General features: G+C 44.6%; 1 protein-coding gene, 1 non-coding gene and 1 pseudogene across 7 annotated transcripts; 2 read left to right on the top strand and 1 right to left on the bottom strand.

The window, feature by feature from the left end:
• Nucleotides 1-23,594: 23,594 nt before the first annotated feature.
• TSEN2 (tRNA splicing endonuclease subunit 2) lies at nt 23,595-71,246 on the top strand. 6 transcript variants are annotated; one of them, XM_030801787.1, is made up of 13 exons: nt 23,650-23,786; nt 28,955-29,160; nt 31,301-31,382; nt 35,649-35,685; nt 42,650-42,857; nt 43,035-43,172; nt 44,535-44,612; nt 56,483-56,533; nt 58,914-59,052; nt 66,499-66,535; nt 67,376-67,487; nt 69,495-69,584; nt 70,587-71,246. In XM_030801787.1, the coding sequence occupies exons 2-13, from the start codon at nt 28,972-28,974 to the stop codon at nt 70,644-70,646; spliced, it is 1,221 nt and encodes a 406-aa protein (XP_030657647.1). In that variant the 5' UTR covers nt 23,650-23,786; nt 28,955-28,971; the 3' UTR covers nt 70,647-71,246. The 6 variants fall into 6 exon arrangements, with proteins under 6 accessions (XP_030657646.1, XP_030657645.1, XP_030657647.1 ...); XM_030801786.1 differs by lacking the exon at nt 23,650-23,786 and adding an exon at nt 23,595-23,647 and having other exon boundaries at nt 42,650-43,172; XM_030801785.1 differs by having other exon boundaries at nt 23,639-24,038; nt 42,650-43,172.
• LOC115832187 lies at nt 50,501-50,619 on the bottom strand (annotated as a pseudogene).
• On the top strand, nt 54,170-54,271 carry LOC115832264. The gene has a single exon (XR_004027689.1). It is a non-coding gene; the product is annotated as a U6 spliceosomal RNA (small nuclear RNA).
• Nucleotides 71,247-71,628: the final 382 nt, after the last annotated feature.

Here is a 71,628-nt window from a genome sequence, read left to right as displayed (position 1 = left end):
AGTCCTTATTTAAGAGAAAATGAGAAGGCCAGGAGAGGTGGCTCACGCCGGTAATCCTAGCACTCTAGGAGGGTGAGGTGGGCGGATCATCTGAGGTCAGGAGTTTGAGACCAGCCTGGCCAACAGGGTGAAACCCCATCTCTACTAAAAATACAAAAATTAGCTGGGCATGGTGGCCCGCATCTGTAGTCCCAGCTACTTGGGAGGCTGGGATGGGAGAATCGCTTGAACCCAGGAGGCAGGGGTTACAGTGAGCTGAGATCGCACCATTGCATTCCAACCTGGGTGAATGGAGAAAGAATGAATACTCCCCAAGCACCTTCTGTGGCATGTGCTGTGTGTCTGTATTCTGATCAGATCATCACAGCTGGTCTATGAGGTGAGTATTTTGAGCCCATTTGGCAGTTGAAGCAACTGAGACTGCCCAAGAGACTTGCCCAGTGATAAATGGCAAAGTCAGAACCCAGGACCAGCTGGCTCCAAACACCCTGTCTTCCTGTTACCTCCGGCCTGGGTGTTTCAGCTTAGACAAGTCATGTAACCTCTGGATTTCTCCATCTGCAAGTCAAGGGGCTGAAAGGGGCCTCTCCTGACCTTCCTGAATAGAAGCTTCCAAGATGGCCCCAGGGGCCATGGGTGCATACAGCTGGTGTGGCATGGGGCCCACGATGAGTCCTTCCCAGCTGGAGAGGACTGATTTAAGTGGCTTCAACAGGAGGAGAGCCAGCAGCCCAGCACAGGCTGGAGGCAAGGCCTGAGCAGGGAGTCACCCCTCCTCTCCCTGCCACCACCAGGGCTGGGGACAACCTGTGTCTGGCCTCCTGAGGTCCCTGCTCCCGACCCCCAGGGGTGTCCTGCACACCAGGGCATAGCAAACTCCACAGATTAGGAGTACGTGCTCAGACACACACAGACTTTGCAAACAATGCAGGGAAATAAAGTTCTCACAGGAAACATTATCATATTGACTCACGACAGACCCATCCATAAAACAAACCCCCGGTACCTGGGGCCGGCTCAGAGAGCAGCCGCCAGGGAGATAGCAGTACCAGCACGGCCCCTCTCTCCTGGGCCTGGGAGGAAGTGGGTGCCGCCAGGGGGAGGGGCAACTTCCCTTGGCTGCTCTGATGCTGGCCTAGGATCTGAATTATTTGTCAAAAAGAGAAAAAAATGATTTTTTTAAAAGAAAAATCCCAGAGCATTGTGGTCTCTTTGCCTTGTCACAATAGTTCTGTTGCAAAAACCTCTCTTAATGCCATAGTGTTTTGCAAGTCATTTGCCATGTCAATGAGGAAAATATTGCCATCTCCAGAGGCCTGTGTCTTCATCAGTTCTTACTTAGCAAAGCAAGCTCAACTGCTGCCAGTGGACAAAGATATTTTGATCCAAGTCTGTTTTCGGATTTGGGAGGCAAACTGGTGCATCTGCAAGGCGTCAGATAGGCCTTTTACGGCATGTAATCTTACTTGGAGCCTCAGTTTCCTCACTTGCAAAATGGGAGTAGTCATAAGAACTGATACAAGAAAATGTATGTATAGCATGTGTCACAGTGTTCATTTTTCTGACCCTTTGTGAGAAGCAACCTAGAATGATGATTTGAGAATCCACAAATCCACTGTTTCTTTTTTTTTTTTTTTTTTTTTTGAGACAGAGTCTCGCTCTGTCGCCCAGGCTGGAGTGCAGTGGCGTGATCTCGGCTCACTGCAAGCTCTGCCTCCCGGGTTCACGCCATTCTCCTGCCTCAGCCTCCCAGGTTGCTGGGACTACAGGCGCCCTCCACTACGCCCAGCTATTTTTTTGTATCTGCCTGCCTCGGCCTCCCAAAGTGCTGGGATTACAGGCATGAGCCACCATGCCCGGCCAGATCCACCGTTTCTTAATCCTGAGAGCTTGGGCAAGCCTGGGCACCTCTCTGTACCTCGATTTCCTCCTCTGAAAAAGCAAGGGGTCTAACCAGCTCTAGGCTGCCCGCCTCCCAAAGCATTTTGTGGCTATAAGGGGAACTGGGTTGTCAACCAGGCTTAGGACACTGAGTTGTGAGAGATTTGTGAACCAAGGAGGTGGGGCCTGGATTACTGGGGCCACTGCAATCTCAGCTGGGCACTGGCCATTTTCCCATCCTGGAATCAGTGATATGTGGTATCCTGGAATCTACCCTGAAAGGGGAGTAAGGTCAATGTCCACTTTCTGCTTGCTGGGGATTGAGCTGAGTGGCACTGGGAAGAGGTCATCAGTGGTGCAACAGGTGGATTCTAGCTTCCTTTGGAAGTGCTGCCAGCCAACTTCCAATCCCAGGTCCCTGGCACAGTGCTGGCACATCACAGGTCCATGGGCCATGCCTGGCACTGACTAAGGGCCTCACATAATTGTACCCAGCTTTTCTGTCTCTATCCATTCTGCTTGTGGTGGCCAAGATATTTTCTCAAGAACGTACTCTGATCAGGTTACTCCCCTGCTCCAAACGCTTCAATGGGTTGGGCCCAAACTCCTTAGCTTGGCCCTTAAGGTTCCTTGGGGTTTGGCCTCTACTGAGTTCACCAAGTTTCCTCCCGCTATTTCTCTCTTCCACACCATGCTCCAAATCTTTCAAGGACCCACATCTTCCTGTACCTGCCATGGTTTTACATTTTGGTGCCTCACACATGCTCTTCTGACTTGTAGATTGTTCCTTCTGTTATCTTCCAATGAACTTCTATTCATCCTTCAAGGCTCAACTCAAATGTCCCATTTTCTATAAAGACAACCCTAAACCATCCTCCAAAGAGTTGCTTTCTCCTATGGGCTTCATAGTGCCCTGTCTACCTCTCTGTCATAACAGCTAACTTTTTGTATTTGTAGTAGAGATAGAGTTTTATCATGTTGCCCAGGCTGGTCTCAAATTCCTGGGTTCAAGTGATCCACCTGCCTTGGCATCCCAAGGGATTACAGGCATGAGCCACTGGGCCCCGCCTGTTTACTTCTTTCTATATCTGTCTCCTGCTCTGGACCACAAGCTTGATAGGCTAGGAATTGTGCCTGCTTTCTCAGAAGTCCCCACTGCTCAGTCCGGGGCATCTCAGCTTCCTGACCTCTTCTGACTTGTCTTTACCTGCAAGATGGGCAATAACAAAGTCTCTTGCGTTTTTTCTTTAAAATCTTCATTAGTACCAAACATTCTTTGGCAGCCACAATCTCCTTCAAAACCCAGGCAAGGCATGCGGTGCTGGGGAAATTGCTGCAGGCAGGGAGTCCATGTCTTGGTGTCTCTCCTACATCTGTAGAGCTCCCTTGGCCACTGCCTGCTTATCTGTAAAGTGGGAAAGTAACTAACCTTCCAAGATTAAACCAGATCATGCCTGTCAAAGAGCCATAGAAACTGGAAGACACTGGCCACTGTGATTTCTCTGTCTCTGGTGTTTGCCTTCAGTCCATTTCTGAGTATTTTACTATAAGCATTTAAAACATCCTCACCACGTTCAAGAGATCGCTGTCCTCAGAATGATGCCTGTGTGAGTTTTTGCTGTTGAAGGAATCTCTGATGGTGCCCGCATTTAAAACGTCCTCACCACATTAGGAAATTACCCCCTCCAAAGTGGTGACTATGTGAGCTATTGAAGGAATTTCTGATGGTGCCCGCATTTACAACCAAGTGCCTTCAAGGGAGCCGACTTTGCCTTCAAGCTTCAATAACTTGTTTTTTTTCTTTTCTTTCTTTTTTTTTTTGAGACAAGGTTTTCTTCTGTCTCCCAGGCTGGACTGCAGTGGCACCATCACGGCTCACTGTAGCCTCAACCCCTCAAGGCTCAAGTGATCCTCCCACTTCATCCTCCCTAGTAGCTGGAACTACAGGCTCACGCCACCACGCCCGGCTAATTTTTGTGGTTTTTTTGTAGACAGAGTTTCGCCATAGTAACTTGTTTTTCTACCAAATAGACTCTAAAAGGGACTATAGTGACTGGTGCACTAACGCCAGCTGATGCATGCCTGCATTTTTTAAAGTTTTTAATGGGTAACTGTTTAATTCTTCCCAGGGAGATATTTTCTAGGTGATAGAGATATTTCGTAAATAATATACTTTCTTAGTGTTAGAGGGAAAGCAAGGAATGAAAAGTCAAAGCACCAAAAGTAAAACTATTTTGCCCTAAGTCAGGTCTAGGGATGGGAAACAGGGATTCATTTTAACTCTAAGGAGTGAACGTAGGGATCTCTGGGACATCTGTCTGTCAGGCAGAGTTGTCTGGAACACTTCCTAGAGATCTTGACCTGTCGCCATAAGTAGGGGAGGCTAATTAAAGGAAATAAAAGACTAGTAGCCAGGAGATTCCAACATGCTGAAAAAACAAAGGCAGCCAACCTCCAAATTGCTAAGTAAGCTCCCTGCTCTGGCCCTGCCCAGCTTCCCCTTGCAGCCACCCAAAACTCTTTGCTTTGCCTTAATTTCCACTACCTACACTTACTCTTCTCTGTTTACCCTGAGGAATTAGCAGAGACGGCCCTTGAAACTGAGGCTAATTCTGCAGCTGAGGCTCCCGGACCCCAATTATGGGTCCCTCCAGGGCTGGCATTATCTATTCCTCATCCTGTGTCCAATGCAGGGCCCACTAGCAGGGTGTAGTGGTTCAGAGTGTGGACAGGGAAATGCAGCAAGGAAATGCAAATGAAAACTGCTAGACACCACTGTACCTCCAACAGAAAGACTAAAATGAAAAAGACTGACCATTGGCTGGGCGTGGTGGCTCATGGCTGTAATCCCAGCACTTTGGGAAGCCGAAGCAGGCAGATCACCTGAGGTCAGGAGTTCGAGACCAGCCTGGCCAACATGGCAAAACTCTGTCTCTACTAAAAATACAAAAATTAGCCAGGCATGGTGGCCCATGCCTGTAATCCCAGCTATTCGGGAGGCTGAGGCAGGAGAATTGCTTGAACCTGGGAGGTGGAGGTTGCAGTGGCCAAGATAGCACCACTGCAGTCCAGCCTGGGCCAACAGAGCAAGACTCTGTGTCAAAAAAATATAAAAATAAAAATACTGACCATAGCAAGCATTGGTGAGGAAGTGGAACAACTAGAACTTTCATTCCCTGCTGATGGGAATGCACAATGGTACAGGCACTTGAGAAAACACTTCTATGGTTGATTATAAAGTTAAATATGCACTTTACCATATGCCCTAGCAATTCCACTCATAGGTATTTTCAAAAGTGAAATGAGAACATACAGCCACACAAAGACTTGCACATAAATGTTTATAGCAGCATTATTCCTGATAGCCCAAAAGTGAAAACAACCCAAATGTCCATCAACTGATGAATGGATAGACAAAATGTGGTCTATCCATACAGTGGAATAATATTCAGTCATAAAAAGGAATGAAGTATATTGATACATGCTATAACATGTATGAACCTTAAAAACATTACACTAAATGAAAGAAGCCAGACACAAAAGGCCACATGGTGTATTAGTCCATTTATATGAAACGTCAAGAAGGCATATCCATAGACAGAAACTAAATTAGGGTTGATTAAGGCTGGAGGGAGGAGTGGGGGGATTACCAAGGGATGCAGAATTTCTTTTTTTTTTTTTTTGAGACAGAGTCTCGCTCTGTCGCCCAGGCTGGAGTGCAGTGGTGCAATCTCCGCTCACTGCAAGCTCCGCCTCCCGGGTTCACGCCATTCTCCTGCCTCAGCCTCTCTGAGTAGCTGGGACTATAGGTGCCCGCCACTACACCCGGCTAATTTTTTTGTATTTTTTAGTAGAGACGGGGTTTCACCGTGGTCTCAATCTCCTGACCTCGTGATCCGCCTGCCTTGGCCTCCCAAAGTTCTGGGATTACAAGCGTGAGCCACTGCGCCCGGACAGAATTTCTTTTTGTGGTACTAAAAAATGTTCTAAAATTGATTGTGGTAATGGTTGCAAAACTCTGTGAATACCTGTATACTAAAAACCAACCATTGGTATCTCTCTGCTTGGCTTAAAATACAAAAACATTAAAACCACCCAATTATAAACTTTTTTTTTTTTTTTTTTTTTTTTGAGACAGAGTCTTGCTCTGTCACCCAGGCTGGAGTGCAGCAGTATGATCTTGGCTCACTGCAACCTTCACTTCCCAGATTCAACCCCTACCTCCCCACCAAGCGATTCTCCCGCCTCAGCCTCCCAAGTACCTGGAATTGCAGGTACACATGCCACCACGTCTGGCTAATTTTTTTATTTATTTTTATTTTTTTTGAGACGGAGTCTCGCTCTGTCACCCAGGCTGGAGTGCAGTGGCGCGATCTCGGCTCACTGCAAGCTCCGCCTCCCGGGTTCACGCCATTCTCCTGCCTCAGCCTCTCCGAGTAGCTGGGACTACAGGCGCCCGCCACCACGCCCGGCTAATTTTTTGTATTTTTAGTAGAGACGGGGTTTCACCGTGTTAGCCAGGATGGTCTCGATCTCCTGACCTTGTGATCCACCCGCCTCGGCCTCCCAAAGTGCTGGAATTACAAGCGTGAGCCACCGCGCCCAACCTGGCTAATTTTTATATTTTTAGTAGAGACAGGGTTTTGCCATGTTGGCCAGGCGGGTCTCGAACTCCTGACCTCAAGTGATCCGCCCACCTCAGCCTCCCAAAGTGCTGGGATTACAGGTGTGAGCCACCACACCTGGCCCCCAATTGTATACCTTAAAAAGATGAATTAGTATGTAAATTCTGTCTAAATAAAGCTGTTACTTAAATAAATGAATAAAGAAAGAAATTGTGGTGATGGATGGTAATCATTATTCAGCCCAACTCCAGCAGTCTTGCAGCTGGAGAGTCCCATAATTGGCAACCTGCAGATTGAATCAGGCTGCGGGAGCTTGTTTGGCTAGTGGCGTTTGAAAACAGTTTATGGTCTCCTTGCCTTCAGGCCAGGTGTGCTTCTCCAGTGCTCTGTCAGGGCACACAGGATACTCATTTACACAACCTGATTGGCTGGATGTGTTCAGCCTTGTGCCAAGGCAGGGGACCCCTGGGAGCCCACAGCAGAGGGGACAAGGCCCTGACCTGGCCTAAGCTTCTCTAGAAGCTCAGAAGCCACTGTACCCAGCACTGTCATGGGTGTTACATAATAAGATGACGCCACACTGGCCAATAGGGCTAACTTGTTTTTGAACTGGCAGAGTGGACTCTAGGATTGGGTTCATTGTCAGTATGAGACTAGTCTGATGTCCTATTACATACTTTTTTGCATAACAGCAAAAGCAGACAACATTTATGGAGTGCTCACTGTGCAAGCCCTTAGTATGTAGCATCTTATTTAACCCTGGCCCCAGCCCTAAAGGGGAGGTCCTAGTGTTACCCATTTGATGGTTGTGTACCTTGCTTCAGGCCACCTAGCTGTAGGGAGTGGAGCAGGGATTGGAACCCTAGTCCAGACCCACAGTTGGCTTCACTGGAGCCACAGAGGCAGAGACCAAGGCATCATTTGTTCCTACCACACTGTGAGAGGCAGAGGCAAGGAGGAAACAGGGCTTGTCCACAGGTCCGACAGCCATAACCAGACTATTTCATCCCGAGACTCTCCACTCAGTTCTGTTGGTGCCACTCTGGCTCTCACATCAGAAGCACAGAGGAGCAGTGCATTTGCCCCTTGAGCAACAGGCGAGGAGGGGTGGGGAAGCACCATGGCCTTTGTATCCTGAGATTGGGAAGAGCTAGATGTAGGAAATTACCAGACAGGAAGGAGTATCTGGCGAGCAATTTAACATTGATAGGGAGGGAGGGAGGGAACAAGGAAGAAGGGAAGGAAGGAAGGGAAGAGGGAGGGAAGGAAAGAGAGAGGGAAGGAAGAAAAGAAAGGAAAGGAGAGAGAGAGGGAGTAAATTCCTTGCAGCCCACTGAATATAAGATGAGTGGTGTTATTTCTTGGTTGTTTGGTTGACTAGTTGGTTTTGGGGATCATCAATAATGGACAAAGCATAGGTTCAGCTGCCTATTTGAATTAATTCCTGGATTTTCTTATTTAAGAAAACTCTGGCAGCCAGGCCCTGAGCTCCTGCCTGATTCTCCTTTGGCTCCCCAACTCTCTCTCCCATTTCTTTTCCTTTTCTCTTTCTTTTTTTTTTTTTTTTTTTTTTGAGACAGAGTCTTGCTCTCACCCAGGCTGGAGTGCAGTGGCACTATCTCAGCTCACTGCAATCTCCACCTCCCAGGATCAAGCTATTCTCCTCCCTCAGCCTCCCAAGTAGCTAGGATTACAGGCGCCCACCACCATGCCTGGCTAATTTTTGTGGATTTCGCCATGTTGGCCAGGCTGGTCTCGAACTCCTGACCTCAGGTGATCCACCCACCTCGGCCTCCCAAAGTGCTGGGATTACAGGCTTGAGCCACCTGCGTGGCGTCTCCCTTCCATTTCATAGAAACACTCAAAATCACAATCCCAAATCTGAAATCCTTATCCATTGAAGAAATCACGAATGGACTGGGCTCACATTTAGAAACAGATACAGGAGGCCAGGAGCGGTGGCTCACACCTGTAATCCCAGCACTTTGGGAGGCTGAGGTGGGTGGATCACGAGGTCAGGATTTTGAGACCAGCCTGGCCAACATGGTGAAACCCCGTCTCTACTAAAAATACAAAAAAATTAGCTGCGCATAGTGGCGGGTGCCTGTAATCCCAGCTACTTGGGAGGCTGAGGCAGGAGAATGGCGTGAACCCGGGAGGCGGAGGTTGCAGTGAGCCGAGATGGCGTCACTGCACTCCAGCCTGGACGACAGTGCGAAACTCCATCTCAAAAAAAAAAAAAAAGAAAAAAGAAAAGAAAACAGAAAAAAAAGAAATAGATACAGGTCATTTTATTATAGAAGCTCATGTTAAACTTCATGTAATTAGCCCAGAAAAGAAGCTCACATCACGCCGAGTGGTGATGGCAAGAGTAGCTGGCGTTATTGAGCACCCACTCCCAGCCAGGTACTACACACATCATCGTCAAACCTCTCAGTGTCCTTGCAGGGGTAGCCGTGCTTTCCCCGTTTTACAGATGAGCGACCCGTGGCTTAGGAAGATCACGTCACACAAAGCCCCACAAGTGCAAGCTCTCGATTTTTCTAATCCTTGAGAGTGGATGCTTTTTCTCTTTATCTATTTTGTCTTGGCTGATGGCTGGTGATAGGGCTTTCTACAATTGGACCAACTTTCCCTGCCCAGCTCTTTCACAAACATTCCAGGTGGATTTATCATCCTGTGGGCTATATGGGACATTCTCATTCATTAATCCGTAGCAGAGCCCAAAGACAAAAGCAAAGAGGAGACTCCATTCATTTAAAAAAAAAAAAAAAAAAAGGTGAATTAAATAGTACTCATCAAAAGAACTTGGTTAGGCCAGGCTCGGTGGCTCATGCCTGTAATCCCCACACTTTGGGAGGCCAAGGTGAGCGGATCACCTCAGGTCAGGAGTTCAAGACCAGCCTGGCCAATATGGCAAAACCCCATCTCTACTAAAAATACAAAATTCAGCCAGGCATGATGGTGTGCTCCTGTAATCCCAGCTACTAGGAAGGCTGAGGCAGGAGAAGCACATGAACCTGGGAGGTAGAGGTTGCCATGAGCCAAGATCATGCCACTGCACTTCAGCCTGGGTGACAGAGCGAGACTCCATCTCAAGGAAAAAAAAAAGAACTTGGTAGAGCTTTAAAAAATGCATTTACAAATTCCTTTCTCCTCTTTACTTCATTAGCTCAAATAACGTACTCTTTTCTGATAGCAAGGCCCAGAAAGCTACCACCCACTGCTGTTTCTGCCCCTTCTGGACATTCAACAAGTGTTCAATGATGACTCTCGGGAGAAAGTCAAGGCACAGAGATGAATAAGGCCCAGGCCCCGCCCTGCAGACCCCCAGGCCACTGGATGACGTCCCTCCTGAAAGAGTAATGAATGCCAGGCCTCGTCTGATAAGAGCTATCGAAAGGCTGTCATGAAAGTGCAGAGAAGAGAGAGGGCTTTCCTGCCTAAGGGAATCAGGCGAGGCTGAAGGATGGATAAGAATTGGACGGGAAGACACAGTGAGGAAGGGCGTCTTGGAGGGCCCAGTTTCTTCCTCTCCATCGTTGTGGCTGATAGGCATTGCGTATGCCAGGACTGTGCCATCCACTCTATCCACATCACTCCTGCTGAGGCTGCTACCACCCCCACCCCCACCCCCACCTTTCAGATGAGCAACCGAAGTTCCAAGAGGATAAGCCGCTGCCCAAGGTCCTAGGGGCGTTCCAGAAGCAGGCTTTGAATCCAGCTGTCTTAGCGCCCCTGCTGTTAGGTTGATTTACTGTTTTCAAAGAACCTTCAAACACGTTATCCCATTTCATCTTCCTGTGCCTGGGGTTTCTCTATGTCTCACCAGCCTGTTGGCACAGATGAGTCATCCTGCCCGTAATAACTCGAATTTTACCCGCCCGGCCTCCCACTCCGCTCGCTCACCCCAGTCCTCCAGCCACCTGCACAGCCTCGCCCACTTCTGGCGGGAGTCCCCCGGGTGTCTGCGATCTCCTTTTCCTCCTCAACCCCACTCATTCAAGTTCACTACCCAAGGAGGCAGTTGGAGGTCACTCCTCTTCCCTCCATTCCCTGTGTGTGTTCCTTTGAGAATTCTTTCCCAGCACCAGGGCTAGAGTAAGGTGGCTGGCGAGGAGAGGGGAGACCATGATTCTAGTACCCACTGAGTGTGGGACCTCAGCGGCCTCCATCATCATCCTTCTGGGAGCCTCGGGTTTCTTACCTGTGAAAGGAAAGGGGTCAGTTCAGTTTCATACGTGTCCCTCTGAGCGGCGGTCAAATGTGATACAGTAAACCAAGGGCCCTAAGGAAATGGGAGAATCAGCTCCCAGCACTCCATGGGACACACACATCAGCAGTCACACCTCCAGGACCCATGTGTTGGGGGTAAGCGCCATAAGGGAACGAAACTGGTGGGAAGGGCTGTTCCTGGCTCAGGGGGCCCATATAGAGGCCGTTCCTCCAGGCCTTAACACAAGCCAGATCCTGGTCTCAGAATTTACCAGCATTACCCACAAGTCCTCCCAGGGGCCAGCTGTGGCAGGAACCAGTTGAATTCCCATGTTAGAGACAAATAAACTGATGAGGCTCAGAGAGGCAAAGTCACTTGTCCAAGGTCACACAGCTAGTCAGTGGTGGAATCCGGTAGAACTGGGTCTGAAGGCCCCCCGCCCAACCCAGCCTCTTAACTGCTGTCTTCACAGAAGAGGGGCCAGTACATCCTGGCATTGAAAAATCAGCATAGTTCTGATGCCGTTCAGCACTACCCCTGCCTATAGGAATGATTCTCTCGATAGAATCATTCATCATTTCCTCATCTGCACGGTCAGCTAGAACAAGAATTCCTGGAGCTCAAGTAGGCTCCATGGGGATCTGCTCCCAACTCACAGAAAAGATTAAGCTGACAGCCATGACTGTTTCAACTGAGTTTTCCTTCTTTGTCGTTTTCTGAAACCTTCAGAGCCTAGAGCCCCTTGTTCCTGCTGGGACTTCGTGTGTGATAGTATCTGGCTGACCAGAATTGTCGTAATCATGATTATCATCCAGCATTGTGCTGAGCACTTCACACGCCTTGCCTCATTTAACCCTCACCACGACAACATGGGACAGACGTTTGATGTTTGTCTTGCAGAGAAAAAACCAAGGCTAGAATAGGAGAAGCGTTTGTGTCTTGCCAGAGGAGACCCAGGTAGTGAGTGACCAAGCTGGCACTTGAATCAGGTCCATGTAGCCCCAAAGCCTGTGCTCTTAACCACCACCTTGGACTGAGTTTCTTATTTTCCACTTTCTGAGTAGTTCTCTACCCAGACTGCACATTTGAAATACCCGAGATGCTTTTTAAACATACTGTGGCTAGGCCCATCTGAGAACAATGAGGTCAGTCTCTCTGGGACCCAGATTGGAGACCTTGGCTCTAGGAGGTTCCTGGGGTTCCAATAAGAGCACCTGAGCCTCAGCTTGATCAAGTCTGACAAGTTTCGGAAGTAGCAGGAGAAGGGTGTGGGGCTGCAGGGAAGAGATGGCCTGTAGCTGATTCTTCTCCCCTTCACGTTCCCTTCCACTTCTTCTCCTCTTCCAGCCCACCCATTAAGTGGCCTCCAGCCTCCCTCGTGGTCTGAGACCATCTGGCATTTGGGATAAGGATTTCTATGTGGCCCCTACCCAGATGGTGTCTTGTAAGCACGGCACGTCATGGGTGCTCAGCAAACATTTATCGAACAGATTCTTGAAAGACTCCTCCATCCATTGCTTCAGGCAGATGAGATTGCCTGGATTGATTTTGCAGGACTTGAAAGAACATCCACAATAGGCCCCAGTGTTACCCACCCCAGCAGGTCGCATGCCCCTCAGCAGAACCCCCTGGGTGCCCTTGTGCCACACCTTTCCCAGCAATCTGTATTAACTTAAAAAAAGAAATCCTTTCTAATTTAATAGGTTGGAAACAATCTCGGTTTTGGTTTGAATTTACATTTCTTTGAATACTGGTGAGGATGAACTTTTTTTTCATACGCTTATTAGTCATTTGAATTGCTTCTTCTGTGAATTGTCTGTTCCCAATTTACTAATTTACAACGAGAAATGTAACTGCCAAAGGGACCGGATACACGTGTCCTCCAGCCAACACATCAGCTCCCTGCAGGCACACTCCGCAGAAAGCCAAGTTCAAATCAGAATGGTGCTTGGTGAGCACAGAATGAGAAGGGAGGGGTCAGTTATGGGACTCCAGTGTTTAGCAGCATCGGGGCAAGCTAGACCTACCACGAGGCTCCCCCAAATCCTTGGCCTGGGTCCTCTTTTTCCTCCTCTTCCCTCTGCCTCCCTGGCTACCCAAGCTTTCTGCAGAAGGACATGTATATGCTTTCTTTAGAAACTCCACTGCATCCATTTAGGGCTCTCTCTGGCCTAAGGTCCCCTCTGGGTTGTATACTTGAACTCTCAGAGGGCAATCTTCATTCCTTTTTTAATATATATATATTTTTGAGACAGGGTCTTGCTCTGTCACCGAGGCTGGAGTTCAATGGTACCATCATCATGGCTCACTGCAGCCTCGACCTTGCAGGCTCAAGCAACCCTCCCACCTCAGCCTCCCAAGTAGCTGGGACTACAGGCCTGCACCACCACGCCCAGCTAATTTTTGTATTTTTTTTTAGAGAAGAGATTTTGCTGTGTTGCCCAGGCAGGTCTTGAACTCCTGGGCTCAAGCGATCCACCCACTTCAGCCTCCCAAAGTGCCGGGATTACAGGCATGAGCCAACGCGCCCAATGTCAATCTTCATTCCTAATCCCTTGCCTCCTTAGACTGCCTACCCATTCCTCAGGGGTTTGCAAGGGGTAACTCACACCTTTTGGGGTGTCTGCCTCCCTGGTTGTCTGGGAATTGTCCCCTTCCCTCTTCCAGAGCAACTCCAGGGGGTCTGCCAAACTCCACAATGCAGTCCATATTTGGAGCATTTATATACTTGAGTATTTTTCTGGAGTGAGAATCAAGCCTCTCCCTAGACCCTCATAGGAGTCTCTGACCTCCAAAAGGCTAAGATCTGTTGCTACCAAGGACTTTGAGAAGGCAAAGGAAGATGCTAAATGGTGTAACCCCAAGAAAAAAGAGAGGAATCAGACAGAGGGGCTCTGGGGGAGGGTAGATGCATGGTCAGGGAAGGCTCCTGGAGGAGGAGATTGAGCTTGAAGGACAGGCAAGCCTTCACTCAAGGAAGGGAGGAGTAGAAAGAAGACTGTAGGCGCACAAGGCCCAGCACCTCTCCCCTGGAGTAGGCAGCAGCTTCCTCCCTGCAGCTTCTCAGCCCCCAGGCCTCCAGAGCCATCTTCCAAAACCAAATCTGGCTGAGACTTTCCCTCCTTCCACCCTTCCCTGTGGCCCTACCGCCCTTGGGATAAGACCCAAGCCCCTAAGGACAGCATCTGAGGCCCTTTCACAGCCAGGCTCCCACTTTCCTTTCCAGGCTTGCTTCTCCCAGGCAGGCTGCCTGATGGTTCCTGGATATGCTGTGTGTGTCCGCACCTCTGGGCCTCTGCTTAGGTAGGTCCCTCTGCCTGGGGTGCCCTCTCTGACTTGGTCAGTTCCTCCCCATTCTCCAAGACCCAGCAAAAGTCCACTCCTCCAAGAAGTCTTTCCTCAGCCTCCTCCTCCTGGGCGTCCGTCAGTTAGCATTGGCCACACTACTTGAGAGTCCAACTTTCCAGAGCTTCCTCCCCTGCTAGACTGTGAGAGCTTTGCCATCAAATATCGCCTTGGGTTTGCTTGGGTGTCCCAACCCTCCAGGGTAGAGCTGGCATGTAGGAACTGAATGGATGAGCAGGTCCCTGAGCGGACACGCTGGGGGAAGCACCACGTGGAGGGAATCAAAAGACGTGGATTCTCATTCCAGTCTTCTGGCTCCTCAGGTAAATTCCTTCTTCTCTCTAGACCTCAGTTTCCTTGTCTGCAGATGGAGAACATTGGGACTTGACTATCCTGCAATGCTATTTATTAAGACTTAACCCATACGAGGCCCTATTCTAGAAATGTACATACTACGATGATAGTATAATGTATATACTAATAGTAATGTAGATAACTATAAGTATTTCTGGTAAAATGAAAATATAAAGACAAAGTCCTTGGAGTTACTTGTGGTCTAGTTCTGGAACCAAGGAAGGCAGGACCAAGACCTTTTAGGGGAGTGTATTCCATTACAGGAAACATCATGCTGCTCTTGGCCCCCACGAGGTCCCCTGGGGAAGGGAAATAAACATGGATGTGACAGTCAGGCAGAGCATAGCTCAGATCTCTGCTCTGTGCTCTGTAGATGTGTGACCCTTACAAGTGTCTTCACCTCTCTGAGCCTTGAAAATTGGAGATTGTGTAGCTATCTCAGAAAGTTGCTGTGAGGACTCCCTTGGATATAGGACTCTGAATACTAGGAATCCTTTCTTTTTAGTCCCAAGGAGTATAAGCTATAAGGAAAGGGAGATTGGACGAGGGACTCCATGCTGTAAGCCTCAGTTTCCTCATCTGCCACATGTCCCCATAACAGCCCCCTCTGAGGGCTGGTGTGAGGTAAACTGAGGTCGAGAGTAGAGCAACTGCGCTGGGTACTCAGTGAATGTGAGCTTCCCTCCAGCCCGGCAGTGGGGCATAAACTCTGCTCCATCTTCTTGGGCAGAAGGTTTAGAACAAGGGATTCGGAAATGCTCTGGAGACAGTCAAGAAGGAAGCACAGAAAAGGAAGAGTCAGAGGAAGGCTCTGGAACACGTGAGGATTTGCCTTCTCCCATCAGAAAATGCTCTTAAACAGCAAGCTTCCTCCATTAATAAGTCCTGTGGAATGCACATGAGATTTTTTTTCCTCCTCCTTTTTGCTGATTAAGTTCCCCCAAAACCCCCTTAAGAATTTTAATAAGAAATGCAAAAATCAACAAAAGTCCAGCAAACCCTTTCCTGTTATTAAATAAAGGGAAAGTAAATATTGCAAATTGGACATATTTCATAAGAGGATGTTTTGTTTGGGTGAAAAAAAAATGAGAAAGAAAAGAAAAAGTTATTTGCTGTCTGGCAGCAAATGTATGTCTTTGCTGAGTTTTGGTTTCAAATTTGATGACTGGGGCATTATTCCTAGTTTGCCTGGAATTCAGGCCTTTTGACATCTGAGGCAGATGTACCCAGGCAAGCAGGAAAGCCACGTGTGGGCCATGTTCAGCCTCTTCTTCCATCTCTTTTGTGAGGAGACCAGAGTTTTTCAGCCACCCAGGAAATTAAAATTCTGAGCTCAGAGGTGGGGATCTACAGGGGGGTCACATGCAAGACAAAAACCACTGGCAACAAAGAAGATTTTTATGTTATTTTGAGAGAGAAAGAAAGAGAGGAAACATAACACTAAAGGTTGTCTTTACCTTCTTTTTCGATAAGATATGAGATCATAAAATACATCATACATAAAATGCATCAACATAGGGAAAAAGGGCCTGTTGTGTTGGAGGACATGGGTTTAAATCCCCCTGTTGTCACTCTTAGCTGGGTTACCTTGGGTAAATTATTTAACTTCTCCGAGTCTCACTTTCCTCATCTTTAAAATGGGGAGAATAAAAATATTTACTAACAGAGGCGTGGTGAGGAATCGAAGAGTGGGAAAACAGGCCAATGAAAGTTAAACTCTAGGCTCAATGTGTACTCATATTATTATTTTGTGTACTATGACAAATGGAAAGGAAGGGAGGAAAGAGGAGAAGCAATGATCCTTTATCACTTGGTAGTGAGGAACAGTTTCCAAAGAACACTAAGGCTCGTGATTCACATGCTGGTCAGCACAGCTCTGGGAGGCTGGCAAAGTGAGGACTGCCTTTTTATTCCAGTTGGAGCACCTGGTGCCAGAAAGTGGGCGTGGTCTGTCAAGAACACACATTAAGAAATGGTCTATGTGACCATGAGCTTAGAGAAAATGACAAAAAAGAAGGGGAAAAGGGTGAGAAAATAGAAGGTGTGGCCACTGCCAGCTACCCTGGGTGCTCCCACAGGAGGAGCCACATTTTCCCCAGGGCCCCTGCACCTGCTCCTCGGTCCTCTGTTTCCTCCTTGAAGTGATCCTCACCTGGCGCTCACTTGTCTCTGGCAGGGACAGCAGTCGCAGGGTGGTGGGATCATTTGTGGGATGCCAGGACTGGGTTCTTACCCTGGAAATGCTGGCGAATGGGACCCTACCATGCCACATTGCCACAACAACAAATCCCAGGCCTGGGCTTTGCAGGGTCAGCACCTGTGGGCTCCTGACCTCCTTCCCCAGCCTCCTCGAGGCTCTCCCGGAGTACTGGCTACCTCCATCTTCAAACTGTGGATCTTAAATAGCAAAATTACTTTGGTTTTGTTATTTCCTAGCTTTGTACTTATTTGTTTGCTTGAAGCATCTTTTTGCACAAATATTAAAATACACAAATGAATACAACAATCATTTAACAATCACCTATAATCCCACCACCCATATTTGCTTCTAATTGTTTTTTATTCTTTTTAGGAAATAACACAATACAGACAAAGCCAAAGTCCCTTTATCTACTACCCAAGTCCCACAGATAACTAATGAATTTGGTGTATGTCCTTCTCATTATTTTCCAATATTTTAACATACCTATCCATACATTTAGCGTTTGATATTGATTTATGTCTTAATTTACGTAAATGGTATCATATGATTCACACTGGTGTACATCTTGCCTTTATCAACAAATGTTATGTTTTTGAAATCTACCTATGTTAATATATACTGTCTATAAAAGAGCTCCAGCCTGGGCAACATAGTGAGATCCTGTCTTTACAAAAATTTTTTAAATTAGCTAGGTGTGGTGGCACAGGCATGTAGTTCCAGCTACCCAGGAGGCTGAGACAGGAGGATGGCTGGAGGCCAAGAGTTTAAGGCTGCAGCGAGCTGTGGTCACTCCATTGCATTCTAGCCTGGGTGACAGAGCCAGACCCTGTCCCCCCAAAAAAACAAAGAATTTGCTCACTCCTTTCAGATGCTGCATTGCTACATAGCATTCCACTGTGTGAACATTTTGTACCACATTTTACATATCCACTTCTCTAGGGATGAACATTTACGTTGTCTTTTTTTTTTTTTCTTTTTTCGAGACAAGGTCTTGTTCTGTCACCCCAGCTGGAGTGCAGTGGAGTGATCATGGCTCACTGCAGTCTTGAACTCCTGGCCTCAAACCATCCTCCTGCCTCAGCCTCCTGAGTATCTGGGACCACAGGCGTGCACCACCATGCCTGGCTAAAGGTTGTCTCCTTTAAAAAAAAAATCATAATGCTTTAATAAAAATCTTTGTATTTGTTTCTTTGGGCACAGGTGCCCAAGTTTCTCTAGGAAATTTACGCAGAAGTGGAGTTTGTTTGATTGTTCATGAGAAGAAACAGGGCAGGAGTAAGAGTATGAAATCTAGTCCACCCTCTGATGTTTTCGTTTTATTTTTTTGTTTTCTTGGGGTTTTGTTTTTTTTTTTTTTTTTTTTGAGCTGGAGTCTCACTCTGTCGCCCAGGTTGGAGTGCAGTGGCAAGATCTCAGCTCATTGCAACCTCTGCCTCCCAGGTTCAAGTGATTCTCCTGCCTCAGCCTCCCAAGTAGCTGGGATTACAGGCACACACCACCACACCTGGCTAATTTTTGTATTTTTAGTAGAGATGGGTTTTCGCCATTTTGGCCAAGCTGGTCTTGAATTCCTGACCTCAGGTGATCCACCCACCTCAGCCTCCCAAAGTTCTGGGATTACAGGCCTGAGCCACCGAGCCTGCCACCTGCTCTGATGTTTACTCCCCATGTGACCTTGGGCCACTCATCTCACCTCTCTGAATCTGTTTTCCTACCTATAAAAAGGGTATGATGATCATTAACTCACCAGGTTGCTGGAGAGAATTAAGTGGGTCTGTCTTTAAAAAACACCTGGATTAGTGCAGATGGTAGGAATCCAGGTAGCTCTCATCATCAGTGCTACAGATCTTTCTGGATCTCAGGTAATCCTTAACCCTTTGCACAAGGGACTCTTGGCCCTTAGAGCCCACACAGCAAGGTAATGCCTTGGGGACTTGACCAGCCCGTCCCTTCACACACAGTGTCAACTCTATCCCACAGCCTGGTGTTAGTCTGGTAAATAATGGCATAAATGTACGCTGCAGAATCTCAGCTTCCTCATCTGTAAATGGGATAATACCAGTGACCTCAAAGAGCTGCTGAGGCTCAATCTCTCTTTCAACATGGTGAAATTAGCGGAGGCTTTCTCTCACCAGCAGGGTGAAGCTGGACTATGTCTCTGATTTGATTTTTGTTTCACAGCCCTTGCATTTTCTGTTGAGGATGCTGAGTAAAAAGTTAGAGCTGGCCGGGCGCGGTGGCTCACGCTTGTAATCCCAGCACTTTGGGAGGCCCAGGCGGGCGGATCACGAGGTCAGGAGATCGAGACCACTGTGAAACCCCGTCTCTACTAAAAATACAAAAAAAAATTAGCCGGGCGTGGTGGCGGGCGCGGTGGCGGGCGCCTGTAGTCCCAGCTACTCGGAGAGGCTGAGGCAGGAGAATGGCGTGAACCCGGGAGGCGGAGCTTGCAGTGAGCAGAGATTGCGCCACTGCACTCCAGCCTGGGCGACAGAGCCAGACTCCGACTCAAAAAAAAAAAAAAGTTACAGCTTAGTAGGGTCCCTGTAAAGCAGTGTTCGTCAGACACTAGGTGGTTTAAATTTGCTGAAATGTCTCCATCTGGTGGACTCTCTGAAATACTACAGGGTTCAATGCTGTTTCAGAAAAACAATGGGGCGAGAGCTGGGGCTGCCCTGCCCTGCTCAGAAACGCTGGTGGCTCCCCATTGTCTGCAGGGTAAAGTCCAAAAGCCAAGCCTGGAATTTAAGCGCCTCCACAATCGGTCCCCGCCCTACCTATCGGACCTTATCACAGCTCCAACCTCCTGCCCCAGCCAGGCCCAGCTCCTCCCTGGCTCCGGAACCATTCAGCCTTGCACGTGGGCCTGCCCTGTGCCTTAGACAGCCACCTGCCCTCCTCCTCTCCTCCTCCTAAGGCTAACCTCCCTTCCAGGGGCAGCTCATATGCCACCTCTTCCTGGAAGCCTCCCAGGCTCTTAAACCTATCCTGGTCTTCCCTGACCTCCCACCGACACTTACTGTTAGTTATTTTTTATATTTCAGTATTGAATGTTGTGTGGTTTTTGTTTGTTTTGTTTCTTTGGTTTTTTTTTTTTTTTTTTTTTTTGAGACAGTGTCACTCTGTCGCCCAGTCTGGAGTGTAGTGGTGCGATCTCTGCTCACTGTAACCTCTGTCTCCTGGGTTCAAGTGATTCTCCTGTCTTAGCTTCCCGAATAGCTGGGATTACAGGCGCGTCACCACGCCCAACTAATTTTTATATTTTTTTTTTAGTAGAGACGGGGTTTTGCCATGTTGGCCAGGCTGGTCTTGAACTCCCGACCTCAGGTGATCCACCCACCTTGGCCTCCCAGAGTTCTGGGATTACAGGCATAAGCCACATTGCTCGGCCTGTCGTGTTTTGTTAATGCACTGCCCTCCTGTATCCAGCATGACAGATTAAAAGAACATAAGCCCTGTAGATCCATATCCTCATCTGGCCTTCACTACTTCCTAGCAATGACACTATGGGCATGTGCGGTAACCTTGGCTGCAGAACAGAGGTAAGAACACCAATCTCACAACCCTGTTAACGAGAATTAAATAAGATCATGGATGCAAAAGTGGCTGGCACATAGTAAATGCCCAATAGATTGTCACTAGGGTGGCCAGATAAAATGTAAGTCACCCAGATTAACTTGAATTTCAGATAAACTTTTTTCTTAAGTATATCCCAAATATTACTTGGGGGTTCTGTGGCACATTTCACCGATAACTGTTCATTGTATTAGATGTGCTAGTGATACTGGGGATATGTTGATATAGTCCATTCTCCCTACTCTTGGATTCTGTATTTACAAACTCACCTAGTTGCTAAAACTTATTTGTAACATCACAATCAATACTTCACTGTCACAGTCATTTGCAGATATGTGCATGCACAGAACACCAAAAAATTTGAGTCACTCAGTGTGCACATTCCCATCTGAAGTTGAACAAGGAGACTCTGCCTTCTTGTTTCAGCTCTCATACCATAAATAAGTATGCTTTTTTGAGCTCTAGTTTGTGCCATGTTTTTCACATTTTTGTGCTTTTTGCTGGTGATTTAACTGTTTAAAATGGCCCCAAGTGGAGTGCCGAAGTGCTGTCTCGTGTTCCCCACCCAAGAAATGTGCCTTATTGGAGAAAACAGGTGTGTTAGATAAGCCTCCTTTAGGCAGGAGTTATAGTGCTGTTGGCTGCGAGTTCAATGTTGATGAATCAAATTATATAAGGTGTCTTTAAACAGAAACACATGAAGTGAGGTTATGTATTGACCAGTTGATGAAAATGTTGTGACCAGAGACTCACAGGCACCTAACCTTGTATTTCTCCTGGAAACATGGTTCAGTATTTACTAATTCAGTGTTTGTGGCAACTTTATAGAACAGAATTACCTCAAATAATGAGAATGAACAACACAGTTGATACGTGTGTGTGTGTGTGTGTATATATATATATATATGCAGATGTATTGTAATAAAATTAAGTCCTTATCTATTAGAGATACCTACTGAAATATCATGGATGAAGTTATATCATGTCTGGGATTGTTTTAAAATACTCCAGCAAGGAGATAAAAGTGTGTATATCGAGAATGCAAAAGAAATGAGATACCAAAGGTTGAAGGTTGTGGAAGCGATTTTTTATTTTTGAGACGGAGTTTCACTCTTGTTGCCTAGGTTGGAGGACAATGGCGCAATCCCGACTCACCACAACCTCCACCTCCCGGGTTCAAGCGATTCTCTTGCCTCAGCCTCCAGAGTAGCTGGGATTATAGGCACGCACCACCACGTCCAGCTAATTTTGTATTTTTAGTAGAGACGGGGTTTCTCCATGTTGGTCAGGCTGGTCTCGAACTCCCAAACTCAGGTGATCCACCCGCCTCAGCCTCCCAAAGTGCTGGGATTATAGGCATGAGCCACCGTGCCCGGCCAGAAGTGATGATTTATTGGACTGTTTTCTCTACTTTTGTGTTGTATGTTTGAAAATAACCATATCAAAGGGTTTAAAATGCACTTGAGAAAGTCTTGGGGAAAATTTCTTTCTTTTTTAAAATTTCCAGATTTTTTTTTCTTTTTCTAATTTCTTTTTTTATGTTTTTGGGAGGGGAATTTGAGATCCCATTATCAGCAAACCCCAAATCCTTCCACGAGCTGGGATGGGATTTAAGAGACCTGGCTCTAGTCTCAGCCCCACCTCAGACCTGCTGGGTTATCTCTGACAACTCACAGTGCCACTGGAACTGTTTTCTTATCAGTTAAATAAGGCAGTTTAACTGGACAACCTCTGAATCCCTTTCATTGTTAAAGCCCTCTAATTCTAAAACCAGTATTTCTTAAATTGGCATGTTCTGGTCGGATATTACAGCCTCTCTTCAGCTGTCTCTCCCCTGTCCAATCCATCCTGTTACCATGTCCTGTGATTCTTGCCAATTTTCTCCCTTTCTTTTGCAACATTCTTACCACAAAGCTCTTTGATTTTGGTTTATCTAAAGCCTGAACTCCCTAGCCTAGCAGTTAAGGTCCTTGCAGCAGAGGACCCACTGAATGCTGCGACATGATCTCACTCTACCAAGAGCAAGCCTACAGTGCAGTTCAAAAAGGGCCAGACAGGATGCAGTGGCTCACGCCTGTAATCCCAGCACTTTGGGAGGCCGAGGCTGGAGGATCGCTTGAGGTCAGGAGTTTGAGACCAACCTGGCCAATGTGGTGAAACCCCGCCTCTACTAAAAATATAACAATCAACCGGGCATGGTGGCAGGCGCCCGTAATCTCAGCTACTCGGGAGGCTGAGGCAGGAGAATCACTTGAACCTGGGAGGCAGAGGTTGCAGTGAGGTAAGTGAGCTGAGATGGTGCCACTGCGCTCCAGCCTGGACGACAGAGCCAGGCTCCATCTCAAAAAATAAAAAGGGCCAGAAAAACAGGGACACCACATGCCATGCCAGACTACTGCAGAACACAGAGGCAAGTCACCCAAGCAGGTCTGGGGAGGCAAGAAGTCTCCTGGAAGAGGTGATATTTGAGCTGAGACCTAAAGGCTGACCAGGAATTACTGCAGCTAACAGAGGGGAGGGAACATAGAGACAACAGCATGCATGAAGGAATGGAGGCAAGAACATTGGCAAAGGTCCAAAATTCAACATCCATCATCACATCTAGCACCATGAATCTCTGCAGCAGTATTTGCCACTCTTCCTTGCCACCCTCCTTTGCCTCCTGCCTAGTCTGTGCGGTGGAACTCCTGTGATTCATATTTGGGAAGGTATATATTGGACTCCCCACAGGCCTGCTTTAAAATAACCAGGTCAGGAGAAACTTGCACTTCTATTGCACTCTAGTTTTGCTCATCTCCCATAATTCTGATAGCCCATTTTTCAGTAAACTCAAGCTCAGAAAGGTTGAGTCATTCAAGCTCACACAGCCAGTGGGGGGGAGGGGGAATGGGGAGGCAGAGCAGGTGGACCTGCCGCCTATTGTCCCTTAACTGCACAGGCAGTCTGGGCACACAGAGGCTTCTAGCCAGGCGTCTGCCAGAGGAAACGTCCTTGCAAGTTCCCCGCATGCTGCAGCGTATACAGGTGCGCTGCTGTGATCCTCTTTCTACATTGAGAAAGATGAGATCAGTTTCCTCAGGGCCATTTAATAAAGTCCTGCCGGTCGCCTCAAACATCCCATCCTCCGAGGGCCAAAGACTCTAGGTCTCTCCCACCTCCCACGTGACTATGTGACATTTGACGGGTAACTGCATCTCATCCGTAAAATGCGTCTTGCAGGATCGTTCTGGGTTCCGTACAATCCTGCAGAGAGCAGCAAAGAGCACACGCAGCCTCCCCCTCATACGCCGCAGTGGCATAACTGGCGCAGAGAACACCCGCCAGCCGGTCGTGCGCAGGCGCACTCCGCCAAGTCCCGACGGGAGCTCTGCGGCTGCGCACTCGGCTGGCTTTGCGGCCGCACTGCTAGACGGCAGCGGTGTCCGCCCTACGGCCGGCGTTGCCGGGGTAACGGCGAGCGCGTGGGGCCAAGAAAAGTAAGGGCCCTGGGCGAGGAACGCGCGGCCCCTGCCAAGTTTGGTGTTTTGCCGCGAAAGGAAATCTCGCTCTTCCGAAAGCCCTCCGGGCGAGAGAGGAAAGGGCCCAGGTACTGTGCTGGGGTCGCACAGCCGGCCGAGACAGTGCCGGGACGGGGAGCCAGGCTTCCTAGTGCGCCCGGTCACTGACTCCTCCGCGCCTTTCTCGTGCGCCTGCAGCCCTTGGTTCTTGGAAACGCCGACACCTTGTTCAGGGCTAGTGGGGCTGGGGCGCAAGGTGCAGCTGACAATGCCCGAGAGGAGCCACAGCCTCTGGTGGAGTTCGGTCGAGTGTGGGGGTAGTCAGGGAAAGAAGCAAAGGGGTAAGATAGGGAGTGAGGAATTCCTGGGGCCCGTAACGCTATTTGGGTGCGCATTTGTTTATTTGTATTTGTATTTGCAGCTGTCGTCTGGTGAGCGCTTTCCACGTGGTAGGCCCCGAACGAAACGCCTTCTGCAAAATTATGCGTTTAATTCTCACAACAACTTTCAAAGGCTTGTCATCTGTTTCTGTGGCTTATTCTCAGGTTCTAACTTGAAAGCTCCCCAGAGGCAGGATTGTTTACCTTGTCCCTTTCATCCTTGCCTCCCTAAGCCCAGGAGGTGCGCAGATGGAGCTTGAAGCGTGTTTTGGTTGGGAGAAGGTGAGATTTGCTGGATAGGAGATTTTTTAACCAGGTTTGTTTGGCACCTAGTCCAGGAAGGTTGGAAAATTAAATGGAGCCACCTCCCCCTTTTTTGTTTGTTTTTCTAATAGACATTTACCAGCACCTAAGAGGTGTTAGCTTGTGTGCTCGAGGGAAGAATAAGAAACAGACCCTGCTTTTAATAGAAAGTAAGAATATGCAGCTCTGGAGTCAGGTGTGCGCAGGTTGGGGAAAGAAGAAGTAAAGATTTCTCAGGGGTGCGCCCGGCCCCTCCGAGTCACTTTCCCCATCTGTACAATGGAAATAAAAATAGTCTTTACCTCCGGAGGCTATTGGGATTAAGTGAATTTGAATAGACCGTGCTGTTACCAGTGGTTAGCTATATGTTAAAATCACCTGGGTCCACCCAGGAAATTCTGATGTAATTGATTGCAGGTGAGGCCTGGGCATGAGGCGTGAAGGGTAGCTAAGCTTGAGGGCCACTGTGTGATGTACCACTCCCAGGTTTAATTTTCTTAATCTGCATTTTTCAATCATCATTCTCAACTTAAGAACCTGCAGTGACTCCAATTCCAAACCAGCTTTTGCATGCCAAACCTCTTGACAACTGACCCAGTCTTTCCTATATGTTTTTGTGCACCTCAGGCACGGCTCTTCTTTCTTATCTGTGGAATGAGGATAGTACAGTCAGCTCTCCCTATCAGATTCCGAATCTGTGGATTCAACCAATATTGCATCAAAAATATTTGGAAAAAGAAATTAAATGTATATATAAAACAATTATTTAGCATTTACATTGTATTAGGTATTATAAGTAATCTAAGTAATCTACAGATGACTTAAAGTAGATGGGAGGATGGGCATAAGTTACATGCAAATACTACGTTTTATTTAAGGGACTTGAGCTGCGGATTTTGGTAGGGGGTGAGTCCTGGAACCAGTCCTCTGTGAATACCAAGGGATGACTATAGTACCCACATGTGCAGCACATGGCAGTTAGTGCCTCTGGCATCTGGTACCTACCTATGACAGTTTCCTCTTCTTATTTTACTCACATCCCACCTCTTACAGCATGCTGTTCTCCTGCCGCGGCACTAAAGAACCTTCTTGAATGTCCGTTGCAGTTATGGGGAATGGTAAATGCAGTCTTTTCTCCTCTGCTTTGCCTTTTGAGTTCAGCACAAGAGGACTCTTCCATGAAACTAGAGATCATCTGATTTGTCCTCTTGAATTTTTCCAAACCCTTGGGAAGTGAGCTCTGCCTTCCCAGGGAGTTTGTTTCGATCTTTTCTAGAAGCTTCACGCTGGTATCTGTGAAGCCATTCTTGCAGAGCATGGCCTGGGGAATGTCTTTACTTCTGAATTTTTAAAAATAGCTTTATTGAGATACCATATAATTCTGTAAAATTCACCCTTCTGAAATGTACAAGTCAGTGGTCTTAGTATTCGCGGAGTTATGTAACCTTACCATCACTACAATCTAATTTTAAAACATTTTCGTCACCCTCCAAAATAAACCTCCTATTAGCAGTCACCCCCCCATTTCCCACTTTTCCCTGTCTCTGGCAACTGGTAATCTGTCTCTATGGATTTGTCTATTCCGGACACTTTATATTGTCTCATGGTATTTTGTGTCTGGCTTCTTTTAGCATAATGCTTTCAGGTGTTGAAGAATGTATCAGCACTTCATTCCTTTTCTGTGGCTAAATATTTGATTATATGGATAGACCACATTTTGTTGATCTGGTCAACTATTGATGGACATTTGGATGGTTTCCACTTTGATGCTATTATGAATAATACTGTTGTGAACATTCACATACAAATTTTTCCATGAACATATGTTTTCATTTCTCTTAGGTCTATACCTAGGGGTGGAGTTGCTGGATCATGTCGTAACTATGTGTTTGACATTTTGAGGAACCGCCAGACTTCTCCAGTCCTGTTCAATTTGAAGATGAAACTGAGCTTAGAGAAAGTGGGTTGTGCAAGGTCACACAATAATGATGGCAGCTTTGCATGTCTGGAAGGCCTACTGCGAGCCAAATTCCTGAGGGTTGTGCAGCCACATGAGCAAGAGTAATACAAGAACTTGGATTATGAGGGGTGTTTTGTTGCAGGGACCCTTCCAACCCACACACCTGGGTTGGAGTACAGAGTTCTTTCGATCAAGTGTCACAGCTAAATCTTGCCTTTTTTAGATGTGACAGCAGTCTGAGAGGGAAAAACGCTGAACAAATGAGGCAAACTAAAATACAACTCTGTTAAGAGAATTTATTAGAACTTCTTGAAGGTGGCCATTAAATCTTTTTTCATTTTTTAAAATTCCAGATGTATATAAGTCAGCTGCTGAGCAGAGGTTATTATAAAAGTGAAAAATCCCATAAAAGTCCAAACCATTCCTGGAAGTCTTTCAAAAAGTGCCTTACTGGAGACCAACATCCTGCCCCCAAAAAGCCTTTGTTTATTTTCAGTTTTAGAGTAAATGATTGTCTCTCCAATTGAGTACTAAATATGATAATTGGCTTGGGCTGAGGGATAAGTCAGCAAGCAAGGTAAAGCCTAGTCAAAATATGCTCTTAAAATCTCTTAGGTTTCCTGTGAACATGCAGTAGACATGGTTTTGTTATAAACACTATACAGCAAGATGCATGCGTAAATATAAAATGTACAAAGTAATGCTCAGTATGTAATTCCTTCAAGGAACCTTATTTAGAAATTAGCATGTTGCTACTTAGAACAATGGCAATTCTAGGAAGGTTCCAACTTCCCGATTCTTCTTGTTTTTCATGGTTATCTTTGTAATTGATGTATCATTTCCTCTAACTCTTCTTTAGTCTTGTGTTTTTCTATGTCCTCATATAATTCCTCAGCTTCTTCCTTGAGAAATTGGATAAAGATATCATCACACATTGGATAAGCCTTTTCATTTCTTAATGGTCATGGCACTCTTAAAGCCACTCACCTTCCCCTCCCTCAGCTTTGGCCACCTTCTTGACTATTTCAGGCTTGATGGCATCCCTTGCCAATGGGATGCAAGTACTGAGTGCGGGAGCCACCTAAGTAATTAGTCTTATTTTTTCCCTTGTGAGGATTTGGAGTCATGTAGGTTAAACGTGTGTATGATTTGGCTGCACTGTATCTTCAAGCACCAGCTAAGCTGTCAGTTGAAATCAAGTCTAGACCTAGTACTGAGGGAGCAGCAGATTCAAGTTTCCCATCTCATTCCAGGACAGCTGCTCCTTGAGTGGAATGTCTTACGCCATTTACATTGTTTTCCCATTTATATGGTTACGTTTTCCTAGGTTAAGTGCATCTACTGTATCTCTGTGTCTGCGTCACACAATACGTTCACATTTACTTCCCTCCTTCAGACATTAGTGGATCACAGCCTGTTCTGTTAGCTCCAACCTGCTTTCTATGCTTCCAGGTATGTTATATACTTGTTTTGTCTCCCTGGATCCAATGTTTGGCCCCAGAGGGACACAGACTGGCTTTGGCTTCCTCTTCTCCCTCGTGGTGCTGGGTGCACAGTGGGTAATTCCATTATTGCTCAGTAACCCTTCACCATCTGATTTTGAGAAATAGTTATCAGACAAAAGTAGACAGACCCTGCCTGTGCTTTCAGGGGAATCCAGAGAGAGGGCATGGGCTTGGGAGTTCAACAGACCTGGGTCATCTGATGTCACCACACTCGGGGTCCTCTACAAATCTCTCTAACCTGGAATCTGTCTCCTATTTGTAAAATGGTGTTGCTACTGCTCACCCTGTAATACTAATTATAGCTGATACATGCATGGTACTCACTGTGTGCCAGGTACTGTTCTAAGCACTTTATGGATCTTAACTATAAGATAGAGTCTGTTCTTATCTTGATTTTGCAGGTGAGGAAACTAAATCACAGAGAGAGTCAGTGACTTTTGCCCAAAATCACACTGCTAGGAAGTGGTAAAGTTAATTCCAGTGCTGATAGTCTGGCTTTAGAGTCCCTGCTTGAAGCCAGTAGCATTTGGTAGTATATAATCGACCCTTAAATGATAACTGCTGCTGTCATTATTTATTAATGTACTTTAAAAATTGGGGGCTGATTGACCCAGTGTTTAGTGTGTATTTTAAGATCCTCTTGGAAAATGAAGTGCTTGCAAGATTTAATTTGTTGAGGACAGGGTCTCAGTTTTGTCTTTGTCTCCCCAGCGCTTATGATTATTAGGAATTCCTGGTAATAAATGTCTGTTGGGTGAGTGAAATGGAAGCACTCCTGGTAGACAGAAATCCTGTTGTGCTTGCTCTCAGGAGACCTAACATTGCAGCTTTTGGCATGTCACTAGGTCTCAGCATTGTCAGCTGGAGTAGAAAGATTACCACTCATTTCCTGGGGGTTATTGTGGGGATTAATTGCAGTATTCTAGGTCAATGTGATTTACATTGCTCACACAAACTGTTCTTATTACTTTTAGTTTATTGCTTTATAAATACTCGATCTTCCCATAGACCACTAAGTTTTTCGAGCCTAGGTACAGATGTACTCACATTTTGGATCAAGGTAGTTATTGATTGTCTGTTGCTTTCTCTTTGTTGTCTACTCTTTAAAGAATACCTCCTCTGAAAAATGGCAGAAGCAGTTTTCCATGCCCCAAAGAGGAAAAGAAGAGTGTATGAGACTTACGAGTCTCCATTGCCAATCCCTTTTGGTCAGGACCATGGTCCTCAGAAAGAATTCAAGATATTCTGTGCTGAAATGATTAACAACAATGTGATTGTGAGGAATGCAGAGGACATTGAGCAGCTCTATGGGAAAGTAAGTGCGGGCAGCTTCGGTAGGATTACATTCAGACAACCCTGAGCAAGCAGTCCTTTCCTTCTCCCCATCCCAGCCATCCCCCCACACCAACCGTGAGCAATGTATATTTCCTTGTGGTTTGGTCCAGTTGTAGGAAAAGGACAATTTGAATTAGTGCCCAAAAGCCATACATTAGGGTAACAGAATGACAGATGGAGCACCCCTGCCCACAAACCTTTATTTCAGTGATGAAGTAGGTTCAATGGATTGACTTTTTTTTTTGTCTTTAGTTGTAAAAGCAATGCATGTTTGTTAAAGGAACAAAAAAAGTAATTTACAGAAATATAATCGGTAAAAAAGTGAAAATTCCCCACTCACTTCCATTCCGTTCCCAGAGGTAGCCACAGCGTGGCATAATGTCCCTGCTCAGGCACGGATCAGATGGGGCGTTGGCTTGGGGCTCCTTATCTGCTTCCTCCTGGTTGGGGACCTCTTCTCAGATGAGGACAAGTTCTAGTTTTTACTGTTTTCCAGCATTGATCAAGTTGAATGAAGACTGGTAGTTCTTTAAAAAAAAATTTCCATAGTCTGTTTATTGCTGGGCATTTTTAAAAAACAGCTTTATTGAGTTATAATTTACAACTATAAAGTTCTCCCATTGTAAGTATACAATTCAGTGATTGTCATAAATTTATAGAGTTGCACAACTCTCACCACAATCCAGTTTTAGAACATGCCCATCACCACAAAGTTCCCTTGTGCCTGTCACACTTAATCCCTGCTCCCACTCCCAGCCCAAGGCAGCCACGGATCGGCATCTTGTCTCCATAAATGTGCCTTCTCTAGACATTTTATAGAAGAGTGGGTGGCAGTGGCCATCGTGAGGCGGGAGTCTCAGTAGGCCAAGGGCAGCTCACCAGGGAGGCCTTCATTTACAGTATGTAACATTAAGCAAGAGGCTTTATAAAGTGCTGTATGCATTATTTCTTCTTGGTTTTTGTTGTTGCTGGGTGTTTTTTTTGTTTGTTTTTTGTGACAGTCTTACCCTGTCACCCAGGCTAGGGTGCAGTGGCTCGGCACACTACAACCTCTGCCTCCCAGGTTCAAGTGATTCTTCCACCTCAACCTCCTGAGTAGCTGGGGCTACAGGCGCATGCCACCATGCCTGGCTAATTTTTGTTTTTTTGGTAGAGACAGGGTTTCACCATGTTCGCCAGGCTGGTCTTAAACCCCTGACCTCAAGTGATCTGCCCACCTCGGCCTCCCAAAGTGCCGGGATTACAGGTGTGAGCCACCATGCCTGGCCTCCTTATTCTGATTGTTAATCTAGATGGAGAAAGGAGTGTTTGTTTTATTCTTTCAATTTTTTTGTGTGTTTAAATATTTTATAATAAAAAGGGGAAAAATACATGTTGTTTTTGGAATCAGCAGGAACAAGGGGAATACTTCAATTCTGGAGTACAAAAGAATCCAAGAGGATTTTTTTGGACCTAGTGGGCAGCATGGCTCCTGCCTTCAGGCACACTGTGTTCCCGAACCATACGTAGAGAAGAAACTCTGCCTCTGCCTGCCTTCGGCTTATCAGACCTAGACTGAAAGCATTAGTTATGGGATAAATGAGGTGTGCTAAAAACTTACTAGTACTCTTGAAGCGATTAGAAAGGTATTATGGTAAGAACATCCTTAGTCGTCATTAGATAATCAGAGGGAAAATGTAAAGACATGAAAAGTGGGGCGAACCTCTTGTTAACTGAGATGGGTACAGTCGGCCCTCCATATCATGGGTTCCACTTCCGTGGATTCACCCAACCTTGGATTGAAAATATTTGGGGAGAAAAATTGCATCTGTACTAAACGGGGACTTTATTTTCTTATATTAAACAATATAGTATAACAACTATTTACATAGCATTTGCATTGCATTAGGTATTATAAGTAGCCTAGAGATGACTCGAAGTATATGAGAGGACCTACATAGACTATATATAAATACTGCACCACTTTATATCAGAGACTCGACCATCTGCAGATTTTGATATCCACCAGAGGTCCTGGAACCAGCCCCCTGTGGATACTGAGGGATTACTGTATATTCTACCTCAGCTAAAAAAACTGGTAACTAAGCATGAACTAACTTCATTTTCTCTCTTCCTGGAAGGGTTATTTTGGAAAAGGTATTCTTTCAAGAAGCCGTCCAAACTTCACAATTTCAGATCCTAAACTGGTTGCTAAATGGAAAGGTAAAGTTGTTGTATCATTTAGTTCTTTTGACAAGTTATCATTTTCCTTTATTTTTGATCTTATACCTCAGGTTATATAGTAAAATTCTAGAGAAGTAACGTGTACACTGGCAGTTTTACTGCCAAAGTTAGCTAGAATAATTCTAATCAAAGCAAAAGGGTTATGATTGGGTGACAGTGTGTTTAATTTCTAGAATTATCAAGTGTAATTGGGCTTTTCTGTTGTTGTTTGCTTAGCAGAGTACTATGCCTGTGGCAGGTACTGGTAGTTAAGTACCTGCTCACCTGTGGCACTATACAAAATTTTTAAAATTTTGTTTCCAGAATTAGAATTTGTAATAGCCATGACGTGTGTGTGTAGTTCTCCCTTGCTGATTCTCTTTAATTTATAAATTTTTTAGAATATTTATCTAAGGAATTCTCATGGTAATTACTTAAGAACCAATACCAGCATGTTAAAACATAATTAGAAAGGATCTTTTAAATGTTTTATTGTAAGAAAATATACAGATTAAAACTGCACTGAGATACCATTTCAACAATCAGGCAGAAATCCAAAAGTCTGACAATATACTGCATTGGTGAGGACTTCAGAAACAGACCTTCTCTTGCATTGCTGGTGGGGTGCTTGTCATACAGCCCTCATGGAGGTGAATTTGGCAATGTCTAGCAAAATTATATATGCATTTACTTTGTTTTCTTTTCCCCCATTCCTCTCTCTCCTCAGTCCCTGGTAACCTTTATATGTTTTATGTCTATGAATTTACCTATTATAGATATTTCATATGTAAATACAATCATACAATATTTGCCCTTTTGTGTCTGTTGCTTTCACTTAGCATATTTTTGAGGTTTGTCCCTGCCATAGCATCTATCAGAACTTCATTCCGTTTTATAGTGGAATAATATTCCATTGTTTGGACATAGTGCCTTTAGCTCATCTGCTGATGGACACTTAAGATTGTTTCTGTATTTTGGCTTTTCTGAATAATGCTGTTGTGAACATTTGCATACACGTATCTGAGTCTATTTTTAGTTGTTTTGGTTATAACCCAGGAGTGGAATTAATGGGTCATATGATAATTGTCTGTTTAACATTTTAAGAACTAGCCAAACTATCTTCCACATTGACTGCATCATTGTACATTCCCACCAGCAATGCACCGAAGGTTCCAATTTCTCCACATCCTTGCCAACACTTGTTTAAACAAATAATAGTCGGCCAGGCGCAGTAGCTCACACCTGTAATCCCAGCACTCTGGGAGGCTGAGACGGGCGGATCATGAGGTCAGGAGTTCGAGACTAGCCTGACCAACATGGTGAAACCCCGTCTCTACTAAAAATACAAAAATTAACCGGGCGTGGTGGTGTGCGCCTGTAATCCCAGCTACTCAGGAGGCTGAGGCAGGAGAATCACTTGAACCCGAGAGGCGGAGGTTGCAGTGAGCCAAGATTGCACCACTGCACTCCAGCCTGGGCGACAGAGCAAGACTCCGTTTCTAAATAAATAAATAAATAAATAAATAAAGCAAGACTCCGTTTCTAAATAAATAAAATAGACATCCTAATGAGTATTAAATGGTAAAAGTTTTTCATTTTAATGAAGTCCAGTTTATCTATTTTTTCTACTATTGCCTGTGCTTTTGGTATCTATTTAAGAAACCATTGCCAAGTCCAAATCATGCAGATTTCCCCAGTGTTTTCTTTTAAGAGGTTTATAGTTTGAACTCTCAAGTTTAGGTCTTCGGTCCATTTTGTGTTAATTTTTGTATACTGTATAAAGTAAGGGTCCAGCTTCATTGTTTTGCCTGTGGACATCCAGTTGTCCCAGTATATGCATTTACTTTTGATCCAGCAATCTCACTTCTAGGAATTTATCTTAACAATACACTGACAAAAATATGAAAAGAAATAGCACAAGGCTATTCATACAACACTATAATATCCAAAGACTGGGAACAACTTACACGTTCATCAGGAGAGGACCAGTGGAATAAACCATATTTATATAATTAATCCATATAATGAAGGACTGTGGAGCTGAGACAGGGATGGGAGATCGCTAGGATATGCTGGTAAGCGAAGACAGCACAGTGTAAAGGAAAGTACATGCTGTGCTGTGGTTTATCTAAAAAGCTGGAAATATAAAATAGATATTTTATTATATTTTTTGAGACAGAGTCTCACTCTGTCATCCAGGCCGGAGTACAGTTGTGCAATCTCCGATCTCAGCTCACCGCATCCTCCACTTTCTGGGTTCAAGCGATTCTCCTGCCTCAGCCTCCTGAGTGAGTAGCTGGGATTACAGGTGTATGCCACCATGCCCTGCTAATTTTTGTATTTTTAGTAGAGACAGGGTTTCGCCGTGTTGACCAGGCTGGTCTCAAACTCCTGACCTCAAGTGATCTGCCTGCCCTGGCCTCCCAAAGTGCTGGGATTACAGGCACGAGCCACTACGCCTGACCAGTTTTTTTTAAATGGAAGGATAAACCATAGTTTTTTAAAAATTCCAGTAGGAAGGGATGAAACAGGATGAAGAGAGAGGTGAGACTTTATAGATTTGACTTTGAAACGATGTAAATGTATTACATAATTATAAAACAAGTTTGGCTGGGCATGGTGGCTCACATCTGTCATCCCATTACACTTTGCCCGCTGAGGCGGGCGGATCACCTGGGGTCAGTCGTTCAAGACCAGCCTGGCCAACATGGCGAAATCCTGTCTCTACTAAAAATACAAAAATGAGCTGGGCGTGGTGGCAGGCACTTGTAATCCCAGCTACTTGGGAGGCTGAGGCAGGAGAATCGCTTGAACTCTGAAGGCGGAGGTTGCAGTGAGCCAAGATCGCGCCACTGCACTCCAGCCTGGGTGACATAATGCAACTCTGTCTCCAAAAAAAAAAAAAAAAAAGTTAAATTTTTACAAGGGATTTTTTTAAACATAGAAATGAAGTCACTGAAAGCTTATATCAAGTTGGTTGTATAACCACACAGGGAGAAATTATTTTGAATAACTTTTGGATTTTTTGGAGATAGGGCCTGGAGTGCAGTGGCGCGATCTGGGCTCACTGCACCCTCCACCTCCTGGGCTTATGCCGTCCTCCTACCTCAGCCTCCCGAGTAGCTGGGACTACAGGCACATGCCATGACAGCTAGCTAATTTTTGTAGAGACAGGGTTTCACCATGTTACCCAGGCTGGTCTTGAACTCCTGAGCTCAGACAATCCACCCGTTTCAGCCTCTCAAAAGTGCTGGGATTACAGGAATGAGCCACTGAGCCTGGCCATTTGAGTAACTTTATAGTGATTTGATTGTTCAACCTAATGGGATAGACTGTGTCAGTTATTTCTTGTCACAATAATGCTGCTTAGTAAACCACCCCAAAATGTATTAGTTTTAAGCAGCAACCATAGTAGTCACTAGGTGTGCAATCTTGGCTGGGTGTGCTCACTTTCCCGTGGTGTTAAAGGTGAACATCATCTCTTCTAAGACTTTAATGCATGCAGAAGAGGCTGAGTTTGGGAAAAGAGAAGTAATTAGCCCAAAGGCAGAGTTAGGAAAAGACCAGGACAAAAACCCAGACCACTGGGTGACCTGATAAACATTTTGGTCCGAAAGACTCCTCCCACCTGATGCCCCGCTTATGCCTGGGGTACAGGCAAGTTACAACCAAAACCTAGGATTCAGAAACAGCAGGAGCCCGCCTGTCAGAACTGCCCCCTCATCAGGCTGGTCTTCAAAATAACTTGAGGTCAAGCCAGTTTGAGATTCTGCACAGGGAGCTAGAGCTGGAGCCCTGAACTCCCAAATCCACATCCAAAACCAACATTGCAATCAAGTTCACTTTCCCAGCCCTTTTGATATACACATGTAAGGAGCTTTCAGTGAAGAGGGAAGAATGGAGATGAAGCGCATACCTCTAGGGCGTCAGCATTCTCATTTGGAAGTTGGAATGAGCATTCAGCCGTGGCAGAGAGGTTTCCTCGCATGCTGTTGCTGCTTAGCTGGAGCCCTGAGTTGAGAAGGATTCTGAAGTCCCCTCTAAGCCCAGCAAGACTGATGTGATTGATGGGCAGCACCTGCCAAGGGTATGGGTTCAGGGAAGGACGGCATAGAAAGCATATTTTTGCCATTGCTGACTAGACAGTATTAACTTTCTAGGTGTGTGATTTTGTGAATCTTAAAATTCTCAGTCTTTCCTAGATTTTTAGTGTTTGTTCCCCTTATGGGAAATTTGCCTGAAACTAATAGAACTTCTTTGTTCCAGATATAAAGACAAACATGCCTATCATCACATCAAAGAGGTAAGTCATAATGAACTTTGGCTTCTGTCCAAATGATGGTTTAAGTCAGATGTTTTTAGGTAGTCTTGTCCCATGTAGCAGTCCAGTCCACGCCTTTTTTTCCTTTCTCTTTTTGGTAGATGTATCCTTGAAAATTATGTCTGAATTTAATGTGGATAAAATCATTTTTGAAATGCCTTATGTGAGTTTATGGTTTGTTTAAATACTGTTTTGCCAGTTGAATTCTTTCCAAATTATGAATAACTATCCTGTAATAGCTATGTTATTAAGTCCTCATATTCTTGGGCTCAGATTTTGAACCAGCCTTCTGCCTGGTGGGCACAGATGGTCCTTTCCCCCTTCCTCCAGCTACACTGTAGGGTCAGAGAAAGAGGCTTTCACAGAGGCTCTTCCTCATTTAATCCTAGACATTCCCGGAATGTTTCTCCCTGACTCCCCAAACACACACATGTGGCCTGGCTGATTCCTGCATGTCCTCGATCCTGCTCATGCATGACCTCTCCTGGGTTTCTCTCCTTACCACCGTCCCCTCCTCTGTCCTGGGTACTGCTCCTCTGGCCCCCACAGTCCTCTTTGGCGTGCAGCACTCTCCTCATCTGTCATACATGGGTTCAGACTGTCGGTGCTTGGGGAGCAAAGATCAGGCCCTTCTCCTCTCTGCAGCTTCACACTTTGTGGTCCCTTGGTGAGATTGTTGACTGTCTCCATCCATCCCAAACCTCCTTGTCCCTGTGATACAGTACAGTTCTTCCATGAAACCTTACAAAACTTCTCAGGTCCCCAGTGATTTTGTTCATCTTGCTTCTGGCATATATGCGCAAAATCCAGCAGCTCCTTTTTGGTTACATGCCTGGCAACCCCATAGCCAGTGGGGTGGCAAGGAGTGGTGGCACCAGGGAGATCTCAATGGCTGTTCTGCCTGTAACCTCAGGCTGCGGTCAGGAGTGGGATTCTGATGTGTGGGAGGGACCTGCTAAGAACCTGGCAGAGCCCCCAGCCTTGGAGGAGCTGTAGTGCAGACAGGTTGCCACAACAGAAACCTAGGGATCAGAAATAGCAGGAGCTCGCCCATCAGAACTGCATCCTGGCTAGGCTGGCCGCAACATGACATAAGGTCAAGCCAGCTTGCCAGCGTAGAGGTTCTGCATGGGGAGAGGGCTACCTCCCTGAAGAGCATCTCTTTAGGGGCACTACAGTATCCCAAGAAGTTTCATTGACCCTTGTATTCATTTCCTAGGGCTGCCATAACAAAGTACCACAGACTCAATGGCTTAAAACAACAGAAATTTATTCTCATGGTTTTGGACACCAGAATTCCAAACTCAAGGTGTCAGCAGGGCCATAGTCCCTCGGAAGGCTCTGGGGGAGCATCCTTCCTTGCCTGCCTTCACTTCTGCTGGCTCCTGGCACCCCTTGGCATTCCTTGGCTTGACAGATACATCACTCTAATCTCTGCCTCTGTGGTCATGTGGCATTCTCCCTTGTGTGTTTCTGTGTGTCTTTGTCCAAATTTTCCTTTTTTTTTTTTGCATTAAAAAAATTGATACATAATAGATGTATGTACGGGTACATGTGATATTTTGCTTCTTTTAAGGACACCAGTCACTATGTCCTTAGATCAAATTGATTGCATCTGCAAAGACCCTGTTTCCAGATAAAGTCATATTCGCAGGTACTGGGGCGCGTAATCTGGGAGGTGTATGTTGTCCTACTATTCCTTAGTCAAGGCCCCGCCATTAGAGTTGCACTGAGAAGTGAAAGTGGTAAACTATTCACTAATAAGCAGGCCTGGCATGAACTCAATCTGCATTCAGATATATCTCTCTTCGCTCCTCAACTCTCTTGATATACCTTACTGTGCTATCACCTTAGTTGATTTTTCCTTCAATTCTCCTCTAGTCTAACTGCCAGATTCTCATTTTTTAATCCCTTTGCCATACTTTGATCACTTTCATAGACTTCATGAATCCTGCATCTTTTTTGCAAGATTTAAATGTACAATTTGCTGTCAGTTTGCATTGAATTTACATTAACGTAACAAAGGACAAAGTGACATAGACTCGACACATAGTGACAGTGCAGGAATGTTGCTTGAAGGGGGTATGCTTGTGGGGATTAATTTTTTATAAGAAATTTTCAGATTACAACTCATTTCCCCGTGTGAACCTAAGGATGTTTAAAGATGTTACCAGCACAGTTCTATCAGCAAGCTACATATGTACCCCAACCAAAACCAATACTTGATTTATTATTTGTTCACAACACTTGGAATCACAATCTAAATTTTGCTAAATATAAGAAAAATTGATTCATGTTCATATTTTTAGATTAATATTTCAACTTAAATACTTGTCATAATAGTTGTTTGTATTTTTTGTAGAGACAGGGTCTCACTCTGTTGCCCAGGCTGGTCTTGGACTCCTGGGCTCAAGTGATCCTCCCACCTTAGCCTCCCAAAGCACCAGGATTACGGGTGTGAGCCACTGCACCTGGCCATAATTGTTTCTTTACTGATGCTTCTGAAATTCTGATTTCTATTTCAAGTGGTTTCACTCAAATTGGCCTTTTTCCAACAATAGTCATCCTTGGGTGAAGAGCACCTTCTGCGTAACTCTGAAGGTAAGTGTCAGGACCCTTGTGTGATGCCTTTGGGGAACTGACACAGGTAGAGGTATGTCCCTGAAGGCCCAGCCCTGATGGTCGTGCTGGCTGCCCACCCCGTTGTGGTCCTTTATTCAGCCAGAATTCACTATGTGTCAGGCATTGGGTAGGTGCTGGGGACCCAAGAGTGAGGAAAAGACCTAGTCCCCGTTCTTGAGGGATTTACAGTCTAGTGAGAGAGGAAGAGAAGTGAACAGTTGTGCTGTCCTGTAGTCGGTGTTGTGATAGAGATACCATCACCATTATAGCCAACAGGTGCTGACCACTCTAGCCATGCCAATCCCAGTCTCTGAGCTTGCCTGCGTTACCTCCTTTCATCTTCTCAAGAAACCTTCGAGGGTAGGTACTAGAGATGTTTCTGTTTCGTAGATGGGGACTCAGTTGAGGCTTCAGTAGCTTGCCCAAGATTACATGGGCTCAGTGCCAGAGTCTGGGAGGCATTGATATGGGTGTGCGCACCAGCACTCCCTGAGCACCTTCCAGTGCTAAGTATGGTGCCAGTGATGGGCCTGTGTGTCATCTCAGGTCCTCACGTCACTCGCATGAGGTGGGTCCCGTTCTTACCCATCTTCCACAAGTGGAAGAACTGAACACAGGGAAGTGAAGCTCCTTGCTCAGGGTCAGTATGTGGAGTTAGGCACTGTGGCCCCAGAACCTATGTGCACTAACCACTCTAAACCACTCTGCTGTGCACTTCCAGTGACAAATGGGCGTTCATCGGTACAACAATAGGTAACGGTGCCCTGTGCAAATAGGAGAGGTGCGTGTTCAAGGATGCAGAAGCATGAGAAGCCATGGCATGTTCTGATGGGCACGTCCTTATGTGCTTGCGATCCTGGATGGTGCTGCTTTCCCCAGTCCTGTCACTGCTTCCAGTCGTGGCTGCTGCCTCATCCTTCTGCCACGCTCCCCCTTACGCTTTCTGCTTTTTACTTCTCATTTCTCTTCCTGCAACTGCTCCAGCATCTGGGATTGATGGCAACAGGACTTGGCTTTTTAAGGTGTTGCCAGCCAGCTAGAGGACACCTTCAGCTCTGACCTATGTGTTGTTGTCTTAGTCATTTGTTTATGTGGCTCTTTTCGTCATGTCTGACTTGGAGGCTTTCTTCTACATGCTCTTCGAGCCTCAGTCTCCTTTGACTTTTCATAGCGATCCTCTGAGACCCTGAAAAGGGAGCACAGGTATGGCCTGGTTCTGGTATGTGGCAGAAGAGCACAGAGGTAGAGGTGCTAAGTGGCTTAGCTCAGAGCCACACGGAAGAGCCATCTCCAGGACCTAGACCTCCAGAGGCTGTGTTCATCCCCCGCACTGCTGCCTCTGCTCTCAACAGCAAATTAAGACATTTTCATTCATTAACATCTTTTTCAATATACCATATATTGAGTCTGATTTATTTTTCAAGCCACTCCTAAAAACTCCACAATGATATAGTAGTATTGATTGAGCACTTCTTATGGGCTATGCACTTTACATGTCTTACTTAATCCTTGCTGCAACCCCAGGAGGTAGGTGCAGTTATCCCTGGTTTGTAGATAGTCACTGAGCCTTAGAGAGGTGGGGTCATGTAGCTAGTATGAGAACGTGATGGAGCAAGGATTGGAACCCACGTCTGCTCTGACTGCTCTGCTGCAAAGAGCAGTGCCCTCTGTGTGCTCACGTCGTTCCAGATCTTCTGGTCAAAGGAGGAACTGTTGACCCTTTAAATCAGCGGTTCTCAGGCCGGGCGCGGTGGCTCACGCTTGTAATCCCAGCACTTTGGGAGGCCGAGGCGGGCGGATCACGAGGTCAGAAGATCGAGAACACGGTGAAACCCTGTCTCTACTAAAAATACAAAAAATTAGCCGGTCGTGGTGGCGGGCGCCTGTAGTCCCAGCTACTCGGAGAGGCTGAGGCAGGAGAATGGCGTGAACCCGGGGGGCGGAGCTTGCAGTGAGCCGAGATTGCGCCACTGCACTCCAGCCTGGGAGACAGAGCGAGACTCCGTCTCAAAAAAAAAATAAATAAATAAAAAATAAATCAGTGGTTCTTTCACGTGTTTTGAGTCAAGGAATTTGGCAAAAGTTTTGGGTCCCCTCCCCAGAAAGATATATTGTCACAAAAATTTGTGTTCAAATAAAGGAAATTTATAGACCCTGTAGAGCCAAGCTTTTGTTGATATGAAGCGCTAAGATTCTTTTTAGACCTCTCACGTGAAAGTTCTTTTAAACATATGCATAGGCGGCCATGTTCCAGATGAGAAGACACCCTGCTGGTTGTGGCACAGCTATGTTCTTTTTGCTGGGTTTAAAAGTAATACATAACAAGATCCCTTTGAGGTGGTAGTATTCATCTCCACATTTTATAGGTGGGAAAATTGAAGCACAGAGAAGTTAAGTAATTTGCATTGCCACACAGTTACAGGTAACAGGGCTGGACACAAAATGTGCCATACCAAAGTCACGGTGCCGTACTGTCTCTCAGGTATTAGGGTAGCCTTACTAGGTGTTAATCTTTAGGATACAATTCCCAGTATATAGGGAGGCATCCCTGGTGTTCATCCTCATGTGGGGTGAACAGGGTATGGACAGCTTTGGGATTCTTAGGAATCGGGGTTAAGCAACCACTAGTCTCTTTTTAGGTATAGCAAAAGCCAATGTCCTTGTTGAACTGGTGAGATACAGCAGTTTATAAACTATGACATATTCAGTCTTTTTTTTTCTTTTGGAACATTTCACAAATTTGCGTGTCATCCTTGCGCAGGGGCCATTCTAAGTATATGTGCTGCCGAATTGAGCACTATTCAGTCTTCTTAACCAGGTAAAAGAAGGTGAAAAGTAAAGTTACATCTGCCTTCTCACAAGCCATGTGTTGTCTTGGATGCCTTTCAGACTGATCACTAAAGGTTGAGGCAAAAAGTACTTGAGTTTCACAATGTCTTTGACCTTCTGATCAGATTTCCAACATCTGGTAGTTCTCACATCACATGAACACATCCCAGCAGCCTAGGCATGAACGCTTTGCCCTATTGTTTTGCCTGTAATTTTTTGTAACTTGGGAAGTGTTTTGTAACTTGGATGTTAGCTTCAAGTTTTAGAAACTTAACAAGAATTTTATCATTAAAATCTACTCTGAAAAGTATTGTGAGGAAAAGGGCCATTTCTGTTAGAATATTTGGATGAATCTACATAAGCCAAATCATTTCTCTCCTTGTCCTGTGAAGAGGTTAGTAGGCACTGTGATGAATAGTTATTTAAATTCTCATTTTGCTTTCCAATACTAAACAAAAGTTATTTGTATTATGAATGGCGTATCTATCTGAAAACATGAGATCCAAAATTGAAAATAATACAAAACAAGCTGAGAGCGGTGGCCTACACCTGTAATCCCAGCACTTTGGGAGGCCAAGGTGGGCGGATCACTTGAGGTCAGGAGTTCGAGACCAGCCTGGCCAAAAATTTGTGTTCAAAAATATAAAAAATTAGCTGGGGGTGGTGGCGCGAGCCTGTCATCCTAGCTATTGGGGAGGCTGAGGCAGAAGAATTGCTTGAACCCAGGAGGCAGAGGTTACAGCCAAAATCGTGCCACTGCACTCCAGCCTGGGTGACAGAGCGAGACTCCATCTCAAAAAATAATAACAATAATACAAAAAAAAATATTGATAAAGGATGGCCATTCTTTTGTTTATTTACCTAAATCGCTTAATCTACCAGTTTTAAATTAGTAAATTTTCATAGTTTGTTAAACTGGGGGTTTTTCGTTTTTTGTTTTCAAATAAAGCAAATAAAATGAAACTATATTGTAAAAGCAAAGAAACAAGAAATAACATATGCTTGTTGCAGAACACTTAGAAAATGCAGAGGCCGGACACAGTGGCTCACACCTGTAATACCAGCACTTTGGGAGGCCGAAGTGGGCAGATCACGAGGTCAGGAGATCGAGACCATCCTGGCCAACATAGTGAAACCCCATCTCTACTAAAAATACAAAAATTAGCCAGGTGTGGTAGTGGGTGCCTGTAGTCCCAGCTACTTGGGAGGCTGAGGCACGAGAATCACTTGAACCCAGGAGGCGGAGGTTGCAGTGAACCGAGATCACACCACTGCGCTGCAGCCTGGCAACAGAGCAAGACGCCATCTCAAAAAAAAAAAAAAAAAAGAAAATGCAGAAAAGTGTAAAGGAGAAAAATATTTATCTATAACTGACCATTCACTAATATTGCTGTAAACATTTTGGTGTGTCACCTTCCAGTCTGTTTTTTGTGCTTTGTTGTTTTTTCAATTTTGAAATTCGAGTGCTGTTTCTAACAGTATTTCTGTCTTGCAGGTATCAGCATAGTGTTGAGTGGGCAGCAGAGCTGATGCGTAGACAGGGGCAGGATGAGAGTACAGTGTGCAGAATCCTCAAGGATTACACGAAACCGCTTGAGCATCCTCCTGTGAAAAGGAATGAAGAGGCTGTAGTGCATGACGAGCTTGACTCTGGAATGGTTTCCAACGTGGAAGGCACAGCAGAGGGAGAGAGACCTTCTGTGGTAAACGGGGACTCTGGAAAGTCAGGTGGTATGGGTGATCCCAGTGAACCATTAGGCTGCCTGCAGGAGGGCTCTGGCTGTGACCCAACAACAGATGGCTTTGAGAAAAGTGTGGGAGAGGATGCCTCACCTCTGCCCCAAGTCTGTTGCTGCAAACAAGATGCTCTCATCCTCCAGCGTGGCCCTCATCATGAAGACGGCAGCCAGCACGTCGGCCTCCTGCATGCTGGGGACAGAGGGCCTGACCATGAGTACGTGCTGGTCGAGGAAGCGGAGTGTGCCATGAGCGAGAGGGAGGATGCCCCAAATGAGGAAGTAAGTAGAAGAAAATAAATCACTTCCTCCAAAGCCATCTGTTCCTGGAGATGTTGGCTAATAGGGATGTCTTTTGCCTGCAGCTGGTAGCTGGCCTGTTGTAAGGTCCAAGGGAAGCAGCAGGCTCTGGGCCACAGCAGCTGTGAGGGCCATTTCAACTAAAACTCCAAAGTTGGTGAATAACTTTTAAAAAATTTGTAAAATTAAGACAAGGCCAATGGTATTCTCTCCTTTATTTGGGAGAAAACAAAATGCGGTGATAATTACACCTAATCTTGAGTACAGCTAAGCGAGAAGGGCTCACGTGTGGAAGTCAGCCATCTCGAGAAAAGCCTAGGGAGGCCGGGTAAGAGCTACGTCATTAAGGGACTTGCTGTCAGAGTTACCCTAGAGCTGTCTAGAATCGCTAAAAATTAGAGACAATCTAATGGCTAAATGGGATATGAGATACCCATTCAAAGAAATATCATGTAGACTTAGAATGAGGTTTATGAAGTCATATTAAGAACATAGGAGCCAGGTGTAGTGGCTCACACCTGTAATCCCAGCACTTTGGGAGGATGAGGCAGGAGGATCACTTGAGGCCAGGAGCTCAAGACCAGCCAGGGCAATATAGCAAGACCTCATTTCTACTAAAAATAAGAATAAATTGCTGGGTGTGGTGTTACATGCCAGTAGTCCCAGCTACTCAAGAGGCTAAGGTGGGAGGATTGCTTGAGCCTGGGAGATCAAGGCTGGGCAACAGTGAGACCCTGTCTCAAAAAAACAGAAACACAGGCACATGCTTATTAGGTACAATTGGGTGAAAAAAGCAACACATAAAATTCACCAACAAAATGATTACAACTGCAGGAAAAATTCACAGGGGAAAAGAAATAAATGAGAATCTTCATAGAGAAAAAATTAAAACTTCCTTTTTCACACAAGTAATAAAAAAACACTTCTTGGCCAAGCGTGGTGCCTCACACCTGTAATCAACACTTTGGGAGGCTGAAGCGGGAGGGTTGCTTGAGGCCAGGAGTTCAAGACCAGCTTGGGCAACTCTGTCTCTACAAAAAATTAGCCAGGCATGGTGGCACACGCCTATAGTCCCAGCTACTGGGAAGGCTGAAGCAGAAGAATTGCTTGAGTCTAAGAATTTGAGGCCGCAGTGAGCTGTGGTCACACCACTACACTCCAGCCTGGGCAATAGAGCAAGAGTCTGTCCCCAGAAAATTTTGTTTTAATCATTTCTTTATAATATTAACACAATAGAATGTGAATCCTGGGAATTTATAAGAAAAATGTTCATTTTAAAATACATTCTCTATGACATGTAGTACTTCCATTTGTTCTGTATATATTGTATTTCCTTCTCTTTAGTTGGTGCAAAGAAACAGATTAATATGCAGAAGAAATCCATATAGGATCTTTGAGTATTTGCAACTCAGCCTAGAAGAGGTATGTTTTCAACATATTATCATTTCAGCCATCGGTCTCTGGGCCTGAACTACATTATATCTGAATCTACCTCACAGTGTAGTTCTGTATGTAATTCAATTATTGAATATTGTAATTCAGTATTGAAATCACTATGGGTAGCCCCCAACTAGGCCTGCCCAAATTTCACTCCTCAGCCTTTATTTCATTAGTTCTAAGATACATGTTTGCAAATCATTCCGCAGAAGATTCAAGATTCAAGAGGTTTTTCTGAGTACTCCTTTTCTCGTTAAGATTTTAGATTGTTAGGCCAGGCGCGGGGGTTCACACCTGTAATCCCAGCACTTTGGGAGGCCGAGGCAGGCGGATCACCTGAGATCAGGAGTTCGAGACTGGCCAACATGGTAAAACCCTGTCTCTAACAAAAATATGAAAATTAGCCAGACAAAACCCTGTCTGTACCAAAAATATGAAAATTAGCCAGACGTGGTAGTTCATGCCTGTAATCCCAACTACTCAGGAGACTGAGGCAGGAGAATTGCTTGAACCTGGGAGTCGGAGGTTGCAGTGAGCCAAGATCGTGCCATTGCACTCCAGCCTGGGTGACAGTGAAACTCCGTCTCAAAAAAAAAAAAAAAAGGTTTTATATTGATGGCTCGCTGTGATGGCTCATGCCTGTAGTCCAGCCACTTGCGTGGCTGATGTGGGAGGATTGCTTGAGCCCAGGAGGTCGCGTCTGCAGTGAGCCATGATTGCGGTACTGCACTCCAGCTTGGGCGACAGAGTGAGACTCTGTCAAACAAAAAAAAGAATAAAAAGATTTCAGATTGTTAACAGATGCTGACTGGTGATGCTGAGGGTAGGGGGGTGGAAAGAAGAAAAAAATGGATTTCGGATTGGCTGAATATTTTGTTACGAATTTTCACTAACTTTTTCAAAAATACTGTAATTCATATACCATACAATTTATCCACTTAAAGAGTACAAGTCACTATTGTTTGGTATATTCATGGAGTCTCTACTTTTCATATACTGTGCTACATGATTCAGATCATGTAGTGACTGCTAATTAAGTAAATGGATTTATTTCCTTCTGCAGGATCCCTCTACTTAATGCAGTAGCTACATTCTTGAAAGTTAGCTTGGGCCTGGTGCCATGGCTCACACCTGTAATCCCAGCACTCTGGGAGGCCAAGGCAGGCGGATAGCTTGAGCCCAGGAGTTTAGGGTCAGCCTAAGCAACATGGCAAAACCCTATCTCTACAAAAAATACAAAAATTAGCCAGGTGTGGCGGTGCATGCCTGTAGTCTCAACTACTTGGGTGGCTGAGGTGGGAGGGTTGCTTGAGCCTGGGAGGTCGAGGCTTTAATGAACCGAGATCACGCCACTGCACAAGCGAGATCCTGTTTCAAAAAAAAAACAGTGCCTAAAAGCAACCTTCCATAAACTGTATCATATTGTCCCAGTGACCTGGAGTTCCTCTAACCTGTGGTCACTTTACGCTCAGACCCTCTTTTCTTATGTTGATAGTGCACACAGAAATGTCTTTTCTGCCTTTGAAGATAGGACCCCTTCTTGGGCTCCTCTCTCCTCCAGGAGCTCTGTGATGGCTTTGATAGTTCCTGCAGTGTCCAGTGTGGTTCTTGGCATACAGGTAGGTCCCAGGAAGTGATATGGAACACATCCACGTTGGTAATTTTATAGCTGAGACCACAGGAAAGTAATTGTGGGGGCCGGGCGCTGTGGCTCACACCTGTAATCCCAGCACTTTGGGAGGCCAAGGCGGGCGGATCACGAGGTCAGGAGATCGAGATCCTGGCTAACACGGTGAAACCCCATCTCTACTAAAAATACAAAAATTAGCCAGGTGTGGTGGCACACGCCTGTAATCCCAGCTACTCGGGAGGCTGAGGCAGGAGAATTGCTTGAACCCGGGAGGCGGAGGTTGCAGTGAGCCGAGATTGCACCACTGCACTCCAGCCTAGGTGACAGAATAAGACTCCATCTCTAAAATAAAATAAAATAAATAAAATAAACAATTCAAAATTCCTTTTCTCGGTTGCACCAGCCATGTTTCAAACACTGAACAGCCATGTGTGGCCACTGGCTACTGTATTGAACAGCACATGCGTAGGCATTCCCAGCATTGTGGAGCGCTGTACTAGACAGCCCATGTGTACCCATTCTTTAGATGTTTGGCCTCTCAGAACCTCAGATTTCTTCTCTGTAAGGTGGGGGCTATGTAACATCTTGTTCATAGGATGTTCTGGAAATTAAATAATACATGTAATTGGGTCAGGACAGTACCTGATAATATAGTAAATGCTCAATAAATGTTAGTGCCTGCTATTTTTGTCATTATTAAGTTACTTGTAAAAGCTAAGTAGCAGCTAGTTGGAATCTTCTTTTTGACAATCACAAAAATGCCCATTGGGTACATGCTATGTGCCAGGCATTGGGCTAAGTGCTACCAATACTGAAATAAGTAGAACATGACTTCGGCCTTAAGGATAGCCCAGAAATCATTACAGTTCAGTGTGATAAGCATAGTGTGGCATATGGATCTTGTCAGTATCGCTCTTCCTGTTTCCTTGGGCCCAATGCCTGACATCTATTAGGTGCGTAATAATTATTTGTTAATGAATGTACAAGATAGGGAATTTGCGCAGAAGCTGGCGGAGACCATCGAGCAGGGCTGAGGTGGAAAGCCTTTGTAGTCATGATAGCTGAGGATAGTAAAGGATAAATGGGGCTTGCCGCATGGACACAGGGTAGCAAAGGCTCTTCCAGATAGCTCAGTCAAAACGAATGCCAGATGGGGGAGGGTGTGTCCATGAGTCAGGGTCTGGCCTGGTCCTGGGGCAGCAGGGCACTGCAGGGGATTCTGTAGGGGAGTGGCAGTGACCAGAGCTAGCATCAGTATGGAGGGTGGGCTGGAGGCCTGGCCTGGGAGGTGGCAACTGTAGGCAAAGGGTATTCGGTGTCAGATGCTGGGAGTTCCGCCGCACTGTTCCAGTTGACCAGCTGCTGTCTTTTATTGACAAATTTTTTAAAGGCTGCTGCTGCCTGCTGCCTCCTCTTGAACACTCCCTGATGAAAGGCAAGAGTAATAGGAGACAGGAGATGAGGTTACTCTGCCTTCTTAGAAGCTGCCTGGCACCTGAGAACATTTCAGAGATGTATTCCAAAAGTTTTCAGGGAGCATACCGTTAAACCTAGCTCTACTTGTCTTTCTGTTTTGGCAGATTTCTTTTGAATGAATCACCCATGTTTGGTGCACTGCATGTACCCGCTGAGTGTTTCTGTGAATGTCAGTTAGGAACGCAGGCAGAATGGGGTCTCACCCCTGCTGTGGTGATTCACGACACCTCTCTTAAGGGACTCAGAGTGGTAATACACAGCTGACTTAGAAGTCTGCTCAGCACTGACATGGGAAGCTTTTGGTCTGCAACCTACCACAGATGTGGACATGCAGCCTTGTAGGGGTGTTTTCATGCCTTTGCCTTGACTCATTCAGAAGAGAGATTTGGAAATTTTCATAGAGTAATTGAAGAGCTATAAACTATATTTACCTCAGTTATTTCTGAGTAGTTATTTCTGAAGAGTTCTGTCTCCATCCATCTTCTGCATCCTTCAGTGGACACGCACACATGCAAACACTCAAATGCTTTGCTCTTTAAATTTTTTATTTTTATATTTTTTAGAGACAGGGTTTCTCTCTGTTGCCCAGGCTGGAGTGCAGTGGCACCATCGTAGCTCACTGAAGCCTCATACTCCTGAGCTCAAGGTATCCCACCACCTCAGCCTCCTGAGTACCTAGAACTACAGGTGCATGCCACACCATGTCTGGCTAATTTTTTAATCAAATGCTTTTTAATTAGCAAGATACAGTGAAAAATAGGTTGCTTTGGGGGAGCGAATTTTTTTTTAAATCAAATGAAAGTTGATTTCACTGTAAATTAAAAGCAGTTGCATAATGCTGTCATAAAGTTAGGGCTGTCAACTTTTTTTTTTTTTTCTTTTTGAGACAGGGTCTCGCTCTGTCACCTAGGCTACAGTGCAGTGGCATGATCTCAGCACACTGCAACCTCTGCCTCCCGGGTTCAAGTGATCCTCCCACCTCAGCCTCCTGGTAGCTGGAACTACAGGCACGCACTGTCACACCCAGCTAATTTTTGTATTTTTAGTAGAGATGGAGTTTTGCCATGTTGGTCAGGCTACTCTCAAACTCCTGGCCTCAAGTGATCTGCCTGTCTTGGCCTCCCAAAGTGCTGGGATTACAGGCATGAGCCACTACACCCTGCCAGGCAGTCAACTTTTGAAGGTTGAGATTTAACATTTATATTTCCTAAGTTCCAAAGTAGATGTGTTTAATTTTACCATCCCTGTGTGTGCCATTGGGAAACTGATGGGAGGTGATTTAATAGGGGTGGCTGCACCAGCTCACTCACTCCCAGCAAGATTCCCACCATGGCAGCACCCCAGTAGGGCCCTGCATTCCAGGTCTAATTCTTTGCCTGAGGGACGAAGAAGTTCGGATTTGTTAGAGCACAGAAAATGACTTGAGCTCTAGGAGCAGCATTCAGGCTGAGTGTGCTCACAGGAGCCTGGGGAATAAACTAGAATGTGAGTTTATTAACATCAGCAAAGGCCCCACTACCTGCCTTTCCATATTGGCATGTTCTCTTCATGTAGAAAGTTCAGATGCCGAAGGGTAATATAATTGGAAGGCTGCTTGGTGAGCACAGCGTCAGCCTGTGAGGAGTGAGCTGGATAATACAGATGCTTAAGGATGTCGGGCTCATGTGTCCTTCTCCCCAGGGAGGTATAAACTGTTTTTTACTTGATACTGAAGATTGTAAGATTGTTGTATGTCTTTTAATTAATTATTTTACTTAATGTGGTAGCATTTATTCTTTTTCTTGAAAAGCCACCATTGAATTGAGGTATATCAAACAAAGAGCTGCTAACATCTAGACTGGAGGCAGTGTGGTGCGTGCATTGGTCTGCCACCGAACTGTTGGGTCGGAGTCCCATCCTGTGCGCAGTGCGAAGACCTTGCCACCGTCACCAGACTCCCCATTTGCTGAGTTTCCTCACTCAGTCTATGTCACATTCTTTAACTGTGTTGATATCATTTAGTTGTGGCTCTGAGTTTGTCGATGCATGTCGATTTCTTAGTCTAACTCCAGTTTTGGAGGCTACCTAACTGGTACTTCTGTGTATTGTTCGTATATACTTATAAAGCTTTTAAAGTGCATGAGAAAATTTCTCTTATTTAGAAAATAAAGAAAATAGTCCCCACACAGGAGGACTAGGTGGGAATGCTTGGAAACAAAGGGGCACACCAGGGTCGGGTGACAGCTCTCCTTGTGCCTGACAGCAGCAGTCTCAGTTGGATCTCGCTTACGCATCTTCTTGTGCCCAGCTCTTCCATTTTGTACCTCACTTGTTTTTTTCCACATTTCTTTTTCCCTTTCTTAGTGTCCATAATATGGATCCCAAGTATCAGAATCCAGTGATTAGAATGTCTAAGATTCTTTAGAATTTTGCAGTTATTTTTTACTGCTACGTTGTTTGACTAGTCTCCCTCCCCTGCTATAGGCCAGTGACTTTCCTTCTATCTAAACTTCTGAAAATTTTCCAGAGACTTCAACTGTGAGACAGTTTGGTTCCTTTTAGCAAGAATGTATACTTACAGCAGAGCCTTTTGATTAAGGTTTGAAAAACGATTCTAATTTCTCTCTATAAATGTATTTATTATATTCTGCTTATATACCCAAACACACAGGAAACTTCAGGTGAACTGCTTTGAGGATCGGGTTTTGTTTTAAAAGCCTTTGTGTGCTGGTGGGCAGGAGAGAGAAGAACTGCAGTTTTGCCGTTTGTTTCATTGATCCTTGTTTTAAGCCTACAGCACCCAGTATTCCCAGGAAGTCTCCCCTCCAAGTACTAACCAGGCCAAGCGCTGCTTAGCTTCTGAGATCAGACAAGATCAGGCACATTCAGAGTAGCATGGCTGTAGGCTTTATTAATTTTTAAAGTTCACTTGGAATCATTAGCGTAGCCAAGAAAAAAAAATAGGAGATCTTACTGCAGCTGTTAATAAAACATAAAGTAACAATTAAAACAATATAGGAAAGGAAAAGGTATATCTTTCCTTGGTATAGGAAAGGAAAGATTGGGCCACAGTCTACAAACAGACCCATTTATTGATGGGATTTCAGGGTACAATAGCACTTCGTATTAGTGAAGAAAAATAGCACTTCATATTAGTGAAGAAAAGATTCATGGTGTTGAGACAGCTGATCAGCCATTTGGAAAAAGACAAAGCTAAAATCCCATCTCCTAACATATACCAAAATAAATTTCAGGTCAATTAAAGATATAAAGGGAAATTTAAAATAGAAAGCAAGGATAATTATTTATGCTTTTTTTTTTTTTTTTTTTTTGGAGACAGGGGCTCTCTCTGTCACCTAAGCTGTGGCGCAGTGGTACAGTATCAGCTCACTGCAGCCTCAGTCTCCTGAGCCCAAGCAGTCCTCCCATCTCAGCCTCCCAAGTAGTTGGAACCACAGGCACACACCACCACGCCCAGCTAATTTTTGTATTTTGGGTAGAGATGGGGTTTTGCCATGTTGTCCAGGCTGGTTTCGAACTCCTGGGCTCAAGTGATCCACCTGCCTTGGCCTCCCAAAGTGCTGGGATTATAGGTGTGAGCCACCCTGCCTAGGTTTTACATATTTTTGAGATATGGATAAGTTCTTCTAAGAGGCCATAATATATAGATTTCATTACCTAGAGATTTAAAACTCTATGTTAAAGACAAAGGCAAAATTACAGGCAAAAGATGAAATGGGAAGAAAATATTTGCAGCATGTAGTGTAAGACACAATAGACAGTGTTCTTGGCATTCCTCAGTTTCCTCAGATGTAATAACGTTCTCCTTCAGAGGAAGATAGTGAAGATTGAATGCAGTGTGATATGTGGGAAGTGTCTGTCCTGGAAGACACTTAGCAATGTATATTCCTCATTGTGTCCCCATCCCTCTCCAAGCTAGCCAACTTCCCTGGGTGGAGTGAAGACATAGCTTTAGTTCACAAAATGGCAGATATTTTTAAATGAATATATTTTCTGTAAATTTAAAATGAACTTCAATGCAATGTGTTTTATGGGCAGTTTGGAGAGAGACGTGTGTGTGCTGAGGGAGGGCTAGCACTCGCAAGAAAAAACACTTCTTGGAAATTGTGCTTTATTTTTGCTTGAATTGATGTAACAGCTAATGACATTCAGTCATGTATACACAACAACCAGCACAGTTCCTGGCACATGTAATAGGTGCTCATTTGGTTCCCGCCTTTATTCTCTGCCTGGTAGCAGATACATACTCTGTCTCTAAATGGTTGATAATGATCGCAAAATAGATCTTTTACTTAAATGGTGGAAGTATTACACAGTGACTAGGTCTTTCACACACACCGTGACTAGATCACATTGGTAGAATACACTTTTTTCCTGTTTAGGCACCTGCAACTGTATTCACACATGCCAGATGGCATATTCCACATGCAACATTTTCCTTACCTCTGCTTTTAGCCAGTGACATTTTAACCCATACTTTTTGTGAACTGGCCATGGTGATGATTTAATGTTCACTCTGTGTGAGTATTCGTTTCAGGGATAATTAGATTGCCATGCCAGTTAGCTAATGTATTCCATTGTTTCATAGGGATCTGTTATTGAGATCTATTTTTCCATTACAACACTTGAGGGCCCTAACTACCTTTAGCAATATGATGTTAAAAGCTATCATTAAACTTATCCTTCCATCTTACTAGTACTGTGAAAGTAAAACTTACTAATGAGATTGCAGGGGATATGATTGTCAACCTCTACAGACCTCTCCAGTCTACTGATAATTTAATTTTAAATAAAACCAACTCAATTGAATTAAGATCCCCTCCATCTGTAATAAGTGCCTAGTCGCATTTTGCGTAGATTGATCAAAGCCAATCACCATTTTAGGCAAATAAAAATGAGATACTGGTTTCATTCACTCCTGGGGAAATGTATGCTTGCTGATAATGAAAACACATCAGTTTTTGAAGAACTTACATTTTAGCAGATATCAAGAAAGAATCTCTTATTAGGCAAGGATGAGATTGAACTTTTTTTTCCAGGCTATGCTATCCAGTTATTAGAAAGGGAAGAAAACTAAGGCCAGCCACGGTGGCCATGCCTGTAATCTCAGTACTTTGGGAGGCCGAGGTGGGCAGATTGCCTGAGGTCAGGAGTTCCAGAAAGGAGGAAAACTAAAATTAATTGAGCTTTTAGGTGCTTTTCATAGCTTATTAAATCTTTGTGTGATTTAATCTTATTAAATATTTAGCTAAGAAAGCATTATTATCCCCATTGTATAGATAAGGCATGGAGAATTTAAGTGATACTTCCAAGGCCCTAGCTAACAATGACAATTTGAGCTCAGGTCTGTCAGATCTCAAACTTCAGTCTTTGTGTTACACTATTCTGAACCAAGAAGTGCAGATTGTGGTAAAATGCAAGGGACTCACACATTTGAGGAAACAACTTAATCTTTTCCATTGCACCTTTTGGCTGGTAGTCCATCTGAAAAACAGCAGTATTCTGTATTAATAAGTAGTGAGTGATGGAAAGAGTAAAGATCAAAATAAGATTGTGGGCCACTTGGCAGTGCTGTCAACAGCAGTGAAAGAAATGGAATGCAATGTTCACACTGAGAAGAGATGAGCTGAGTGAGGTGCAGAGATCTGCTGTAGGGTGGCTCTGGCTGTTGGGGCCTAAGCCAAGGGCAGGATTGGAGACCTGTCTTTTTTGTCTTTCAACACAAGCATTGAACACCCAACATGTGCTAGACCCCCTTCTAGGCCAAGGGAACAGCAGGCAGTTTCTGTTCTGCCAGAGTTTACATTCTAGTCGGAGGAACACATGTAAGAGAAAGATTTTCAGACAAAAGTAAGTGCTCTGGAGATGATCCGGATGGGGGTTACTTAGACTTCGTGGCCAGGGAAGACCTCTCTGAGAAGTGACCTTTGAGTCTGGAGCAGAACATGCCAGATAGTAGGAGTAGCAATTACAGAGGCAAAGGCCTGAATGAGCTTAGTGTCTTCAGGGGACAGAAGTGCAGCCAGGACAGCTGGAAAGAGCACTGGTAAGATCATGCAGGGACCTGGAGCTGGTGGCAAGCAGTTTGGACTTTATTCTAAGGGCAGTGAAATCTCTTTGGAGAGTTTTAATTAGGGGAACGACATGATCTTCATGTGCCAAGGAGATGAATCTGGATGCTATGGAGAGTGGACTATAGAGGGCTCAGAACAGGGAGGGTGTCACAGAAGGCAGAAAGGAGCCACCTACAGACTGGGACCAAGAAGGCGATAGGAAAAAGTGAAATAGAAGGTGACCACCTTCATCTCCAGAAATGCTCTAGATTTGGATTGGGTAAAACTAAAGTAGTGGTCCCTCATATCTGTCAGTGCTTATCAAATTATAAATTAAAACAAAAATGTTGAGTATCAGTTTAACACATTTAAAAATAATAATAGTGATGTCTTCAACAGCACATACACTAAAATTGGAACAATGCAGAGATTAGTATGACCCCTGCCCATGGATGACACAGGTTTGTGAAGCCTTCCATATTAAAAACAACAGCAACAACAAAAACCCATACCTTGACATAAATACTTTAAGTTTTTTATGAAAAATAACTATATTTTCCAAAACAAAAAATTTAGAAAAGGCTTCATTTTCATTTTTGCAAGTCACTTTAAGGTCTGATTTCCTGAAAGTCAGCTAGATTCTTGCATCTGCTTCTGGATGCAGTCTTGGGCCATCACACGTCTTATAGTCACTGGAGAGAGCACAAATGAGGCAGATAACACCACGTTATTATTGTGAAGTGGTTTTGACCTTGAGACCTCCTGCAAGGGTCTTGGGGATCCCAGGATCCCCAGACCACCCTTTGAGAACTGCTGCCATGAAGAGAGATGTCATCAGATAGCCAGGCAGAGAATGACAGGGTATTCACTGCTTGGAAGTCCTTCCACCTATATGACTTGTGCTGTCTTTTGTTCTGTGTATGCCAGGTTAGTGGTGGGGTGGAAGGACAGTGAGGAAACAAGCTGAGTGAGCAGTTTGTCAGTGCCTTGTTGCTGCAGACAAGCCTCAAGGTTTATGACAGGGAGCGGATTATGTTTCTGCTCCCACACTGCACAAGAGGACCCCTCCTCGTCTGTGTCTGCTGGAAGCAGCAGTGAGAGCCGAAGCAGAATATTTGATGTTTGTTTATAAATCTAATTTTTCACCTTCATATTTAAAAAGAAATGTAACCCCATCTTACCACTGGCTACCATTTGGTCACTACCTGCTATGCACCAGTCTCATGGGAATCTCTTCAGTGGTATCTATAGACCCTAAGCGCCCTGGACAGGCAAAGCCAACAACACATGGCTCTTTGGGTGGTGTCAGTGTTTGGCAGTGTATTATTTTAACAGAAAGCCATTTTCATTTCCGTTTAAGTGTGACTATATTCAACTGGAGCCAATTTTCTTTGCCATTCCTACAGCCTCCCCCCACACAGTAAAATATGTCATTACGTGAGGTCAGTGCAAACACAGGGTTCTAGAAAACCACTTCACCAAAGATGACTGGGAAACTAGTATTTTGTCAGGTAAGCAAAATCAGCACTGCCTCACACTTTTCACACATTTTTTTTCTTTATATATTTTTCTCAATTTAAATATGGTTATTTAATTTTACAGGGAGAAATTCCAATGAGCAACAGTTTCTATTGCTACAGCTGTTAACATCATTCTTCAGTTATATAGGCTTTTTAGGGAATAAATACGGAAACATTCATAAAAATCTTTTATTTTTATTGATTTAAGCCAGTTTGTAACATTTGTATTTTCTTAGATTTTTTTAAAAACCTAAGACATTCGAATGAACCATTTATATTAAAAACGTGTGACCTTTGGCCGGGTGTGGTGGCTCACACCTGTAATCCCAGCACTTTGGGAGGCCGAGGCAGGCGGATCACGAGGTCAGGAGATCAAGACCATCCTGGCTAACATGGTGAAACCCTGTCTCTACAAAAAAAATACAAAAAATTAGCCAGGTGTGGCGACGGGTGCCTGTAGTCCCAGCTACTTGGGAGGCTGAGGCAGGAGAATGGCGTGAACCCAGGAGGCAGAGCTTGCAGTGAGCGGAGATGCACCACTGCACTCCAGCCTGGGCGACAGAGCGAGACTCCGTCTCAAAAAAAAAAAAAAAAAAATATATATATATATATACACACACACACACATATATATACACACATATACACACACACATACACACATATATATACACATATATATACACATATATACACATATATATACATACATACATATATATATATATATATATATATATATATATATATGTGACCTTTTTCATGATGACTTAAGAGCATTTGTATTTGAGGTGAAAAGAGATCAGTCTGTGGCCGGGCCTGTAATCCCAGCACTTTGGGAGGCCGAGGTGGGCGGATCACGAGGTCAGGAGATTGAGACCATCCTGGCTAACACGGTGAAACCCCGTCTCTACTAAAAATACAAAACAATTAGCCAGGCGTAGTGGCAGGCGCCTGTAGTCCCAGCTACTCGGGAGGCTGAGGCAGGAGAATGGCGTGAACCTGGGAGGCAGAGCTTGCAGTGAGCCGAGATAGCGCCACTGTAGTCCGGCCTGGGCGACAGAGCAAGACTCCGTCTCAAAAAAAAAAAAAAAAAAAAAAGATCAGTCTGTAAAATAGTTTCACAAGAATGTGGAGCTATTAGTAATAAGCATTTTCTGCTTGCTCTATTTTCAGGCCTTCTTCTTGGTCTATGCTCTGGGATGTTTAAGTATTTACTATGAGAAGGTAAGATGCTTTGTTTACATACAACCCACTTAAAATTTCCCTGTTGTTAAAAGCAGGTTGTACTAATTTCTATATTGCATTAATACAAATGTTTCTACTCTTACTCAATAAAATAGGAATTGAATTTTTCTCTAAAGTTTTGGATTTGGGTCCTGAGGTGGGACTGTTCGAGCAAAATGCATCTTTGACCCTTTTAGATTGCATTTCATTCCTCGAAACTAGGAGAAGTACAGTACCTTATACTGTATAATGATTAGGAAATCTGTGTCAGAACAGTATTAAAAATTAACAAAAATAAAAGTTACCAGTATTTGGCACCTACTATTGTAAAAGCTATATTTTAGGTACTTTACATGCAATATTTCCAGTCCTTATCTCCACCTGGTAAGAATTTGCAGATAAGGGGCCAGGCACGGTGGCTCACACCTGTAATCCCAGCACATTGGGGGGCCGAGGTGGGCAGATCACAAGGTCAGGAGATTGAGACCATCCTGGCTATCCTGGCTGACATGGTGAAACTCTGTCTCTACTAAAAAAATACAAAAAATTAGCCAGGCGTGATGGCATGCTCCTGTAGTTCCAGCCAATCGGGAGGCTGAGGCAGGAGAATGGCATGAACCTGGGAGGCGGAGGTTGCAATGAGCCGAGATCGCGTCACTTCTCTCCAGCCTGGGTGACAGAGCAAGACTCCGTCTCAAAAAAAAAAAAAAGAATTTGCAGATAAGGTAATTGAGGCTCAGAGAAAATAAATAATGTACCCAAAGTCACACAGCTAGTCTGGTTAGAATAAATATTCAAACCTATGTCCAAGTAACTCCAAAGCCCATGACTTTGTACTGTAGCCTGCTGCCTTTAGAAGAGAGATAATTGTAAAATAATTCAAATAAAATTTAAAAGAGAAAAGTAAACAGTAAATGGAGCAGATAAGGTATATTCTGTTTGGCTCTTGGGAGCACATAATTTAATCAGTCATCAAATTCTAATTGCATAAATATTGTTCATGGGTATTCCAGCCGTTTGGAAGCAGTGTTTGCCTGACAAATGGCTCATTTTCCCAAATGGTGGCAATTCTTAGCCCCACCCTGCTTCCTCTCATGGGCCTTAGCTGAAATTTGTCAGAACGGTACAGCTGTGACATAAAAGCCTCAACATCTGAACAACACTGGGCTGTGTTGGAAATTCAACCTTCTCTATGAGACTGTTGCTTGTTACTCACAGTGGGGTCACAAGGTCACACAGGTATGGAATTTTTGCATTAGGAACAACTGCAAAAAAAAAAAAAACGTAACTCTAGCCTATTGTATTGCAATCTTAGGCTGGGACAAACTGAGCCAGTCTCACTGAGTGACTGAGCCTTAAATCAGCTGAAGACTTGATTGTTTCAGTAACTATTGAAATGAAGCAAAAATTTTCCAAACTTACCTAGTTATTTTGTTGTCATTGTATTTTTGGTAATGATACATCAGAATATTCTCTAGACCAAACCATTCTCATTCTCTTTGACTCCCACATTAAAAACAAAATTGTTTTTTAAGCAGTTAATTATTAGTTTGTGCCATCAGATAACAAATTCTGTAGTTTCAAACACCAAATAGAGGTTTGTTTGTTTAAGTTTTACTATAAAATTCTTTTTTGTTCTTCTGAACGTGACCTGACATAGAGTAGCCACTCCTTAAGGATCTGTGAAATGTTGTCACGAACCGCCCTCCAGCCTTGGTGGGCTTGTTACAGTGAGCCCCCTGCATGCACTGGTTCCTCTGCCTGGAATGTCCTTCCCAGCCCACCACCACCCACTCCAGCCCCTTTCCCTCACTACTTCTCGTGCTCAAATGCTGCCTTTTCTAAGTGCTCTGGAGCAGTGCTGTGCAATAGGACAGTGAGAGCCTCAGATGGGAGCCATGTGTATAATTCCAGATTTTCTGGTAGCCACATTAAAAACATTTTTTAAAAAGCAGATGGTATTTTAATACAGTATTACAGTTTATTTAACCCAACTTATTCAACGATATTGAAATAGTTTATATTCTCTTTTTTTTTTTTTCATACTGAGTAGGAAGTCAGTGTATATTTTACACTTAGAGTCCCTCTCAGTTCAGACTAGCTATGTATGGCTGGCAGCTGCCCCACTGGACAGTGCAGAGCCAGACCTTCTTGCTAAATTGCTCTGCTGGGAATGAACCGAGATCACGCCACTGCACTCCAGCCTGGGTAACAGAGCGAGACTCTGCCTCAAAAATAAAATAAATAAATTGCTCTGCTGGGGGAACTGCGTTTTATTCGCTGCTTCAGCTCCACACTTAGTATAGATGTTGATGCCCTGGCTGAACGGTGAGTGAATGCATACATAGTAATACTTTTTGTTTTTTGTAAATAACTTTAGGAGCCTTTAACGATAGTGAAGCTCTGGAAAGCTTTCACTGTAGTTCAGCCCACGTTCAGAACCACCTACATGGCCTACCATTACTTTCGAAGCAAGGGCTGGGTGCCCAAAGTGGGACTCAAGTACGGAACAGATTTATGTAAGTAATTCTTGGTGTGGTGTGTGCGTGAGAACGGAGTTTATATCAGATTCACCCTAGAACATCAAACTGGTCGTGTGTGCTGTTGATGATGTTTTCTAAGAAGGTGTCCTTTGGGTTTAGATAAGATTATTGGATATTTGGATTGGGGTAAGGGTAAGTGCAAAAAGAGAAAAGGCAGTCTAGGGAGAAAGCCTAGGAGTAGAAGCTTGCAACGCCAGTTCAGGCTTTCCCTCTTGTTTGCTCTATAATCTTAGAAAAGCGTTCTGGCTGAGCGCTGTGGCTCATGCATGTAATCCCAGCACTTTGGGAGGCCAAGGCGGGTGGATCACGAGGTCAGGAGATCGAGACCATCCTGACTAACAAAGTGAAACTCCATCTCCACTAAAAAATATAAAAAATTAGGCGGGCGTGGTGGCAGGTGCCTGTAGTCCCAGCTACTCAGGAGGCTGAGGCAGGAGAATGGCGTGAACCCGGGAGGCAGAGCTTGCAGTGAGCCAAGATTGTGCTACTGCACTCCACCCTAGGCAATAGAGTGAGACTGTCTCGAAAAAATAATAATAAATAAAAATTAAGATATTTTCAGAGATCAGATTCCCATAACTTTCTTTATAGTATATTGTTATAATTGTTCATTTTGTTAATGTTCTTAATCTCATACTGTGGCCCTTTTGCCTGCAACTTTATTTTAATGATCAAGTTATACTTTGGATGATGCATAGGGAAAACTTCCTTAATTTAAAGATATTCTCCCTTATAAGGATGGTTGGACAGATGGATAGATGGATGGACAGATAGAATTTTGAAAACAAAAAAGATAAACTGCTCAGTTTACAACTCCTCTGGAGGCCTCTGCCCTCACTGGGACATATCATCTAGAAACAGATGTACAATTAATACATTAATTGTACAATTAATGTGGTACTAGGTCTCTGACTCACACACAGAGTCAGACTGGGCCAGCATCAGTATTAAAAGTGTCTTCACATTCTCTGCATAAGCAAAGGTTCTCGAGCAGTGCTAGTCTGGGATATGAGGAGCGGCTTCCTAAACTCTACCTCGTCTTCAGGCATGGCTGCACAGTTCCTGCTGCTTTTTAACAATATTATTTTAATTTCAAAGGCCAATGACCTAATCACATGAAACCTAGAACTGCCAACATAGGCTAAACTCTTAACAATTGTTTTTCCTTAGAGAGGTAGTGATTCGTAATACAAGACCATTGTGAAATTCACATCTTATCAGGGAAACTTTTCCCTTGAATAAATCTTGTCAATCAGATTTCATTCCAGGAGCAGTATTTGGAAGAGGTGATATGGTTCTCAAATCAAGTGCAGCTGCCAACCTAGTTGACCTTGATTGCCTACTGGGGGAGCCAGGCCAGAAGCCAAGAGGGAGCCTTTCCTTACACTCCCCACTCAGCAGCTCCCCTGGCTGCCGGCTCCTAGGGCCAGCCAGGCACCTTGCCTTGGTGTTTTCTTCTCCTGTCTCATTTAATCTTCACACTCCTGTGAGGTCTGTAGTAGTAGCTTCCTTTTGTAGCAGAGGAGTTTGAGGATTAGAAGGGTTAGGTAAGTTGCTGGAGTACTTAACAGCTCGTTAAGTACACAGATGAGGGCTCTGTGGGTCTGTCCTCCCTGTCTTCCTACCATACCTAAGTCATGTTGCCTGCCAAGAAGCCAAAAACTAACACAGGATTTATATTGTCTTATGTACACAGCTATGGTTTGATTTGATTTGGTGTGACCCAAAGGTCTGGTTACTCCTAAGCCTCCTTCCCAACCAACCCTAGTTGGGGATTTGCATTGACTGATAAGTATGATTTCTGAGCTTTCTGCCAATTAGAAGTCCCAGCACAGAAATGGAATGGTGGGAGCCATTGAAAGCTAGCAGAGTTACAGAATTTCCAGACGCAGAAGAAACCATGACCTGTCGTGACGTCCAGCCCAGAGACTAACAGTTCTGTCTGTGAATGGAGGTCAACAGAGCAACTCTCTATTTGTCACAGAACAAGGAGATGTGTTTTTTTCTTATCTTCCTCTTTGATTCTTTTTTTTTTTTTTTTTTTTTTGAGACAAAGTCTCACTTTGTTGCCTTGGCTGGAGTGCAGTGGCGCAATCTCGATCTCGGCTCACTACAACCTCTGCCTCCCGGGTTCAAACCATTCTCCTGCCTCAGCCTCCCAAGTAGCTGGGATTACAGGCACACACCACCACACCCAGCTAATTTTTGTATTTTTAGTAGAGACAGGGTTTTGCCATGTTGACCAGCTTGTTTTGAACTCCTGACCTCAAGTGATCTGCCTGCCTTGGCCTCCCAAAGTGCTGGAATTACAGGCGTGACCCGCGGCACCCGGGCCTTTGATTCATTTCTAAGCCACCTCCTGGCTTGTTTTTCTAGTCAAACTTTTGATATATTTTTGTTAATATTCTTCACATTTACGTACATAATCCATATTAATCTGTAAGTATTTTTCATGTGTACCTCCAAAGAATAGGGACATTCTCCTACATACCATATAATGCCTGAGAAAAATTAGAATTACTTAATATCATCCAAATATCCAGTCTATACTTAAATTTTTCCAATTGTCCTTGTAATGTCTTTTGTGGCTATTCTGGTTGTAATTTTTATAGAGATGGGGTCTCTCTATGTTGCCCGAGCTGGTCTCGAACTCCTGGGCTCAAGCTATCCTCCTGCCTGGCTTCCCAAAGTGTAGGATTACAGGCGTGAGCCACCAGGCAGGCCCCTGGCTTTGATTTTCTTGATACAGTCACATTTGATTGTTATATCTACCTTTTAGTTTCGTAGGGCTCATAAGAAATTACCACAAATTGGGTGGCTTAAAAGCAACAAAGATTCATTCTCTCACAGTTCTAGAGGCCAGAAGTCTAACATCAAGATGTCATCAGGGCCAGGCTCCCTCCAAAGGCTCTGGGAGAGAATCCATTCCTTGTCTCTTCCAGATTCTCGTGGCCCCAAGCGTTTTGTGGCTGGTGACTGCATCCCTCCAGTCTCTACCTTGTCTGTCTGTGTCAAACCCCCTTTCTCTTATAAGGACACTCGTCATTGGATTTAGGGGCCATCCAGCTAATTCAGGATGATCTCATCTCAAAATTCTAAACTTAGTTACATCTGCAAAGCCTCTTTTTCCAAGTCACATTCCACATTCCAGGTCACATTCACAAGTCAGGGATTAGGACATGAACATATCTTTCTGGGAGCTGCCATTAAACCCACTGCAATCTCTTTGGTCTCTTTTTTTTTTTTTCTTGAAACAGAGTCTCACTCTGTTGCTCAGGCTGGAGTGCAATGGCGCAATCTCAGCTCAGTCCAACCTCTGCCTCCCACGTTCAAGTGATTCTCCTGCCTCAGCCTCCTAAGTAGCTGGGATTACAGCTGCTTGCCACCGTGCTTGGGCTAACATTTGTATTTTTAGTACAAATAACATTTGTATTTTTTTGATTTCACCATGTTTGCCAGACTGGTCTCCAACTCCTGGCCTCAGGTGATCCACCCATCTTGACCTCCCAAAGTGCTGGGATTACAGACGTGAGCCACCGTGCCCGGCCTCTTTTAATCTGACACAGTCACTCTACCTTCTTGTTTCGTTTGTCATGATGTTGACTTTTTTCGAAGTCTTATGGGATGTTCCCCATTCTCCGTATGTCTGATTGTTCCTGATGATCAGACTCAAGCTCGGGTTCTCTTGGCACACATAGGTGATGTGTGTGCTTATTGGAGTATGTCAGGAAGTGCATGAAGTCAGGCTTTCCTGCTGTGGTGATGCTAAGTTTGATGGTGGCCATTCTCAATGTCTGTCATATAATTACAGTTTTTCTTTTGTAAAAAACAAGTCATTTGTGGAGTGATACCCTAAGTATCTGTTTCTCTAATAATTATAATAGTTGTCTGATTTAATTATTGCACTAATCATTTTCTGATTTTGTCATTCATTCCACACCTCTATCTAGCATTCTTCTGTAAGAGTTTTCCTTTTATACTCCCTGTTCTTTCAGACCTTATTTTTACTTTTATTTATTTATGTGGTTTTTGAGACAAGGTCTCTATCTCCGAGGCTGGAGTGCAGTGGCACAATCTCAGCTCACTGCAGCCTCAACCTCCCAGGTTAAAATGATCCTTCCATCTCAGCCTCCTAAGTAGCTGGGACTACAGGCATGCACTACCACACCCAGCTAATTTTTTTTTATTATTTTGTATTTTTAGTAGAGATGGGGTTTCACCATGTTGGCCAGGCTGGTCTCGAACTCCTGGCCTCAAGTGATCCACCCACCTTAGCCTCCCAAAGTGCTGGGATTACAGGTGTGAGCTACCGCGCCCAGTCCTCAGATCTTTTTTTAAATGCCTACTATTTCTCAGACTACTTATGCTTTCATCTTTCTACTTGGGAGGTATTTTTGTAAAACAATTTCATTTTTCCCCCTGAGTACACTATCACCATCATACAGTCATGTGCTGCATAACATTTTGGTCAAAAAACTTCTATACAAGTGGCAGCGCAGTAGGTTTGTTCACACCAGCATCACCACAAACATGCGAATAATGCATTGCACTCTGACAGCACGATGGCTACGACGTCATTAGGTGATAGGGATTTTTCAGCTCCGTTATAATCTTATGGGACCACGGTCGTAACCATCATGGTTCATTGTATGTTGACCTGCACCCAGCCAGGTTAATTTATTATTGAAGAAAGAGATGAGGCATGGCGGCTCACACCTGTGATCCCAGCACTTTGGGAGGACAAGGCGAGAGGATCCTTTGAGTCCAGGACTTCAAGACCAGCCTGGGCAACATAGGTAGACCATGTCTCTCTCTCTCTCTCTCTCTATATATATATATATATATAAAAACCTAAAGACAGAAAAAAAGTGTTTATAAAGAGTACAGTAGCACACAGTACTGTCCTAGAACTTTACATTCACTCACGACTCACTCACCCAGAGCAACTTCCAGACCTGCAGGCTGCATTCATAAGTCCCCTATACAGGTATACAGGTTTTCTCTTTTATATCGTATTTTTACTGTACTATTTCTATGTTTAGATACACAGATACTTAACCATTGTGTTATAATTGTCTACAGATTCAGCACAGTCACATGCTGAACAGGTTTGTGGCCTAGGAGCAATAAGTGATATCACATAGCCTATGTGTGTGGTGGGCTGTACCATCTAGGTTTGTGTAAGTACACTCTACTGTGTTTACACAACAATGAAATTGCCCAAGTACTCATATCTTAGAACATATCCTCGTCACTAAGCCACGCAGACTGTAATTGTTACTAGCATAGGTAACTTTGTGATGCTTACTGTATGCCATACACTGTGCTAATACTTCTGCCTTCACCATAATCCCAATTTTTATAAGGAAATTGACATACAGAGTTGTCCTATGGTCTTGGCACTGCTGACTTGACCTTGGGTCCATCTGCTGCCAGTGTTCTTGCTTAAACTAAGCTGTGCTGTGTCGGAGCCCATCATCAGAAATTACTTGCCTTGTGGGTGTGAGCTGCTTTCAAGCTCTGTAATGCTCCGGGTGCATATTGGATTAAAGATGTGTGTTTGATTACAGGTAATGGCATTTGAGGACTAGAAAAGATCTCAATTTCCCCTGATGTCTTCATTTTAGGATTTTGGAAACGGAGGCTCAGGGAAGTTAATAACTTGCCTAAAGGCACACAACTTGAAGAGGCAAAGATTGGGCAGGGAACCAAACTCCCGAGTTCACTTTTGTTCCAGTACATGGTTTCTTTCCAGTACACTCCATCTCAAAAAGTTGAGAATTGTATGTTTGGATATTTACTTACATTTGTGCCGCAGTGAATTTGAGCTGACTTGTTGAGTACTTTAAATACAACTTAAATAGGAAATACAGAAAGGAAATGTGACCATGGAAAATATAGATGCAAAACAAGACTAAGTGAAGGGTTACTGTGTCGTCCTTGGGGCCCTATATGGTTACTAAAGTCATGCTGCAAATTTGGCTCTGAGCTTCCTGAGCCAAAAAGAAACATGATTAGTTACAGGACTGATATGTCCAAAAAGGAAAATTCTGTCCATTCCTCAAGGGAAACAAAACTTTTCCTTGAACTTTTCTGTGCTGGTTTTAGTACAGAGGACAGCTAACAGCTTACAGATGTAATTGTGTCGTTACGGCAATTCCCATAGCTGTAGTTGCATATAAACCCTAAGTCTCAAGGGCTTAACAATAGAGTTCATTTTTGTTCATGTGAAATCCAACACGGCTGTCTCTGATTGGCAGCCCAATCAACTCCAAAAGATGCTTTAGTAACTGCTTCCTGGTGGCTCCCAGTCTTCAGCACACAGCTTCCAAGGTCACCTTCCATACCTAACTGTATGGGAGACTGAGAGCTGTGGTCTGGCCATGTACCTGGGGGAGAAATAACTGGATTTGGTGAACAGTTAGCCAGTCCGTGCCACAGACCATGTGCCTCTGAAGGGTTCCCTGTCAGATTCCAGAGTCTATATGGCAGAGTCCCTGGCCCCAGGCTCCTTCATTGAGTAGCTCTCGACCTCCACAGACTGAATTCCCCCATCTCCTTCAGGTCCTCAATAGTGGAGCAAACTGATACTTGAATGGCATGTATGGTTATGACTTCTATCACTTGACTTTGAATTTCTTAAAAATAGGCATGAGTCTTATTCCTCCTCTTTTACCAACCCCTGTCACAGTAGCTGGCCAGAGTAGTGAGTCAGACACTTTGCATTACATTGATCTGAAATCAATAACAAAATATTGATCCACATTCTATGAATTTTACACCTCTCAGTATGATTCACACTCACTCTGGAGACTGTAAGACAAGAGGCAAGGCAAGAGTGCCTGTACTTTGACTTTGGAATTTATTTGTAGGGTGAGACGAGGTGTTAGGGTCTTGGCAACAGATTTCTTTACTAATTGTACTTTGCTTCAGGAAAAAAATAGTTCGGATTTTTAAAATAGATGATGGGGGCTGGGTGTGGTGGCTCACACCTGTAATCCCCCACTTGGGGAGGCTGAGGCAGGAGGATCACTCAAGCCCTGGAATTTAAGACCTGCCTGGGCAACATAGCGGGATGCTGTTGCTAAAAAAAAATTTTAAATTAGCTGCGTGTGGTGGTGCACGCCTGTAGTCCTGGCAACTCGGGAGGCTGAGTGTGGAGGATCTCTTGAGCCCAAGAGGGCAAGTCTGCAGTGAGCCATGGTCATGCCACTGCACTGCAGCCTGGGTGACAGAGTGAGACCCTGTCTGAAAAAATAGACCGCAGGCATATTGCAGATTATCTGTCTACATATAGGTTATTGAGTATTTGCTTCCTTTTGGAGAAGAAAAAAGTTAATAAAGCAAGCTTTCTGTTGAGTCTTACTCCTCTCTCATTATCTTGAGTGGTTATACTTCTTTTTTTTTCCTTCTTCTTTGCAGTGCTGTATCGGAAAGGCCCTCCATTTTACCATGCAAGGTTTGGAGTGATTTTTAAATAAACTAATGGGTTAAAGGGACACAAGGAATTTCTGGCCTCTAATTTAACTTTTTGGTGCCATAGGAACAAAAGTCATGTTCTTCCTGGCCTGATACGAATAGATGCTATATGTTCATGCCTCCTTACACACTAATGTCATTATACTATATATAGGATGATACATAGTTTATGATAATATATGTTCTAGTGTTAAGCATTGAGTTAATCTGTGCTGTAATTGTTCATTTTAACATCACTTAGGCCGGGCGCAGTGGCTCACGCCTGTAATCCCAGCACTTTGGGAGGCCAAGGTGGGTGGATCATGAGGTCAGGAGTTCAAGACCAACCTGGCCAAGATAGTGAAACCCCATCTCTACTAAAAATACAAAAAAAATTAGCTGGGCACGGTGGCAGGCGCCTGTAATCTCAGCTACTAAGGAGGCTGAGGCAGAGAATTGCTTGAACCCGGGAGGCGGAGGTTGCAGTGAGCCGAGATTGCACCACTGCACTCCAACCTGGGTGACAGAGTGACACTCCATCTCAAAAAACAAACAAACAAAAATATCAGTTAGTATTAGTGTCTAAACAGTTGTGTGAATTTACAGCTTTCGCATTGGGAAAAGTATTTGTTTTTTCCTGTAAGTGTTGGAATCAGCCTGAAAGTTTGTAACTTAAAGTATGAATTTTTCATTAATATTTTCTCAATAGCAATTTAGGGGAATTTAGAATCAGATGATGTAAATTTTATTTTCTGTATATTTGTTCTTGGTAGGAGAAATATTCTTTTTAAACAGGTTTATTTCATGCTTACTTTTCAAATGCTTTTTCTGTATTTTCCAGTTATTCTGTCATTATCGAGCTAGTTGATGACCATTTTGAAGGCTCTCTCCGCAGGCCTTTCAGTTGGAAGTCCCTGGCTGCCCTGAGCAGAGTTTCCGTTAATGTCTCTAAGGTAACACAACATCACCTTTGCCATTGGAGTGTCACTTAAATGGTTCAATTTATTTTTTTTCTTAAATGTAGTAGAATCAAAAAAGTTACTTGTAGAAACTTCATAACATTCCTGCCAGTGACATGCTGGAAGATTTGGGGTCATTTTTACCCTTCCCTTATTGCGCTAGAAGTTGTCCTCCCCTCGTGTTACATTTTATTGTCCCCTCCCTCCCAACTGCTGCTGAGCTCCAATGACTGAGCTTTGAAGTTTCCTGTGGTGATCTGATCTGGTTAGGCATTGCTTCTCTTCCCAGGGGTATCCTTGCTATGTGACTTGTTTTATACTGCAATTTAACATTCACTCATACACATATTCACAAAGGAGTCAAAACATTGAAAGTTTGCAGATCTCTTAAAGAGGAAGGGACTTGATGTTTGTTGCTAAGCACTTTCCCACGCTGTTGTTATCCTCATCCTGAGGATGAAAAACCAAGGTTGGAGCCGTTGAGTGACTAATCAAGATCACACAGCTCATGTGCAGACTCAGGATCCAAACCCACAGCTCTCTGGCTCCCTGGCTTTTGTTTCACTGTATCCTTCGTGTTGCCATCAGAGATAGGAGGGACTCAGCTTACACAAGGACTATCAAGAAAGAAAGCTGTGTTTGTTCTCATTACTCAGTGATTTGCTGGCTGAAAACAAATTGTAGATACCCTCTAATTTCATCCTCGTGCTGCTGGAGGTGAGGTGGGGCTGAGGCCAGAGGGTCTTGCAGGGCTAGAGATGACTGCCCTTTAAAGCAGGTTAGGTTGCCTAGGCTTTAGCTTGGTCCTATAGAAAATTGGGGAGCCTATGCTGTTTCTAGAATTTTTATGCCCATTTTAGGGGACTCGTAGCATATACTTAATATGTCCTCACTTAACATTGTTGATATGTTCTTGGAAACTGCAACTTTAATGCCGTATAACAAAACCATTTTTTCTTCTCATCTTTTTTTTTTTTTTTTGAGATGGAGTCTTGCTATCGCCCAGGCTGGAGTGCAGTGGTGCGATCTCGGCTCACTGCAGGCTCCGCCCCCTGGGGTTCACGCCATTCTCCTGCCTCAGCCTCCCGAGTAGCTGGGACTACAGGCGCCCGCCACCTCGCCCGGCTAATTTTTTGTATTTTTAGTAGAGACGGGGTTTCACTGTGTTAGCCAGGATGGTCTCGATCTCCTGACCTCGTGATCCGCCCACCTCGGCCTCCCAAAGTGCTGGGATTACAGGGGTGAGCCACCGCGCCTGGCCTTCTTCTCATTATTTTAAGAAAACAATGTTGAAGTTTATTTGAAGACCTGCTGTACATCTGTATTAGTCCATTCTCATGCTGCTATAAAGAAATACTTGAGACTGGGTAATTTATAAAGAAAAGAGGTTTAATTGACTCACAGTTCTATGTGGCTGGGGAGGCATCATGAAACTTACAATCATGGTGGAAGGCACCTCTTCAAAGGGTGGCAGGAGCAAGAATGAGAGGATGAGTGAAGGAGGAAGCCTCTTATAAAACCATCAGATCTTGTGAGAACTCACTATCACAAGAACAGCATGGGGACCGTCCCCCATAATCTAACCACCTCCCATGAGGTCCCTCCATGACATGTGGGGATTGTGGGAACTACAATTCAAGATGAGATTTGGGTGGGGGCACAGCCAAACCGTATCAACATCATTTCACTTAAAAAGTCCATGTCCAAGAACCTATCAAGGACATTGAGGACTGACTATATTTAGTATTCTTAATGCTGTGTTTATAATCAATGTATCTGCTTATATCTCTTGCCATGTTCAGTGATTACTAAATGGCAGATACTTAGTCAGAACGTAAATCCCAGTTATGATGTCCCCAGGAGGAAACTGATGTGCTCTGTGAGTTTCCACTTGGAGTGCACAGTGAGAGGGACTGGAGACCGCCTGCATTTCCTGCTGATGCACCCAAATTTGTACTATTATTTTGTAGGATACAGAAGTGGTTTTTCATTTCTCAATAGGAACTTATGCTGTGCTATTTGATTAAACCCTCTACTATGACTGACAAGGAAATGGAGTCACCAGAATGTATGAAAAGGATTAAAGTTCAGGTGGGTAAACTCAGAGAAATTCATGTCATCCCAAAGATTCTGTGCATCATAGTGTGTCTAGAACATGTGGTCCCAAGAAAATACATGAATACAGTTTTGCGTTGGTAACAGAGCCTTCTCAGGCAGGCTCTGTAAGTCTCTCACCTTTTCCCCATTGAACCCACTGGACACGAAATCTATGCTGACTTCCACTATTCCTTAATTCCCCACTTTATTACCTGTGATGTCCCCATCACTCAGCTGAAAATGCTGTCTCACAGGTGGCCTGTGACTCCCTGGCCAGGCCAGGACCTCTCACAGATCTCATTCCCAGAGACCAGAGGTGTCCCTGTTGACTCATTCCTGCTTCTGGGCTTCTGTATTGAACCAAGGCGCCTCCTGTCATCTTGGCTTGTTTCTCTCTGGTCTGGCCAAGTCGTCTAGTGTGTGTCCGTGTTTCTGCATTCTCTCCCTCTGTGTATAGAGCCTTAACGTTGCCATTGGCTCCTCCCGACATCCAGTATGTCTTTGTTGTCGTCCTGTCTTGTACACGTCATCCTTTCTTCTTTTCACACCACCCTGCCCCCTGCAGACCTGTTGGTCGGTCTCCATGGCGCCAGCACCTCTTCCCTTCAGTTGGTCCCACTTATCTCCACTAAGCTAGTTTTTCATAAAATGCTCATCAACCTCATTTCTCCCTTCTCCGTAGCTGGCCCAGTTACAGCAATGCCATCACAGACCTAGCTCTAATGTAAAATGCTAGCTTTCATCCAGCCCACCTGTTTCTGAAATGTGCTAGTAGAATACCACAGCAGAGGCAAGCTTAGCTGTTAAAATCTTTGCCTGGTGAAAGTAGGTACTATATGCTTGTAAGGTTTATATTGTTACATTCATTTTCTCCAGATGTTTCTGTTATAAAGATGGGAACAGTATCATCATTATATAGACTGCCCTTTGTGAAATGTAGCTGTGGTGTCAGCTGTGGTGTCAGAATGGTCTTTTTTTTTTTTTTATTGGTTGCAGGAGGTGATTCTGAGTCGATGGGTTTCTTCACGAGAGAGGAGTGACCAAGACGATCTTTAACAATTCAACCTCAAATTTCTAATTTCACCAACAACTATTTATTGACGGCTAGGTAAAAAGTTCTTTTTGTTGTAATCGTCCATTAATTTATAAGTTTTAAAGGGCATGGTGCTCCCAGCACCAGAAAACTATCAGTGTTTTTAAAGATAAATTACACAGGGGAGGAGAAAGATCCCTGTGCTAGGACTGCAGATTCTATACTTGCGTTGGCCTCTGACTCTCCAATCCAGAGCCTCCTGCCTCTGGCCTCAGTCTGTGCCCTCATCCAGTCACTGGGGAGGTTGGACTAGATGAGTCCTGAGAGGACACTTCCAACAAGAGACATTTATTCTCTGATTTTACCTGAAAATGGCAGTAGTTTACATTTATACAGTACAGTTTATGAAGCACTTTCATACACAGGCATCTCTTGTTACCTACATCTAAGCTGTTCCCAAAAGAGCGTTATAGAACACAACAGTATTGTACAATGTTCGATAAGCATATCTTCACTGCACTTGTTATAAAAATGAGTGGTGAAATAATGTTTGGAGACATAATGAAAGCAATTAACATTTGGCAAAATATAATAAAGCCTTTTTGTAATTGGTGAGAAAGTCATGAAGACTTACGTTGCCTAAGGGCATTTGGTGGCAAGAGGAGGGAGATGGGTGGCTGGGCATGGTCACCCATACCTGTAATCCCAGCACTTGGGAGGCCTTGGGAGGCCAAGGCGCATGGATCGCTTGAGCCCAGGAGTTCGAGGCCAGCCTGGGCAACATGGTGAAACCTCCTCTCTACTAACAAAAATTAACCGACCATCGTAGCACATGCCTGTAATTCCAGCTGCTCAGGAGGCTAAGGTGAGAGGATCGCTTGAGCCCAGGAGGCAGAGGTTGCATTGAGCAGAGATTGTGCCACTGCACTCCAGCCTGAGCAATAGAGCAAGGCCCTGTCTCAAAAAAAAAAACAAAAAAAGTGGGTAGTGGGGGAAATGGGAAGG

This window comes from Nomascus leucogenys, chromosome 21, assembly GCF_006542625.1.
Source record: "Nomascus leucogenys isolate Asia chromosome 21, Asia_NLE_v1, whole genome shotgun sequence".
In the NCBI taxonomy this organism is placed as follows: Eukaryota; Metazoa; Chordata; class Mammalia; order Primates; family Hylobatidae; genus Nomascus; species Nomascus leucogenys.
The sequence above is the reverse complement of the archived record's forward strand: the minus strand, read 5'-3'. Positions and strand labels throughout refer to the sequence as shown.

Coding starts and splice junctions, on each gene's coding strand:
- TSEN2 (XM_030801786.1), top strand. CDS start 28,972: ATGGCAGAAGCAGTTTTCCATGCCCCAAAGAGGAAAAGAAGAGTGTAT. Junction 44,613..56,482: donor TGCAACTCAGCCTAGAAGAG/GTATGTTTTCAA, acceptor CTCTATTTTCAG/GCCTTCTTCTTGGTCTATGC. Junction 67,488..69,494: donor TTTCCGTTAATGTCTCTAAG/GTAACACAACAT, acceptor ATTTCTCAATAG/GAACTTATGCTGTGCTATTT.